This window comes from Balaenoptera acutorostrata, chromosome 16 (assembly GCF_949987535.1).
Source record: "Balaenoptera acutorostrata chromosome 16, mBalAcu1.1, whole genome shotgun sequence".
NCBI classification, from domain to species: Eukaryota; Metazoa; Chordata; class Mammalia; order Artiodactyla; family Balaenopteridae; genus Balaenoptera; species Balaenoptera acutorostrata.
Window position 1 is genome coordinate 48297334 of NC_080079.1, and position 70462 is coordinate 48367795.

At 51.9% G+C, this 70462-nt stretch overlaps 2 protein-coding genes across 2 annotated transcripts; both read right to left on the reverse strand.

Annotated features, from left to right (window-relative positions):
- Nucleotides 1-1533: 1533 nt before the first annotated feature.
- On the reverse strand, nucleotides 1534-51319 carry CHAT (choline O-acetyltransferase). The gene is made up of 15 exons (XM_007178717.2): nucleotides 51170-51319; nucleotides 48900-49002; nucleotides 45448-45639; nucleotides 44553-44671; nucleotides 42948-43001; nucleotides 39207-39387; nucleotides 37132-37309; nucleotides 20199-20368; nucleotides 15921-16021; nucleotides 14915-15043; nucleotides 11893-12015; nucleotides 8789-8930; nucleotides 8571-8633; nucleotides 3533-3670; nucleotides 1534-1803 (listed from the first exon to the last, which is right to left on the reverse strand). Exons 2-15 carry the CDS (start codon nucleotides 48963-48965, stop codon nucleotides 1534-1536), a joined length of 1926 nt encoding a protein of 641 aa, XP_007178779.2. The 5' UTR covers nucleotides 48966-49002; nucleotides 51170-51319.
- Nucleotides 51320-53315: 1996 nt separating this feature from the next.
- On the reverse strand, nucleotides 53316-54902 carry SLC18A3 (solute carrier family 18 member A3). The gene has a single exon (XM_007198712.2). The coding sequence runs from the start codon at nucleotides 54900-54902 to the stop codon at nucleotides 53316-53318; it is 1587 nt and encodes a 528-aa protein (XP_007198774.2).
- Between the last annotated feature and the right edge of the window lie 15560 nt (nucleotides 54903-70462).

The following is a 70462-nucleotide window of genomic DNA, read 5'->3' on the forward strand; positions in this document are numbered from 1 at the left end:
CAAAGTGCAGAGAGTTGGTGCAGTGGTCTGAAGAAGGGACACGTGCAGGGTCCCTGGGCCAGTGCGGAGGGCTCAGAGTGATACAGAGCAGGATGGGCAGGGGCAGGGAGGCTTTTCCAGAAAACCCCGCAGGGAGCATGGCAGAACTCAGCGTGACGGGAGCCCAGCTCTGCACCTCCCCTGGACAGAGGCAGGCTTCCTCAGCTATTTGGAGTTTTGATTTTTCTGGTTGCTTTCCCATAAAAATATGCCCCAGCAGAAAGTGCCTCTCACATCTCCTCCACGATCACAGCCTCCCCAGACAATCTCACCTCAGCTCTGTGGACTGTCTGCCCCTCTGTCAGGGCTGGCTCTTCATGTGGCCATTCCCTCCTCCCAACCCCGCTCTCTGCCAGCTGTGCCCTCAGCCCCCAGGCCAGTGGAGAGCCCTGCTCTGGGCTCCTCCACACGAGTTTTAGGCAGAATCCCTAGATAACATCCTCCACATAAAGGAGCCCAGCTGTCCAAGGGTGTCCTGCTTAGGCCGCTGAGATCATATTCTGAAATTAACGTCACAGTGGTTTTCTTAAAAGCCTCTCTTCAGAATGAACAAAACAAAACAAATAAACAACAGCAGCAGAAAACCCCCGAAGCATCCCTCTCTCCTCTAAAAGACAGATCACCTATCAGGGCATGTTTCTTGTGAAGGCGGGTGGGAACGCAACCAGAAAAAATGCAAGTGGCAGGACCCCTGGGGAAGTGGTCACCGCCACGTCCCCGGGGGAAGCAGGGAGCAGCTGCTACTCCAGGGCAATGGTAGACCATTTTTTTTCCCTTTTAGACTAGCCCGACCAGATTTTCTGAACTCAATGGAAGGCTGCTTCCGGGAGGCAAAAGGATAAATGTGTCTGCAGGCCCAGATCATTATATTTTAAATTAACTTGTGCTCTGTGTGTGTGTGTGTGTGTGTGTGTGTGTATGTGTGTATGTCGGGGGCTGGGTTAGTGCTTACAGGACTGTGTGTCTCGGGGCAGGTCACTCTGAATGCTGTGATCAGACTGCTTTGAATCTGAAAACAAAGCCCCCTACTCCTCCCAAAAAGACACAAGGTAATGACCTGGAGTTAGCCTCTTCCTTTGTGGTTCATTTGGGTACACTGCACATAATAAGGTGACTTTTTCGTTGGGCAGAAACATCACCTGGACACGCTAGGTGCTGTTGGGAAGCAAACCAATATTAAGCTTCCATGGCCATGGAGGGAAGGCAGTGGTGCCTTCCCCATCTCGCCCAGGCCACCTCCGGGCCAGGCTGGTTTTATTTCCCAGTGCACAGGCCTGAGGGCACCTTGATCAATAATGACGATTCCCATGCATCATGAGGGACGCTTTCCTCCTAACACTCCAGCTTTGTGTGATGCCTCAGTGTGGTCTGTGTGTTGGGTCCAGAGTTACAGGGGAGCTACAGAAAGCTGGGGTAAGGGTTGGGACAGGGGTTCGGCAGGGTCTGGCAGCTGCAGAATGCTGGGTTTGAGGAGGTGAAACCTAGTGGCAGCAGTCAAGGTTGGTGCCCCTGGCTGGGCCTTGTTACTTTTTCCTTTTTCACCAGTGGCTTGCCCGTGGTACACGGTGGCCGACTGCAGAGGCCTCTCATTTCAATGAGGCTTTCTTCCACAGCTTTTGCAAACTTGGTTGAAGAGGTCTCTTTGCAGCCATGGAAGCTGGAGATGCAGAAAAGGATGCTCTCTGGCTGGGGGTTGTAGCAGGCGCCATAGCCATTGGGTACCACAGGACCATAGCAGCAAAACATCTCCATGGTGGTGGGCACCTGGAGGAGAGGACAGGTCAGAAGCTGCTTGTTCTGAAAGTCTGCTACAAAGCATGGCGTTCCAACAACCCAGGGGCCTCGATGGGATATTTGCTTCTCTTTGACTATTTTCCACCTGGGTGTTTGACTGAATTAACCACATCAACTGATTGCTTCATCATGGATGGCCACAGCCAGAGTCGTCAAAACAAACCCATCTAACTGCATGAAATCAGAAGAAGAAGGGCCATAAGGCCCTCCCTGGTGTGAAATCTGCTCTACTTGTGAAGTCAGAAGCTCCCAGAGTGACCCGGTGCTGGGTCTCAGCCGAGCCTCTCCTTCACCTGGGGGCTGTTTGAATCACCGAGGCAATCAGAGCAATTTACTAAATGGTACCCTGCTGGCACCCAACAGTTAGATGGCTTCCCAGAGGGAGTAATTTATGAACTGCAGGAAATCTGGCTCGTCTTCTCTGTCGATTTTTCCCACATCCTTAATTACTGTCAGTATTGCCTGGCTGGTCTGATTTTCTCCCCACAGCCTGGCCACGCACAATTACCCAGCACTGGGCGTTTCAAAGATTGCCATCAACTGGAGTTTTAGTTATGTACCTGATATGTTTTGAATTCAGAGGGCAGAGATTTTTGTAATTTGGATCACAAACCAAGAAAGTGTTTCTGAAGGCATTCAAGCCATAAATGTTCATTCCAGTTGGAAAAAAGAGTCACCACACCCTAAATTAATTTTATTAGCTGGCTTTAGAGGGAAAATAGAGCACATTCTTGAGCAGGTGCAGGGTGGGGTTTGCTTTAAACCCACAGGCTCTGTGTGCTCGGGCCTTCAGAAATGACACTGGCCATTTTAATGGGGCAGAACAAACCATTAGTCTTGCTAATAGAGTCACCTCATTGTCAGATAAATTTGCCGTGTAACAGCCGAAGGCCATAAAGCTGTTCCGAAGCACTTTTTGCCCATGGATGGTTTCCTGAAGAATTTATGTGTTCTGCCCTCGTTTATTCACGTCTGCAAGCTCACTGCCATAATGCCAGAATGAAATTACTGAGTGGGCTTTTATCCTCAAACACAACTTTATCAGCCCTTTTTATTGCCCACGTCCAGCTTTTCGCAGATGAGGTGGAGTTTTAGTAAATTGACATTCGCGGGGGGCGGGGGTGGGGGGAATAGGTAATTTCTCCCCTAAATGGCTGCCTTTCTCTAATGGATTGCATTCTGTTTCTGTGTCAGTGGTCCTCCAACAGAACAAGCCTGTAGCACTGGTTAGGAGATGCTGGGCCAGCAGTGGCCCCTTAGAATGATGGCTGTGACCTGATTAGAGGACCCTGTCTGTGCCAGGCGCTGGGCTGGGCTTTCCACTGATATTGTCGCATCTGCTTGAGCCAGGACTTTGCTGTGGGCCTGTCGGGCTTCAGAGCCTGTGGTCACCATGGTGGAACACCACGTCTCAGGCAACATTGGAAGGAGTAAGCCTAATGGTTAGGGCACCGGAATGGGTGTTCTCCCATCCTGCCCACCTCTGCTAAGGCGGCATTCATGATTATGCCCATTTAGAAGGTGGGGAGACCTGCACTCTGAGCGTTCAGGTCCTTCTGCTGAAGGCCACGCAGCTCACTGGAAGCAGAGCCAGGGCTTGCCTGACTCTAAAGCAGTGGGCTGTAGACACCGAGCTCTTTAGAGAGCCCACTGCTTCCACTAAGTGGCTTCTTGGGTGACGGCCGTGCTAGGGCTGTACCTGGCTGGTGGAGAGGACAAACCGGTTGCTCATCAGGTATGTTTCATCCGTGAACATCTCGGGCAGTTCCTTGCACACTTCCCGAGCCAGCTCCCGCAGCCCCAGCAGGTGGTTGTCAATGGCCATCCCTGTTATGGCCTGGGTAGTTGGGGACAAAGAACAGGACATGAGACATGGGCTTCCCCTCCTCCCCTCCTCTCTAGTCCGAAGTGCTAATGGGGACTAACTGCTCTCGCCTACCCAGTACTTGCTGCAGACCATGTGTGTGGGTGACCGCCCAGGACCGACCACTGTACTACACGGCCTCTGCTCCTTGGGCCCTTGTGCATTTCTACGTACACAGGATGAGCCAGAGCAGGTTGGGTTCTAACACAAGGATGCCTGAGTTAAAAGTCAGTGAGTCTGAGTCCTCCCAACAGCATGGTCCCTGCTGACGTTCACTGTGTGTAACTACTCCGTGCTCTAAGTGGAAAGAGTGGGGCCGGCTGGGCCATCCCCAGTACCTTCTCAGGTAGGGCAGGAATCTGGGCAGGAGCACGGGTGCTGGGCCCCATCCAAGCATGGGGAGGGGTGCCCCGGGCTGTCACTGACTCTCACCACAGACTCTCACCACAACCAACACTTCATACTCCAGCAGGAGCCCAAGGAATGAGGGGTAGAGAGCACTGAGGTCTGTTCCTGAGTCTTGGCTGCTGTTTCGTAGGCTCAGAATCAATTTAACTAAACTGGATTCGTAATCTACGAATAATTTTGAGACAGGAACTAGACAGCTTAGCAGAGGCTCAGCTCACATTTTCAAGGGTTTTTGGATGAAGAAAGGGTTTTTCTTTTTGTCACAGGTATTTGAACTCTTATCAAAGGATAAGAGAGGGACTTTCCTGGCGGTCCAGTGGTTAAGACTTTGCCTTCCAATGCAGGGGGTGCGGGTTCAATCCCTGGTCGGGGAGCTAAGATCGCACATGCCTCGTGGACAAAAAACCAAAACATAAAACAGAAGCAATATTGTAACTAATTCAATAAAGACTAAAAATGGTCCATATCAAAAAAATCTTTTAAAAAAAGGGGGGGTAAGAGAATAGCAGTGGAAGCAGCGGTAAGAGAATTTCTATGTAGGAGGAGCCCAGGGGTGGTGGTGGTGTGGCTGGAAGTGAGGCAGTGAGGCCAGGGCACTCATTCTTCATATTCCCCACTGGAGGCTGCATGTGTAGCATGCACATGGGTTTTGCTTGGATTACATGCTTATTTGGGGCAATTTGGGGGGCTGATGGAGACATGGGGGCCACATCTGGCCTCTCGTATTAACCTCTGGATCAACATCAGGGTAATTGTGAGTAACTCTTGGGGGTTTCATGGTTACGTAAGATGGCCACTTAGCTGTTAACGCCCCACATAGGAGGAAACCTCCCATCACAATGAACTTTGTTCAGGTTTACAAGTCACGTTTTGGAATTTGACAGCTGTTTTCTTTCAGTTGAGAATGAATGCATAAAGATGACTCAGAGGCCCCAGTCTCTCCAAATGCACCTAATTATGGGCTGAAAAGACATGTTATACAACCACCGCTCACTTTAGACGTGCCCCATTAGGACAGAGGGGAAGAACTGTGAGACAGACCAGCTATGAAGTAGATGCACTTTAAATTTCTCTGGTTGCCTCTGTTTAATGACTGATTTGTGTAGATCTATCAAAGCAGCTACTCTGTGCAGCAGCCAATCCACCCCTGTTTTCACCATCTCTGAAGTCACTGTAGCAACTGGGGTTGATTTAACAGGTTGTTTGGATCACAGCCATGAGTAGTAACGAGTAAAATGACTCAGCATTCAGTCTTTCGTTCATTCAAGGGATCTTAATTGAGTACCTACTATGTGCCTGAGCAGCTGCTAGAGAACAAAGCAGTCACAGACTCAGCCTCACGGAGGCTTAGGTGTGATGGGAGACAGATGTTAACCAACCATACAAATAAGCTTGTGATCAAAAACCGAGTAAATGCTAGGAAGGAAAAGCATAAGGTGCTGTGAGAGTATGTGATAGCGAGTCTGGATCACATTTGCTCCTTTCCCTGGAATTTCCTTTCTCCACTACCACTACCAAATATACTTGCCAGATATATGGAGGTTTCCTGGCTTCCTCCCTCTGTCCCTTACCCTGCACGGCCAACCAGGTACCAGATTTACCCACAAAGCATCTTTATAGCTCTCCTCTTTCCATCCCTTGTCTCTTTTACTTAGTCGTTTTCACCAACTTAAAATAGTCAAAATAACAGAAGCATATGGCAGTGCTTTGGAGGATATTTTTCTAAATTTTTCATAAAAATTTAAATCATTATCAAAGTTGTATATTTATAGTTAAAAAAAAAAAACCCAAGTAAGCCAAAGGCTTATGTCGCTTTGCCAGCACTGAGTCCCACTCCACAGAAGTAATCACTTGGAACCCTTTTAGCGAATGACTTTCTTAGTTCTAAACAACATGCTGAGACTGCCGTTACTGCATTTTTCAGTTTTCTTATTATAGAAGATGAAACTTTGGCTCTTTTATATCCCCATTCCCCAAATACACTTCTACTCTCCTATGCTCCCAAATAGAGTTACATTTGAACTCCTTGTTGCTTGATCAATATTCAGTGTTTACATGGTTATAATTATGCAGGTATTCACAGTTGAGTCCTGTAGTGTAATAGGATTAGATTTCCTTTCTTATTCAGTTTTTTGTTTTCCCTAGAAATGACAATTTGTAAATAATTAAATTATGATTTTCCCACTTGCTTACCTTTCTATGTATCTGTAACTAATTGATTCCTAAACCCTTAGCTGGAAGTGTAAAACTTCCCTTAATACATTAAAATGTATCAGATAATTTATCAATTTAATTTCTCCTTTCACTTCTTGCTTCTCTGTGGACTGATTGTTCTCTGGGTCTGCTGAACAGCTGTCAACTTGGGATCTCCCTTTACTCTCATCCTCTTTCTCTACCTCTTTCTTGTGTTGAATCTTCTGATGTTTGAGCTTATGACTTCCCTTTTTGTGCTTTATTCTCTTACATTAGTGGTCTATATCCTCCAATAGTTTTACAAGAAAGAGAGCTTAATAAGTAAAAATTTTAAGACCTTATCTGTATAAAATGTCTTTATTCTAGCTTCAAATTTGATAGTTTAGCTGGGTATAGAATATGCATTAAAAATCATTTTCCCTCAGAATTTGAAGGCATTGTTTCACTATCTTCCACCTTCCAGTGATGTTAAGCCCAATTACGTTTTTATTCCCGATCTTTGTATTTGATTTTATTTCCCCTCAGACTCTTTTCTTTTTCATACCAAGGAAATTGGACAACACTAAGGTCAAAGGAGGAACTGAGGGGCTAACTGCTTCTCATATAGATCATCAGCGAATCCTCTTCTTTTCAGCTCCACATGCACTCCTACTTCTGGTGGAGCCTCCAACACCTGAGCCGTTCTGAGGTTCTGCAGTGCACTTCACTGGGCTCCTGGGTCTCCCTCACTGTTTGCTTGGGTTTCAGCTTTCTCTGGTCTGCTAAGTCAGATGCCATGTGTTCTACTTTCCAGCTCTGAAACTTTGTTGTCATCTCCTTTCCCTTTCTCTTTGCTCTAGTGTATTTATGGCTTAAAAACACCCCTTTGCTGATGTTTTTGAGGGTTTTAGAGGGAGTGACAGTAAACCCTTGTGTTCAGTTCACCATGTTTGATCAGAAGTTTGTCTTCCTCTTCAACACCCCCTGCCCCTGCTCTACGTCAGTCCTTTTACCAGCTCCCCCTAAACATTATATAGGTCCCTAATTCTGTCTCTTGGCAGACCAGCCCACGCTCCAACCAGTCCTTCTACCTTGTCACCAGGGTAAGCTTTGTGACAGGTAAATCCAGCATCATGAGCTTTCCTGCTTTTCTGTCCTTTGCAAGCTGCACACATGGAACTACTTGCTTTTCCTCCAATATGTCTTATTCTCTCAAGACTCTTTGCCTTTGCACATGCTGTTCCCTTCTGGGGCCATCCTTCCCTTCTATACCCACCTGACAAGCACTTCTTCATGCTTCAAGTCTCATTATTAAGCACCACTTCCTCTGAAAAGTCTTCCTGGCTCTCCCAAGCAGAAGAAGGAGTTTGCTCCTCCATATTCTCTGCTACTTCCTGAAGCACGTAAGGCCTCTTCTCCCAACTACACAGTACGCTCCCCAAGCACAGGGCTTCATTTTTTATTTCCTAGTACCCAGGGCCTTGCCTGGCATAAAGCGGGAAAACAAAGGATACCCACTGAATACATGACAGCGAGCTTGATTTTCCCCAAACAGAACAAACACTTAGCTATTCCGATGAATCAGGGACCTAGCAACTGAATTACAGAAAAGCCTACATTGGCTAGTTCTAAAACCCAGATACATGTTGTGCTTGCTTTCAAGTATATAGAGTGCAATCAGTCAACTCCTTTTCATAGATTATATGATCCTTCAAAGACTGTATCAGAATGATTTGCAATTAATACATTGATCACCAGCCCAAGTAGTAGCTTATTCTGTTTGTATGCAAATGATGGCTTTGCAGTGCTAGAAAATATATTATTTCCCTAAACTAGGGAAACATTTCCCTTACAATTTCGATTTCACCATTAACTTTCAGCAAATATATATTTTTTATTCACAGGCAGTATAAATAAATACATGGAGAATAAGAAGACAAAACTAGTCCTGAGTGGGAATAAATACCGCCTCATCTGAGATTGTGCCAAGTGTGCAAACCACCACACATCTGACTCTCTTGTATAAATTGTAAAGTGCTATACATGTTGGTGCTATTATTACTGTTGTTGTTGTTGTTTCAAAGCCCATTCACTGTATTCTTGTAAAATCCGTGTAAAAACCAGGAGTGGTGTGTTACCCAGGTTCTAAAAATAAGGAAGAGGAGGACCTGAGAGGGAAGGTGCCCTCACCAAGTCGCTGCACAGGTGGTGACCCGGCTGTCACCCAGAGCCCATGCCGAGGCCCCAGGTCTGGGCACAGCCCACAGTCCTGAGCTGAGGCGAGGTCACTCACCATGACTGTGTACTCGGTCTGGGCTCGGATGGCATCCTTCAGGAGCAGTAGCTTCTCTGAATCCTGTAAATGGACCAGAGACACAGCGCATGGGGCTTTAAGAGGCTGCTCAGCGGCAGACAAGCTAAAGGAGCTGGTTGTCTCGGGGCCGAGAGGACAGGCGGTCCACAGCCGCCTCACTGGTCCCCCCTGAGACTCCTCGGGCCAGCAGGACTTACCGGCATGGTGGCCGTGCGGTCAGTGATGGTTTTCACAAAACGCAGCGCCTCCAGAGTGGCTGATCGAATGTTGTCCACCCGTCCCTCGCGGAACCGACGGATGGACGCGCTCTCGTAGGTGGGCACGAGTCTCCTGTGGAGCCTGCACGGGATGCAGGAGGAATGGCAGACGGTGCTGCCTTCTCAGGGAGTCATAAACGCTGAAATAGCCTCGGCTGCCCTTACTTTTACAATCCTGCCTTCGCTCTGCACAGTATTTCATTTTAACGCTAATAGAATTCTGGAGGAGATTCCCCAAAGATGAATGTCGGGGAGCCTCGGATACGAAATGCTGAGCACACTTTCCTGCGTGGGTGATACTGTGTGGATATAAAATAAGGAAGACGTGACTGGTAGTTTTTTAAAAGTCCCAGTCTGGTGGGAAACCTAGAGTTTTCTGTGAGATCCAATGAGTGTTTGATTAATAGCACAGCATGGACTAATTCATCATTCGCACTCTTGAGGGAATCCTGTTTTATTTAAAAACAATTCAAGCATGACCTACGGATCGAGGCAGGGAGGGGGCCTTAGTGGCCGTGGGTGTCAGCCGCTGCAGAGGCTCACCGTCCAGGGGCAGCAGGGCTTCCAAACAGACCCATGGGCACAAGGGCTGTGCCTCTCCTCCCTCACGTCTGTGACCAGAAGAGCAGTGGCTGCTGTCCCCACCAGCCAGAGCAAGTCTTTCCGCCTTGCACACCAGGCTGGCACATGCCCTTCTCACCAGTCAGGAAAGTTGTTGGTGTTGGGGTCAGGGAGGGGAAAGACACAGAACTCAGAGACGGGCAGTGACACCCCGATGTCACACAGCAAGTTGGGGCCCTGTATCTTGGCCTCCTCGGGGCATGTCTCTCCCAGCCTGGGTGAGCTCCAGCAGGAGGGAAGGCCGAGTCTGATTTGGCACAGTGCTTGGCACCATATGGCTTGCCAAGCAAATGGCATTTTCTGTACACTTATGTCTCATTTCTCCAAGACTCTGGCAGGGAGCTCATTTCCTGTATCTCTCTAGCCCCTGGGGGCAAATGCCATGCCGAGCACAAAAGTAGATGCCATCACTGGCTGGTCGCTGATCAACCCCAATTTAGGTAGCTTCCAGGTTTCTGCTGAATCTAGGAGCAGATTTAAAAAATATCTTTTTTGTTATAGCTGAAACTCTGAAGAATGCATTCCATGGGCAGCAGGTCATATTTTGCCTATTCAATGAGCCCGGGAGCCTCTGGCCACATCTATTCCTGGCCATGTCCAGTGACAGCAAAGATCCCTGGAGGCTGGAGTTGGGAGGCTCTATGCAGTGCCCACCAGCCCCTCTGGGCTTTGGATCTGAAGCTCTGAAGTGCTTGCCAGGGGGGTACCAGTGCAGCAGTGTCCCCGATTATGGTACCAGCAGGACACTGACCTCGTGGCCCATTTTAGCCAGATGCCATCTGAGTATCAGAACGGCATTGATTGCAGTTCCAGAGGCCAGGTCCTGCCGGCGAGGTCTCCATGTCCTGGCGATGAGCCCATCCTCGTGTGGGGTGACGTCAGCCTGACAGATGACAGAGTGGCTGCACTCCCTTCCTCATGAGTCACAGCCCCCTGCATGGGACACTGGGCTCTGGGATGCTGCCTGCTCGTTAGTGACACCTCCTTGCCCTGGCTTTCTCCAAGGTCGCTTTATGCCTCCCCTGGTTGCAAACCGAAAGCAGGTTCTGGTGGGGGCATAGTGCTATTTACCGCCCGTGCCAGTTTCTGAGCTGTTGCTTCTGGAACACTGAAACCAACAGGGACCAGCCCTGTCTTGAGGAAGATCTATTTTGCATTTTACTTTTCGCCTCCTATAAAAGACCAGTTAGGCTCCCAACCCTGCCTTCAACCCTTACCTCCCTACACTGCATCCCTTCCCCAACACACAGCTACCACTATAGAGATCTGTCTAAACCACACACCTCACTGTGCCACCCTGGGCTAAAACTCCTGCAGTGTCTTCTCATGTCTGTGACAGTCCCTGATGCCTACTCTGTCCCAGGAGTGCGAGATACCCAGAACATCATGCCTGGGGGAGACAGTCTAGAAAACAAAGTCAGCAGATCAATGAACAAGGGAGTCCACATGAATAATGACTGCCATGAAGGAAAAAGAGCACAATATGCTGTGACAGAGAACTGGGTGGCAAGGGGCCCCGAGGTGGCCTCTGAGGGCTGACACCTGGGCTGAGACCTGAGCGGTGGGAAGGAGCTGGTATGTGAAGAGCAGTGGTGACAGGTGGGTGGGCAGAGGCAGAGCCACAGCAAAGATCTGGAGGCAGAAGAGAGGTTGGGGGCAGGGCCCCAGGGAAGGCTGGTTCACAGGGAGCCTTTCAGGGAGCTGGACTTTGTTCTAAGTGTGAAGGGAAACATGGTAGGTGATAAAGACTGATTTGCATATTTCAAAGTTCATGCTTCATGAAGACAGGATTATAGGGGACAAGAGTGGAAGCAGAGACACCCCCCCCAAGGGCATGCTACAGTTGACCAAGCACTAGATGATGGGGGCTGGGGAGGGGCTGATGGCAGTGGAGGTGAAGGGAAGAGGATGGAGGGTAGACATTTGGAGGAGAATTGACATGGGGATGAGGGGAATGAGAGACAGAGACAAATCAAGCCCCAAATCTTTGACTTGACCCCTTTGCCGGGGCGGGCAGGGTGGGGATGCTAGTTCCGTTTCCTTATCAAGGCCAGGAAACGTGGAGAGTAACAGGTCACAATAATACAGGGACCCAGGTGGGCTGGGTGAGATCAGGAGGAGAAGCAGCCTCTCTACCTGACGTCCTCATCCCCTGCCTGGCCCTTGTGAGTTCTGTGTTCCTTCCCTGTGAGCTCTGTGCCCCTGGGCCATCGCTCGCCAGCTTCTTGACTGCAATATCCTTCTTTTCATTTCTGAGGTTGGACTCACGCTTTGAAACCCAGTTAGGTGACACCTCCTTCCATGCAGCTTGCCCTGATCATACCGCCATCCTCTAGGCCCACAGTAAGTCATCTCTCCCTCCAAGATGCTTCTAGGCTCTAGAGTAGCTTGTCAGTCAGCCCACCTTGGCAGGCTGTGCTTACCTATAGAAGGCCAGCTGGAGGGCCACCTGAATAAAGGCATCGGGGCTGCACTTCTGCTGCTTAATGAATGTTTTCCCATAGTCGTCAAATTTATAAACAATGAAGTCGAGATTCTTTACTATTCTGTGGAAGAAAAAGAAAAGATGCATTCATCACATGCAAAATAGAATGCATTCACCACAGGGTCTAACGAAGTTTCTCCATCCTGGTCTACGTCCCAGCACGCTAGATATCCAGTGCACTGTCAGAGACAGGCCTTGACGTTTGGAAGTGGCAGAAGGCACGCCAAGCAGGGTAACTCTGAGCTAAAGCTGAGGCTTGGCTGGGCAGTGGCCCTGCTCTGGGGGTAGGGGAGGTGGGCCTGGCTGCAGAGAAGGACACGGAAGCACGAGGGACATTTGCATGGGCAGGGAGAACACTGCCTACAAAGTCCTAAGAATTCATTGCCCACAGAAGAAGGCCTGAAAGAGGCCATGCATCTGATCTGTTTGGGAAGGTGTGTCCAGCATCCCTATGGATTCTTTTGACATCCCGGCCATCCTGCCAGACCTGCAAATCCCCTATGTCCAGGGAAAAGCCCGTTTTTCTGATGGCTGCAAGCAGCATCTCCTCGCTGAGACTCATCCCTGTTGTGCTATGGAAGAAAGGTCTGGAGCCTGGCCGCTGGTCACGGTCACCACAGCAAGAGCTGCTCATCTGGGCTTTGCTGGTGACTGAAAACCCATTTTACCCAGAAAATGCTGCTGAGCCTCCCCGGACATGCGTAGGTCTTTGCTGCTCATGAATCGTTGTCAGAGCAGCAGGAAGAGTCCCTGAGTCCACACTGAGACCTTTCAGCGCTGGTCTCCCCCGACGCCCACCCTCACATATTGACCAGTCTCCTCCTTCACAACGAGTCTGGGGTCCGGGCTGACTGCTGCCTGAAGCGACGTCCAGCAAGGTCCTCACCACCCGTCCACCAGCCGCGGGTGTGTGTGTGCGCACGCAGAGCCCTGGGTGGGCAGCCCTGACCCCCCTCCCACACTCCCTCAGGATTTGCTGTTCCCTGCCTGCCTTGCCTTGAATTATTCCTCCAGCCATGTGAGCTCAGCTCTCGGTGGGCCATGCCAGGCTCCGGGGACCCGTCAGGACTCGGAGAGGGCCCAGTGCTCACGGGAACTCACTGCTCAGTCGGGCCTGTTGACCCACCGTCCCCCAACAGGCTGAGCTTACTGTCACCACAGACACCTGGGAACCTCTTGTCCAAGCCCTGGCCATCAGACCCTACCTGCCTTCCATGGCGGCTCAAGAACCCCCTCAGCTCCTCCTGCTTCCCCACCCACATGCCTCTCTTGGCTTTTCTGGTCCTCCAGAAAGGGAAGCTGGGGGTCTCGGGACCGCGTGACACCTGCTTGAATCCCTGAAAGTAAACCGGCTCCTTCCTCGGCCCAGGGCTCACCAGCCCACCAGTTCACTCTCCTAGCAGCCTGTGTGTCCCAAGAACAGCCCTGTAGAGTTGAGATATGAGCACCGCTTTACAGATGAACACCTGAGGCCTCTCCTCCTCCCCGTGGAAAGCCATTCAACCTCCCCAGCAGCTCGCTGTGGACTCATCCTCCCCAGCCCTCGGCCTCTGAGCCTGGCCACGTTCTGTCCTGCTCACCTGTGCTATTCCCACAGTCTCCTCGCTGGCTCCCCGAAACCCCATGCACAAAATCCTCCAGGGGGGGGCTTCCCTGGTGGCGCAGTGGTTGAGAGTCTTCCTGCCAATGCAGGGGACACGGGTTCGAGCCCTGGTCTGGGAAGATCCCACATGCCGCGGAGCGGCTGGGCCCGTGAGCCACGACTATTGAGCATGCGCGTCTGGAGCCTGTGCTCCGAAACAAGAGAAGCCGCGATAGTGAGAGGCCCGCGCACCGCGATGAAGAGTGGCCCCCGCTTGCCGCAACTACAGAAAGCCCTCGCACAGAAACGAAGACCCAGCACAGCCAAAAAAAAAAAAAAAAAAAAATCCTCTAGGGGCTCCTCACTGCTGCAGGACGGCTTCCAGCCCCCATAACATAAGGACATGAAGCTCTTCACAATGTGACCCTGACTTCCCTTTATTGCCCCAACTCTGGACACTCTCTCACTTGCTGGCCTCCAAACCAGCCTGATCTCTTATGAACCTATCTCTCCCCCAGCTGCTGGTACCACGAACTCCTAGTCATCCTTCAAGGCCCAACTCTGTAAAGCCCTTGCTCAACATCCTGGCAGAACCCAGCTCCCGTGTCCTCTGTGTGTTCAGGTTCGAATGCCTCTCTCTGGTTTTGGGGCTTATTGCATCTGATATTTTTGTGTTGGGGGTCTACTTCCTCCACTAAAGTATGGAGGGCAGGCCCCATGGCACATTGCTCTCTGTGTCCCCAGAGCCCTACCAGAGGCCTGGTACACACCAGAGCTCTACACGTGTTTGATGAATGAATGAATGAAAGAATGAATCAATGTACTCATGCTCACTTATTGAATGAGGGAATGAACGACCAAAGTCCAGATCTAGTTGCCATCCCGTGGCTCCCAGCACACCTTGCCACTGTCAGCGAGGGCTCGCATCCATCCCTGGCCCTCCTGCCTAGGTCCCGTTAGGGCCAGCATGGCCCTTGGGAAAAAAGCCCCTTGTCAAGTTGCAGTGTAAATTCAAGCAAATTGAAATAGCTTGGATTCAAATGACCTATTCAAACCAGTTGTTTATGACTCCCCTGAAAGCAGAGAATGATTTCCCCGCCTTGACTCTGCTCAGTCAGGTGAAACCTGCAGAAAAAAATAGCTTCACGTTTGCATTTTATGGAAATGATGGATACTTCAGCAAGGTTATTTCCCCAAGAGTTATAACTCCCCTTTAGTTTGCTTACATTTCCATGAGGGGGTGGGCAGAGGCAGGTGAGAGGAGGCAGAGGGGCTGGGGTCTTTGGAAGCTTCCAGGGTGCCTTGGCAGCTGGTGGGGCGGGGGCGTTGTAGGATGACCCCTGGAGCATCACCCCCAAAGACCTGGGATTCTCCTTACTGTTGAAGTTTTTCTGCCGAGGAGGCTAAGAGGCCTTGAATTTCCGGGGAACATTTCCACCTCAGTCTCCTGGGTGCTGGGAGCTCGCTGACCGAGTCGGCTCGGACCATCTTCTTGCTGGTCTTCACCCTGCAGGACAAAGGGGTGACCTCCTGTGGCCCGCAAGCTGGGGGGCTGCGGGCAGCTTGTTTCTTTGTGCTGCAGTCATCTTAGCTGGTGGAGTTTGATTTGCCCCCCAAACCATGAAAGAGCTGAACAGACTGAAGCTCAGAGAGGCCACCTAAATTAGTGAGTGGCAGAGCTAGGATTCCATCCGGTTCCACCTGACTCCAAAGCCCAGTATTTCTTTCCACGTTTTCCATTTGACCACGCTACACCACTAACTCTTAAAAAACACTCGGGGACAAATGGAACAAGCAAATTGTGTTGTTCTGTTTACGAGGGCAGGTTTGGGTTTTCAGTGATCCTGAAGAGTTCCTAAATCATGGAAGAACTTATAGATTCAGGGAGAAGATCCTAGAAGGAGAGAATGAACAAAATTGTGAATGGAGGAAGGAACCTGGTGTGTTTAAGGGACACAGAAGTACTCAGTCTGTCCAGGATGGGAGTTGGAGAGACAGACCCAGGCCAAGGGAAAGGAAAGAGGTGCAGCTCAGAGACCTCCCCTCTGTGCTGGGTCAACAGCAGGCTTAGCCCTGACTCTGGACAAGCAAGACATCGACCTGGACTTCCCTGGACCAAAGCAGGTGTTCCTTTAAAGCTGAGAATTCTTGGCCAAGCCTTGCCCTAACTGCCCCTAACCTGTTGCTCAGTCTGCCCCTTCTGTCCATGACCGATAAAGCATGTGATGCCTTGTTCAGGTTGTTTTTCAAATTCATCTTTTGCTAAGACACTTTCCAGACTAGCGTGGCCCCCCAGCGGCCGCCCACATTTAGCTTGGCGGCTGCTTGGCAGTCTGGCTTTGCCTCCTCTGGCTGCTCGGGAGGGGCTCTGCCTCCAGACTCACATGTGCTTGAGCAGATGCTCTGTGCACTGCACTAGGACGATGCCGTCGAATGGGGAGTGTTCGCACACCACGCCACACGTGCCGTCTCGTCCCACCACAAACTGCAATAGGAAAGAGAAGTGAGTGGACCTCTGGGACAGTCAATATTTCAAACCAGCCCCTGGGCCCCAGGTCAGGAACCCCGCATTCTCCCTCTGCCCCCACCTCTCGGGGGAAACTCTCCTCTAGGGACACCAAAGCACATCATTTCCTGAAAAGAACGCTGCATGCAATTGCCATGGCCTGAGAGTATGGGAGCCTCAAGACAGCTCTAAACTGTGTGACCTCCTTCCCAGAAATGCCCCAGGCAGTGAAGGTGGAGCCCAAAGCTCCCCGGCTCAAGTAGCCCAGCGATTCCTAAGAGCTCACTCCGAGGCGGTGCACACCCTCCTCAGGTCCTGGGCAAGCTCCTTCGGCTCCTGTTAGCCCTGTTTCCCCTTCACGGTGCACATCAGGGCCACCATCCTGGTCTGCTTTGTGTGATTATGTGTCTGATGGACCCTGTGTGTTTGGCCACCACTGATATTATCCCCAGGATCGCCCCATAGTAGGTGCTTAATAATTTTGTTAAATGAGTAATGAAAGATAATGATCCATTTTGGATGGTGTGCAGATTCCTAGGGAGAAATAAAATATCCCTTGATGGGAGTGAAAGAAAGGTGTACGAAAGATGCCCCATTAACTGCTCCCTGGGCTTCAAGTCAGGGACCCTGATTCCAGTTCTGTGGTTGCTGCCTGCCAGCTGGGAGAGCTTTGACAAGACACTTCAACTCTCTGGCTTCAGTTTGCTCTCATTTAAAATGGATCCAATAAGGCCCAGTTCACCGGATCGATGTGAGGCTTAGAGAGAAGGCATATGAAAGGCCCACGGGAACTGTGAAGATTACTTCTGAGTTTTATGACTATACAAAGGCTGGATTTAGTTGACTTGGAAAAGGGACATACTCAGTATGTACAAAAGGACTAGGAGAAAATAGTGAGAAGAATGAAATCTCATTCTTAAAGCATAACCCGAATAAAGTGGGGCTGCCTTGAGGTCCACCTCAGCACAGCATCACACTCAAGAGGTACTAGCCTGTCATCCATAAGCAAACAAACCAACAAGCAAACAAATAAACAAGCTGCTGAAATCTTTATGAGACCTTCCAGGGAACTGTAGCACAGCACACCTCTGAGCTGTCTCCCTGTCTCCTCCAGTCTCATAGCTGCCCGAATCTTTTCTCCCATTCTTCAAGCAAACGCACTTCCCACAGAGTTTCTCTCAAGATTCATCCCTTGCAGGCTCTTTTCTCTCTCCCTTTGTGTCCCCCTGCCTTTCTGTCCTGAGACTCGCTCTTGAACTTTTCAGTTCACGTTCATGGAGCCTGTCTGGCTTTTCCAGCTCCCCTGATAATCTGTCCTGCCTGCAAAAAGAGCCCAGAGGTGGGCACGGTCATCCACGTGAGGCAGGAGGGGAGCACACATTAGTGCTTTTGTGTCCCTGTCGCTAAAAGAAAGGGAGGAAAATGTTACCTTTGAAAAACCACTACCAAGGCTTACTATGTTTCAGGTCCTGTACATCCATTGTATCATTTCAATCCCACAGCTGCTCCATGAAAGATTACAAGCCATTAGCACCACTGGTGGAGGCTAAATAGCCAGCGCAGCAGGGAGAGAACTCAGCAGAAATAGAATCAATATGCAAACCAATAAAAAGGATAACCTGCAGAATGTAGGGGACAGAGAGGGAGAAAAACGAGAGGCGGCCTAGAAATGCTTACCAGTGTGAGTGATGCTAAATCAAAACGTAAAGATGGTTGCGTGCTACTTAATATGGTCACTGTGAAAGTGCGGGGGCTTTACAAATAAGATTAGATTCAGGATCGGCGTGCTGGGGTAAAAGAATGGGGGACGGGAATGAATGGCCCAATCTTCATCCTCATCTGTGTGAGTATTTTTCTCCAGGCCAAAGTGAATGTCTTGTTTCTGGGCTGATGTCATGTGAATGAAAAATGTATGAACAGGGACTTCTCTGGTGGCACAGTGGTTAAGAATCTGCCTGCCGATGCAGGGGACACGGGTTCGAGCCCTGGTCCAGGAAGATCCCACATGCCGCAGAGCAACTAAGCCCGTGCGTCACAACTACTGAGCCTGCACTCTAGAGCCCACGAGCCACAACTACTGATCCCACGTGCCACAGCTACTGAAGCCTGTGCGCCTAGAGCCCGTGCTCCGCAACAAGTGAAGCCACCGCAATGAGAAGCCCGTGCACTGCAACGAAGAGTAGCCCCTGCTCGCTGCAACTAGAGAAAAGCCCACACACAGCAACGAAGACCCAACACAGCCAAAAATAAAAATAAATTCAAAAAGTATATATATGAATGGTTTTGTTTCATTTTATGACTTTTCTTCTGTGGAGATGCTGGGCTACCCTACTCCTCAGGGATGAAGGGAGGTGTATTGAAATGGCCAGGCCAGGGTGACGGAAATTCAGAAAAGCTGACATCTTCAGGCATCAGACATGATTCTTTTTTTTTTTTAAATTGGAGTATAGTTGCTTTACAATATTGTGTTAGTTCCTGCTGTACAGAGAAGTGAATCAGCTACGTGTATACCTATAGCCCCTCTTTTTTTGGATTTCCTTCCCATTTAGGTCACCACAGAGCACGGAGTAGAGTTTCCTGTGCTGTACAGTAGGTTCTCATTAGTTATCTGTTTTATACATAGTAGTGTATATATGTCAGTCCCAATCTCCCAATTCATCCCACCCTCCCTTTCCCTCCCTTGGTGTCCATATGTTTGTTCTCTACGTCTGTGTCTCTATTTCTGCTTTGCAGATAGGTCCATCTGTACCATTTTTCTAGATTCCACATATATGCATTAATACACGATATTTGTTTTTTTCTTTCTGACTTACTTCACCTTGTACGACAGTCTCTAGGTCTATCCACGTCTGTACAAATGACCCAATTTCGTTTCTTTTTATGGCTGAGTAATATTCCATTGTATATATCAGCGGTCCCCAACCTTTTTGGGACTGGTTTCGTGGAAGACAATTTTTCCATGGACTGGGGGAGAGGGGGATGGTTCAGGCGGTAATGGGAGCGATGGGGAGCGGCAGATGAAGCTTTGCTCACTCCCCCGCCGCTCGCCTCCTGCTGTGCAGCCCGATTTTTTTTTTTAATTAATTAGTTAATTTATTTTTGGCTGTGTTGGGTCTTCGTTTCTGCATGAGGGCTTTCTCTAGTTGTGGCAAGTGGGGGCCACTCTTTATCGTGGTGTGCGGGCCTCTCACTATTGCGGCCTCTCTTGCTGCGGAGCACAGGCTCCAGACACGCAGGCTCAGTAGTTGTGGCTCACGGGCCCAGTTGCTCCACAGCATGTGGGATCTTCCCAGACCAGGGCTCGAACCCGTGTCCCCTGCATTGGCAGGCAGATTCTCAACCGCTGCGCCACCAGGGAAGCCCAGCCCGATTCTTAACAGACCACAGCCCGACACCGGTCCATGGCCTGACACCCTAGTATATATGTATCACATCTTTTTTATCCATTCATCTGTTGATGGGCATTTAGGTTGCTTCCATGTCCTGGCTATTGTAAATAGTGCTGCAATGAACATTGGGGTGCATGTGTCTTTTTGAATTTTGGTTTTCTCAGGGTGTATGCCCAGTAGTGGGATTGCTAGATCATAAGGCAGCTCTATTGTTAGTTTTTTAAGGAACCTCCATACTGTTCTCCATAGTGGCTGTATCAATTTGCATTCCCACCAACAGGGCAGGAGGGTTCCCTTTTCTCCACACCCTCTCCAGCATTTATTGTTTGTAGATTTTTTGTTGATGGCCATTCTGACTGGTGTGAGGTGATACCTCACTGTAGTTTTGATTTGCATTTCTCTGATAATTGGTGGTGTTGAGCATCTTTTCATGTGCCTTCTTGCTGAATGTGTTGAGGATTTGTTTGATGGGAGCCCCTGGTATGCCCCCCCCTTACAGTGTGTGATGGGAGATGGGGAATGAGCCCCAGGTCTGGCCCAGAGGCCCCCTAGGCTGGGCTGCAGGAAGGTTAGGGGGTTGGAGCTGGGTTTGGCCACTTGCTCCTGAGAAGAGCTCTGGCCGGTCCAGGGCCTGACACCAGTGGCACATCTCCTCCGCCCCCTCGGCCCCAGATGCAGCCTCCTGGGCAGCAGAGGCCAGCAAGAGAGCCTGCTGGATGTGAGCGTGAGGCGGCTGCGGCCACTGGCCCTGCCTGGGGGAGGCTTACCTGCAGGGACTTGTCGTACCAGCGGTTGGCCCCATTCTTGCTGCAGCCTCCGCCGTGGAGGAGCTGGAGTGCCCTGTTGGTGTCGCTGAGCTCCATGCCTCCCGGGGCATCCAGGCACACCAGGCAGATGCAGCGCTCGATCATATCCAGGGAGTCCCTGTTGGTGGAGTCTGCGGGGCAGGCAAGCACGGCCTTACTTAGCACCTGCCCTGCCCCGGGCCTGGGGTCCCCTCTGCAGAGCCCCACATGCCACAGGCGGACACACGTATGGACACCCAGATCTTGAGCCAGGCCTGAGTCCCCCACCACCCCAGGGGGTGGGCCGGGAAGTCAGCCTGACTGTCCTGAGCTTCTGTGCTAACCCCAGGGACCAGCTCACCCTCAGGGTCCCTGCAAGAGTCCTGCCCTTCAGCTGTAGCCAGTTCTGCCCCCAGATGTGTGGTCACTGGTCCTGCCTGCCAGGATGAAAAGGGGTGGTGTGGGACCTTCCCCGTAAACGTTAGACCCTCGGGCCAGCCTGTGCCAGAGAAGGAGCTCCAATTCCCCCATCCAACGGCACCCTCCACTCACACCTGCGGGCCACATCTGGCACATAAGCAAGTTCATTTGTCCTGAACTATGATTTTCAAACATCAGTTGCCAAAAAATTTTAATTAGTCAATTTCACATGAAAATCGGAAGTAAGGGAGTGAGGGTGTTGCTCTCCCAGCGCCCTCCCACCACCATCACCCCAGCTGTTGTTTCCACGCAGAGGGTAAGTGGAAGGGCCAGGTTGCCCCTTAACCTATATCCAGATGAGATCATTGGGGCAGTCTCAGGCACATAGAACTCATCTAAAAGTCACTGAGTTGTGCAGGAGACACGTCACCAAGGGAGCCTGACTTCTCCATGGGGGACACTGGGTATGGAGTTCCTCCCGGAATAGAGCTGGGCCGGCCAGATGGGCTGCCCCAGGCAGCTTCCTCCAATAAGCACAGGAAGATTTACAAAGCCTGCCCAGTGGGACCTGACTGTGTGCTGCTGTGTATCCCTTCTCCCAATCAGGAGTCTTTACTGTGGTGACAGTATTCTTTCTCCACCATCCCACACAGGGTGTGTGGGCATCAGGACCCGATGGCGAGGGCTGCACATCACCCAGACCTCCTGACCTCTGAGCTGGATGAGGTGTAGGGTTACACCCTTCCCCCAGCCCCAGTGTGTTCTATGCATGAGAAGATGGAGTGCCTGTTATTTGGAAGCAAAGGGGCATTATGTGGCATATTCCAATATCCATACCCCCTTTAGTCATCGAACACCTGGTTTTTAACTTGGCACAGGGATGAGCAGAACTACAGCTACATTTCCTGCCTTCTCTTACAGCTGGGGGAAATCATGTGTTCAATTCTACCAACAAAATCTAGAAACACTATATGACAGCTTCCAAGAAACCTCCTTAAATACAACTAGCACATGCTCTTTGCCCTTCTTTCCACCTTCCTCCATCCTGCTGCCTGGAACACAGGTGTGATGGCCAGAGCTCTAGCCTCCGTATTGGGCCAGGAGGCTGTGGGCCACAACCTCGGGGTGAGATGGAAGAATCCTAGCCACCTATCTGCTCTGGAGGGCTCAGTTCTGGTATACGTGAGAGAGAGAGGAAGAGAGAGAGAAATCTCTATTTTTTTTAAGCCACTATTATTTTGGGTTTTCAATCACATGTGGCCAAATGTAATACTAACTTAAACAGTCTGGTTACGCTGGATTCACATCTTCACACTGCAGGAATTACCTGGAGCTGAGAAGCTGCACCCTTGGTTTGCCCCAGTCCTCTCTCATTTATTTAACCCTCTTGTCCCTGCAGGTAGTTAAGTACAAGATCCCTGTCCAGAATGCTCTTCTCTGTGTCAGAGAGAAACACTCTGGGGGCTGAAGATCCCTCCAAGAAGGCAGTCGAGGCCCCTCCCAGCTCCCTCCTGTCTCAGCATTGACGCAGACCCTTGGGCGGCCCAGGTCCTGGGTGCTGGCCCTGCTCTTTCCTGCAGTCAGCTCTGCGCTCCTCGATTCTGAGCCTGGACACGCAGCCCTCTGCTTCTGCAGCCACAAGCTCCTCTCCCCTCCTGCCCCTCCCACTGGAACCCCAGGGACTGCTGAATCAGAACTTCTCTTTTCAGAGCCCTCACCCCCACCGTAGTCCCCAGCTCTGGAGCCTTCTTTCTTTCCAGAGCCTGAAGCCAAGAAATATACCCACCGTGTGTCATAGTCGTCTGGATTCTGCCTTCCTGGAGTCCAAGGAATGTGTGGGAGCAGGTACGGCTTCCACACCCTCAGGCTCAGGTCTCCCTCCGCTGTTCACCAGCCAGGTCCTGCCCATGGGTTGAACTAGGCACAGCAGCACCTTCCCCAGTCAGTGGGAGGCTGAGTACACAGCTGACGCTGCCAGTGAGGACCACAGCCGGACTCTGCCCATCCTTTCCTCTGTCCAGTTAGGGGCCTGGAACGGCCATCGAGAAAGTCCTGTCTGCTCCTCCCTCCTCTTGGCCTCACCCCAGGCTCTCTGGGCTGCTTCCCTTCCTGGCATAGGCAGCCTCGAGTGAGGCAATCCCTGAGACCCTCCCCTGGGTCTCCTCAACACCTACTGGGCACACAGATGCTAAGGCCACCTGTGCAGTCCCCGCCGTGCCAGGGTGATTTCTCCAGGTTCATGAGAGGGGTCCACAGACGTCCTCGAGTGACAGGAGTCTGCAGTCCCCACTATCCCCTTCCTCCCTCCTCTTTCAAATCCTGGGGGAAGGAGATGTCTCTCAGAGGAGACCTTCTACTCTGGGAACGAGGCTAACCAGCAATCCAGCCCATCCTCGGCCCTTCCTTCCCTGCTTCCTGTCTAGAATATGGATTTGGGGGGCACTGGGAGCTCAGGATCCCTCCTGACTCCTATGGGTCCAGGATGACTCATCACCTTCCACGTGGCCTCTTGGACTTTCCTGCCTCATCTGATCCACTTCAAGGTTTTGGGCCATGCCCTGGGGACCGAACGGCAAACGAGACACCATTGTGGTGGGGGTGGGCTGGGGGGTGAAGAACTCCCCTCCCCCCTTCCTTAAGTGTGATACAGTCACCACGTCACCCTCTTCGACCAGAAACAACTTCTACGGCCCACAAGGAAGGATCCAAACTTCTCAACATGGCTCCTGAGCTCCACTGCTCGCATCTGCTGCCCCTCCGGGTCGCCTTCCCTGAATCCCTGCATGGACCTCACAGGAGCCTCCTGTCACTCCCGGTCACCTGCGCACATTCATCCCCTCACCGTCACGCAGGCTGCCCCCTGGATGGGGGCCCTTCTCCTTCTCTGCCTATCAAAGCTCTACTCGTCAAATCCTCCCAAGCTCCCTAACCCTCTCATGGTACCGACCCTGCGCCCGGTGCGGGTGGGAGCAGCCCAGAGAGCCCCTGCCCTCCAGGACGCCTCACACCGGGAAGAAGCCGTCTCGGCTGCCTGCTCAGGGCCGATGAGGACCCTCTGCTCTCTCCACCAGGCCGGCCTCACACGGAACCTGAGTCCAGTGCTGGACCAGCCACCTCAATAACCGCCACCTCCTACCGCACTGTGCATGACCCTACAGTGCGTGACCCTGTCGCGCCCCAAACCCCTGTCACCAACAGTCCAGCTCCAGGAGCCCTGATCTGGCCCCCTCTTCCCACGCCTTTGAGCTCACAGAGAGCAGGGCCTGGGTCCCCAGCCCAGGTGGGCACAGGAAAGTGTCCATGGCTGGCAATGGACTTGAGTGTGCATGGATAGGTGAGGCTGAGATCTGTGGGCACAGCTCAGAGAGGGAGCTCAGAGGAGCTCAGCCAGACCCTTGAAAGTCAGGAAATTACTACCTTTGGGGCATGGAGCTTCATGGGATGGAAGGGACGGGGGAGAGATGGAGACAGGAAAGGGATTCCTCACTCTCTGCAAAGCTTCCCACCCTGCCCCTCTCTGCTCCTGTAGGAGTCCCTGCCGATGGCCATGGTGCCTGGCCCTGCACTGTGTGCTATTCTGGGGGTCCTTTGGGATCAGGGTGGCTGGGGACTTCAAAGCATGGGAGGCCTTGACTAGGCCTGGGTCTGATTCAAATAGGCGGAGAGGAAGGGAGATAACAGTGCTGGAAAAGGCTCTGAGGCTAGGCAGTAGACACCCATGCTTGTGGGTGGAGCCTGTCAGTGATGCCTAGCCGCTTGGGGTGGGCCTGGGCCTGGGGACCATGGGCAGCCCCGATGTTACACACGTTGGCCCATGTCTCAGTGAGCTCTGAGAGCCCAGGCTTGGTATTTGCCTATGAAACAGCCCCAAGGCCAGTGTGGAGTGGGCAGGCTGCAGCTCCCCAGGAAGCCCACGGCAGGCCTGTCCATCTCGGAGGCTGGGGAGCAGGTCTGATGCAGCCTCTGTGCAGAAGAGTGGGAGTTTGGCACACTCCTTCCCAGCTGGGTGACTGGAGGCTGGCAGCAAAAAAGGACAGCTCCCTGGGCATCAGTGCCGCAGCCACCTCCAGGCAGGAGAGAGGGACCCCTGAGGAGGGGCTGAACTATCACCACCGCGTGCAGGTTGAGCAGGGCCCCGGAGCGCAGCACCAGCCAACAGGAACTGGGTCCTAGCTCATTAGACAGAGTGAAATGGGAGCAGGACAGCAGAGCTGGGATGCCAGGTCGCCTTGCAAATGAACTCCCTGCATACAAGCAGCTGATCGGTCAAATGCTGACAAGTTTATCGTGTAAGGCAGAAAATGAACTACACCCAAACTCATCCACTATGACTCTGGCCCAAACGTGATGGAAACACGGGGCAGTGGGCTGGAGGCGCACGGCAGGAGCCATTTGTCTTGTGACATCCTCATCGAGCACACGGAGGCTCGCTTAATGTGGTAAATCAATCTTCCTCAAGGAGCCCCTGCTTAATAGGTAGAAGTCGGAGTTGAGTAATAGGAGGAGCTGCCACCCATGCCTGGGGAGTTGACAGCTTCAGCGATGCAGAAATTCCAGAGGCCATGAGGCCTTGGAGGGCCCTGGAGCTTCTGTTAGAGGTTGAAAGCATCCAGACTGTGACTAAGGTGAGCAAAGATAAAATGAACACAGCACCTCTGCCTCTAGAGGGCTGCAGACTCCTCAGGTGCTGCTCCCCAACACACCCACCTGTGCACACGCACACACACAGACAGACACACAGCCCTCTGGGATCTATTCCCTGGGAATAGATAGTCTGGGAGATGGAGGCACTGGGTTCCTTCTCAGACACTTAGAGCTTCTAAATATCTGTCAATCACATCTGAGCATCTTTCCTCCCCAGATAAAGGAATCATAGCTCCTTTTGGGAGGGAAGTCTGCCATCACACCTGTCAAATTCTTCTCTACTCTATGGCTTATGGGGTGATCTTTATATTCCCAGCCCCTAGAGGCTATGAGGAGGCCGACAAAAGTATGTCCAAGCTATATTCTATCTACAAGAAACTCACATCAAATATAATGATATAGGTTGGGTGAAAGGAAATGGAAAAGGACATATCCAGCAAATATTAATGAAAAGAAAGCAGGAGTGGCTATATTAATATCAGATTAAGTAAACTTCGGAGCAAAGAAAATTACAAGAGATGTTGAGGGATGTTACATAAAAAAAAAGGGTCAGTCTACCAAGAAGACATAGCAATCCTAAATGTGTATCTACCAAACATACCTCAAAATATGTGAAGCAAAAACTAACAGAACTGAAGGAAAAATTGACAAATCCACAAGTGTATTGGAGACTTCAATACCCCTCTCTTGATACTTGACAGAACAGCTACAGAAAGTCAGTAAGGATATAAAAGAACTTAACAACACCATCAATCAACAGGATCTATTGATAGAACACTTCACCCAACAACAGCAGAGTGCACATTCTCTTCAAGTGCCCATGGAATATATATGCCACAGTAGACCATATCCTAGGCCATAAAACACCCTCAACTAATTGAAAAGAATTGAAATCATACAAAATGTGTTCTCTGACCCCTGGAATCAAGATTTTTAAAAACAGCAGAAAAATAAACGTTCCAAACATTTGGAAACTAAACAACCCTCTTCCAAATAATCCACGGGTCAAAGAGGAAATCTTAAAGGAAATTAAAAAAAAAAACATAGAAATAAATGAAAATAAAAATACACCATATCAAAATTTGCGAGACACAGCTAAAGCTTTGTTGAGAGGGAAATGTATAGCACAAATGCTGACATCAGAAAAGAGGAAAAGTCTCAAATGAATAATATAAGCTCTCACCTCAAAAACTTAGGGAAAAAAAGCAAAATAAACCCAAAACAAGGAGGAGGAAAGAAATAACAAAGAGCAGAAATCAATGATATTGAAAACAGGGGGAAAAAAGAAAGAAAATCAATGAAAAGAAAGCTGTTTCTTTTCAAAAATCAATCAAATCTCTAGCAAGACTAACGAAGAAAAACAAAAGAGATAAAAGACACAATATCAGGGATTAAACAGGCACATCACTATGGATCTTGCAGATATCAAAAAGACAACTTTTCAGAAATACTATGAACAACTCTACAGACATAAATTTGACAACTTAGATGAAATGGACCAATCCCTTAAAAAGTATAAACTACCACAATGCACCAAATATGAAACAGATAATTTGGAGACCCTGTAATTATTAAGGAAATTGAATTTGTAAGTTTAAACTTTCCCCTCCCCACCAAAATCTCCAAGCCCAGATGGTTCTAGAGAATTCTACCAAGCAGTTAGGGAAGAATTAACTCCAATCTACACAATTTCTTCCAGATAATATAAGAGGTGGGAACACTTCCCAATGTTACCCTGACACCAAAACCAGATAAAACAGTATACCACCACCACCACCACCCCTAAACACACGAAAAAAACAACCAACTACAAGACAAATAACCCTCATGAATATAGAGACAAAGATAGTTAACGATATATCAGCAAATAGAATTAAGCAACATATAAAAAGAACTATACACTGTGACTAAGTGGGGCTTATTCCAGGGATGCAAACCTGGTTCAATATTTGAAAATCAATTGATGTAATCCACTGTATTAACAGACTACAGAAAAATCACATGATTATATCAATTGATGAAGTGTAAGTGACAAAATTCAACATCTTGTCATGATAAAATCTCAGAAAACTAAGAATAGAAGGGAATTTCCTCAACTTCATAAACAGCATCTACAAAAAAATCCTATAGCTAACATCATACTTAAGGGTGAAAAGACTGCATGCTTTGCCCCTAAGATGAGGAACAAGAAAGAATACCCATTCTTACCACTGCTATTCAACATAGTACTGGAAGTTCTGGTCAGCACAAAAAGGCAAGAAAAGGGAATAAAAAAGAAACATACAAGAAAGAAAAAACAACTGCCTATTTTCATATGACATGATTTATCTATGTAGAAAATTATAAGGAATCTACAAAAAAAAAACCCACGTAGAACTAATAAGTGAGTTAGAAGTTCACAAGGTACAAGATAAACATACAAAAATCAATTGTATTTCTGCATACCAGTGACAAGGCAGGAACACCAAAATTAAAAATACAATGTGATTTAAATCATGCAAAACAAATGAAGTACTCCAGTGTAAATCTAACAAAACCATACAGGACTTGTATACTGAAACTACAAAACACTAACGCAAAAAGTCAAAGATCTAAGTAAATGGAGAGACATACCGTGTTCACGCATTGGAACACTCAACAGGGTGAAGATGCCAATTCTCCCCAAATTGATATACAAGCTTAACACAGCTCCCATCAAAATCCCAGCAAGACTTTTTGTAGATATAGACAAGATTATTCTAAAATCTATGTGAAAAGGCAAAGGAACTAGAATAGCTAAAACAATTTTAAAAAACAATAAAGTTGGAGGAGTCAGTGTATCCAATTTAAAGACTTATCACATAGTTACATAGCCAAGAATGTGTGGTATTGGCAGAGAGATGAACACATAGATCAATGGAAGCGAACAGAAAACCCCAAAATAGACTAACACAAATATGTCCAATTGATTTTGACCAAGGTGCAAAAGTAATTCAGTGGAGGAAGAATGGCCTTTTCAACAAATATTACTGGAGTAATTGGACACTCATAGGCACCCCTCCTCTAAAAAGCTTGGATAAAAAATCTCGTATATTAATGCATATGTGTGGAATCTAGAAAAATGGTACAGATGAACTGGTTTGCAAGGCAGAAATAGAGACACAGATGTAGCGAACAAACGTGTGGACACCAAGGGGGGAAAGCGGGGCGGGGGGGATAAACTGGGAGATTGGGATTGACATATATACACTAATATGTATAAAAGAGATAACTAATAAGAACCTGCTGTACAGCACAGGGAGCTCTACTTCGCTGTATAGGAGAAACTAACACAGAATTGTAAAACAACTATACCCAAATAAAAAAATATTTTTTAATCTCATATCTTATAAAAAAATTAATACAAAATGTATTGTCAACTTAAATGTACAATATTATAAAACTTTTAGAAAAAAATAGGAGAAATTCATCTTTGGGATCTCGGGCTAGGCAAAGAATTCTTGGAGTTGATGCCAAATGTATGATCCATAAAAGGAAAAATTGATAAATTGGATTTCATCAAAACTAAAAACATTTCCTTAGTGAAACACCCTGTTAAGAAGATGAAAAGATAAGCTACATATTGGGAGAAAATATAAAGCCACATATCCAATCAAAGGCTAGTAAAGAATATAGAAACAATTCTCAGAACTCACAGTAAAAAGAAAACCCCAAAACCCAAAACCTGAACCCCAAACAATCCAATTAGAAAATGAGCAGAAGACATGAAATGATATTTCCCAAAAGATGAGCTATAGAGGGAAATTAGCCATGAAAAGATATTCAACATCATAAGTCATAAGAGAAATGTAAATTACAACTATAGTAAGATCACTACACACCTATCAGAAGGGTAAAAAAAAAAAAAAATAGTGACAATCCCAAATGCTGGTAAGGATGCAGAGAAACTGGATCACTTATACGTTGCTGATGGGAATGTAAAATGGTACAGTCACTCTGAAAAATATTTTAGCAGTTTCTTGAAAAATTAAGCATGCAAATATCATATGATGTAGCAATTTCATTCCTGAACATTTTTTTCTGAAATGAAAACTTATGATCACACAAAAACCTATACATATATGTTCATAGTAGCTTTATTTGTAATAGCCAAAAAGTAGAAACAACTCAAATATCCTTCAACGGTTATATCACTCATTGTGATATATCCATACTGTGGAATGCAGTATGAACTATTCACACATGCAATAACTTGGATGAATCTCCAGAGAATTATACTGAGTGAAAAAGCCAATATCAGAAGGTTACATACTGCATGACTCCATTTATATGACATTCTTGAAACAACATCATAGAAATGAAGGATAGATTAGTGGTTGCTAGGGGTTAAGGAGGGATGGGGCTGGAAGGGAGGTGGGTGTGGCTATAAAGGGAAGAGAGGGATCCTTGTGGGGATGGAAATGTTCTGTATCTTGACTGTATCAATGTCAATGTCCTGGTTGTGATATTGTAAGATTTGCAAGATGTTACCATTTGGGGGGAAAATGGTACAGGCGAGTTTATTTCTTACAAATGCATGTGCAATTATTTCCAAATAAGTTTAATTTAATTTTTTAAAAAAAAGTCAGGAGCCAAGAATTTCGTTCCTCTGGGTTCTAGCCACCTTTCCCACAAAGGCAGATTTAAAGAGCTATCATACTTCCAGAATATAGGGGAGGGGTGGTGAGTGGAGAAGGTCAGGAGATACAAAAAAAAACCCCAAAACCCCTTAGCTGCCTTGTAACCAAATATCATAGTGCTGCTCATGAAATGGACAGTGAGGGCCAGAGAGATGGCACCCAGCGAGAAATGAAAGAGCACAGGTGCCTGGAGTGTGTGCACACAGAGCATGTGGTATGTGGGGAGCCTGGGGGAGGCAAAAGAGCACCCCAGAGTCAATAAGGGTTAGGGCTCCACACAAGGACTATAGGCCATTCAGTCTGAGGCCATGGGCCACTGTCACTGACTGCAAGGGCAGTGCCCATCAACAGGTGTCCATTTTCAGTTCACCGGATTTTTCCGGAGAGGTTGTGGGCTTGGGCAAAACATCCCCAGAGTGTTTTCCCCAATCTAATAAGAGTTATGCCTTAGCGATCACCCTCTGTGCGCCGGGCACCAGGCCGCCGGCTTTGCATCCCCTTGGTCCTATCCACGGGTGGGGCTGCTATTTCCACATCCTGGCCTAGGAAGCCAGGCTCCAGGGGACAGCAGTGAGGCACAGGTCAAGCCCAGGCCTCTTGCCTTGGACCACATGCCTCTGCCTTCCTGGATCCTCTCATCCATAAAAGCCTTCATGCTTCCACTGTGGGAGGGAGGGGTTGGCCCCAAGAAACAGCATTCGGCCTCAAGAGACCAGGAGGTATTTCTGGGCCAATTAAATCAGACATGCTGTTATTGCTAATGTGCAATTGTTTTTCAAATCAGCAGACTTGCCTATCTCTGGATGACAACATTCAAAGAGCAAAATGCCCCATCCCGAGGGGTTCTTGTAAACCATGACCGAGGAGGCCTTCTGCAGACACAGCTACCTTCTGTCAGTTCCCTCCTTGAAAGCAGTGGCTCAGCTCTAATTGCCTGCTGGGGATAAATATTTACGGGACTGTGTAAACGGGAGGCATATGCCTCCGAAGTCTGCTCGCAGGTTCTCCACGGCAGCACCCATGCAAGCCAGCGGGCTGCGGTGGGTGAGTGGGGTGGAGGTGTCTCCGAGCTGGCTATCCTTTTCCTACAAATTGACAAGCGCTGTAGTCTGCCAGACTCAGGGCGGGATGTCTAATTAAATTTCCAGACCAGGATAACGGTGTTGGCTCCTCCTGGGTTCGGGAAGGCCATAGCTTCGCGTTGGGCGGGGAGGGAGGTCCTGAGAGGATGTGCACGGCCCTCCTGAGGCCTGAATCTCACCCCTGCCCACCCGGCCCCGCAGATCTCAGGCTGGGGAGACAGATGTTCCCTATTCAGTCCTGGCTCCACCGCCCACCACCTGTAAGGGTGGGGACTCCCTTGAACTGTGGGAGACACAGCCTCCTCTGCTCTGTGGGGATGAACTTCTCACCTCACAGGTATTATGAAGACTGATGGCAACAAGGGACAGAAAGCGCCCAGGACAGGGCCCAGCACCAAGGGGAACCTCCATGCACAGTAGCCGCTGATATATGAATAAGTGGGTCCCAACCTGGGCTACACCTGTGGGTGCTTTAAGAATACAAATCCCTTGGCCTCTCTCCAGTCCCACTGGAAAATCACCAGCACCCAGGAATCTGGGTTTTTTGGGGGTTTTTTAGGAGCTCTCTAGATGATCCTGATATTGTCAGCTAGACCCAGTCCCACCGACCTCAACCCACGTGGGTTTACCTCTAGTCCCACTTGACACAGGAAACCCTCCTGGGCTATGACATGCAGAGGGGTGAGGCCTCCAAACTCCCGCAGGACTCCTGATGGAGACCCTCCTTTGGTTTTATCCTGTCCACTCTTGCCCTAACGATTCTGCTTATTCTGGTCTCCCCAGCAAGATGGCAGGCCTCAGGGGCAGTAATGGTCCCAGCAGGTCTTGTAGCCCTTGGCCTCCCCGGAGGGCACTCCATGTGGGCTGTGCCCCACTGGCAGTTACTGGACCTCCATGAGCTCCACCCTCTTGATGTCATGGCAGAGGGTCAGGGGCTGGGCAGCCTGTGGGTTCACAGAGGTAGCCATCCTGGTTGGGGGATCAAGGGACCATCTCTGGAAAGAGAGTGGATTGATGAAATCAACTGCCCCTCTGGGTCTCAGCTGATCCTGTGAGAATTCAGGGGTGGATTTTGTCTGAGTTCAGGCTCCTTGGTCCAGGCCTCCATCAGGACAAGCGGAGCTCAGCATGGCTAAAGCCTCCTGCTGGACAGTGCCAGCCTGGGCCCAGTGCCCATGGACTGGGTCTCTGCCTGGGTCCCAGGAAGGGAGGTGGAGACCTTGGGACTTCAGCTGAGATACCCCAGAAAGCTCAACCCATTTCACAGAATTAACTGTGGTTTTACTGTGAGCCAGAAAGACCCCCAAGCTTCACAACCACAGCCAGCAGCTGCTCCTGGAACCAGGAGAGAGGCTTCCCCGAGGTTAGGGCTTTGGGAGCATCATTTGCAACAATGACCACCATCCCTGGGTCTTTCCCTGGCACTCTCATCCCCTGCTGTTCCAGTGTCCCCTGTGTGGACACAGCCCTCCCCCTGCCCCCTCTCCTCCTTCCTGGACTCTTCACGGTGACTGACTGGCTATTCCCTTGTGTTGTTAACCTCTTCTGAAAGTGTTCTATTCACCTTCTGCCTCAACTGGAGGGTGGCATCCCCTGAAGGCCCGCTTCCCTGAACCACCTCCTAAGAGACTGTTGTGTCTCCTCACACTCACCAGGGGGCCAGATTGGTAGGGGGCTTCCCCTTCTCTGTTCCTGCTCCTAAATGACTCCTCCTCCTCCCTTTCCCTTTGGAGCTGCAGCTGTTAGGCTTTCATCCCTCCCATCACATCCTCCTCCTTGCTGCTGGGCTCCACTGACTTCTTCACAGTGCCCGGCCATGATGACCTGGGCTCCTGGCTCATCTTCTTCCTCCCCATCACCACTCTGGCCATCCTTCCAGTAGCTTGGACGTCCCCGTGTGTGTGACCTGGCTGGCATACTCCTCTCTCAGCCCCTCGACCTCTCACTTTTGACAGTCTAACCTCTGTACCCACTCCCACCATCACATCTGGGGATGTACCTCTATCAGGAGCCAACCCCCTCTGAAGCCTAGTTCAAGCGTGCCGCACCTTGACCACACTCTTGACTCCTGCTTCACACTCTCTTACCTCCCACTGCAACACGTCTCACCTCACTGACACCCCCAAAACCCTTGGGCCTCACTGCCTATTTCAACTCTCTATCACCCACCCCTGTCTTTCACTTCCCTCCTGTGATGGGCTGAACTATGTCCCCCCAAAATTCCCAAGTTGAAGTCCTAACCCCCTGTACCTCAGAATGGGACCGTATTTGGAGATGGGATCTTTACAGAGGTAATTAAATTAAAATGAGGTCACTGGGGTGGGGCCCTAATCCAACATGACTGGTGTCCTTATAAGAAGAGGAGATGAGAACACAGACATCCACACACACAGAGGGAAGACGATGTGAAGACACAGGGAGAAGATGGCCATCCATGAGCCAAGGAGAGAGGCCTCAGAAGAAACCAACTCTGTTGACACCTTGATCTTGGACTTCTAGCCTCCAAAAGTAGGGGAAGATAAATGGCTGTTGTCTAAGCCCCCCAGTGTGTCGTACGTTGTTATGGCAGCCTGAGCAGATTAACGAATCTCCTTACTCAGTTCAGATTCCAACATTAGTCATTCCCCTGCCACACCTGCCCCCCACTCCCACTGTTATGCTCACCAACCTTGGCTGAATCCAGCAACCCACCTTCTCCTTGCCTGCACCTCAGGACCTGAACGCTATGGGGAGGGGGGAAATGCAAAACAATGCTAATTAATTTCTTCTGAAATGTATGACCCCAAGCCCTCAAGTACGAGCTCGACACAGTCCATGAATCTTAGCAAGTTTCCTGAGTAGGCTGTCTTTTCCACTTTGCAAGAGGCTATTTCATGTATTCTCTTCTGCCTCCAGCATCCCACCCTCGCCTCTCTCGGTGCATAGCCGTGGTTCTGCGGATCTGAGGCCAGAAGCCTCTAGTCAGGAACCTCCTCTTATTCCTGCCACCACAGCCACATCCCTGTGGACCTCGGGCCCAGATTCTGTTTTCCCTGTACCAGTCAAAGGCCTCTGATTCTCTGGGTTCCATTTCCTTTTGCTTTTGCAAGAATTCCACCCCTCCATTTGTCTCCTCTCTCCTCATTAACAATTTCACTTCCTGGATTACTTCCATGCACTTGCCTCTCCTACTAAAAACACTGCCCTTGAGCCCCATCCTCTTCCCACCACTCCCATTTTTCTGCTCTTTCTAGTACCAAAGTGTCTGAAAAGAACCATCTACCCTTTGAGATTCTACTCAGTGACCGTCTTATCAACAATTCCCTCTTGCTATTGGATGGCTTCCATCAGCATACAACCATTCACCCTTCCTAGTACTCTAGTCTGACTTTGGTGAAGGTCACGGATGACTTAGGGTTGCTAAGCCCAGGTGTCCTCTCTGTCCTGTTCTTCCGCGAGCTCTCAGCAACATCCCACGTGGTCAGCGGCTCTCTCCTTCCCTCTTGGATTTTCGTGACTCATCTCCTGGTTTCCTCTTGACTTCACAGGCTGCTCTTTTGCAATCCCCTTTGCATCTTTCTCTACCTGACCTCCAAGGCCCCATTCTTCCGTTTCCAGATGATCTCATCCAAGTCCGTGACTTTAAATATCACTTCTGTGCTGATGGCTCTCAAATTTATATCTCTGTACCGACCTCTCCCTTGAGCACCAGACACATAGATCTAACTTGACTCAAGGCGTCTCAACCCTAACATACTTGGAAAGGACTTCTCCATTCTGTTGCCACTTCCCTCACCTGGTTCTCATCTCAGTGAATGGTACCACCATCTACTCAGTTGCTCACATCAAAAACCTAGGACTCTTGCTCGTTCCTCTTTTCCTTATTGTCACTTCTAGTTTGAAACTTATCTAGACCCCATCCATGTCTTTCCATCTTCACTCTCCACTCTAGCCCAAGCTGCCTTAATCTTTCATTTTTACACCAAAATTGTATCCTAAGTGGTTTCCCTGTTTTCCTTCCTTGGGAAGGGGCACTCCAGAGAGGAGAGTTCTGTGAAAGATTGGCTTCCCGCTGTGCAGATGACACAGTCAGTGCTAACTGGATTAATTAGATTTCCAAAGGGAAGGCATGTATGTGCCCCCTCCTTTCTGCCGTGCTTCCTTTAGAAACAGCACTTCCATTCAGAAAGCCAGATCAAGTGCCATTAACAAATTAATTCCGATTAGCGCACCCAAGCACTCAGACCCCAAGGCAGTCCCGGTCAGTTCTGCAGAGAGATGGCTTGGGCCTGGCCTGCTAATAAAGTGGGAACCGTACTGGAAGCAGAGGCGATTCTTTTGATGCCTGTCTCTTTCCCTGGAGGGGAGAAGAGTGGGATTTGATTACACCATGGTCTGCTGAGGGAATCAACTCACTTTCAAATCATAAGTTATTAATTCCCCCACTTGGCAGTGAGGTCGGTGAGAACAGGGTCAACTCTTACACCTCCCTGTGACCCATGCAGCCTCTGATTTAAGACCAAGCACTTGTAGGTGCCCAAGAATCGAATGAAAGAAAAATTCATTGGTAAGTGGGAAATAAGTCTGGGGCCCAGTATCCTTAGTAGTCCTTCGTTCTTTTATTTAACAAATATAATTGGGGACCAACTGTGTTTGGGACAGCAGATTCAGAAGTTAAACCAGGTAAGGGCCCTGTTCTCCTGGACCTTATAGACTTGGGGGGTGGGGCAGGACAGATAATCAGCATGAATCAAACAAATAAAAAGCTGACTTCAGAGGGTGAGAAATGCAATCAAGATGAGAAAACAGGACAAGGGGACAGAGTGTGCTGGGGAGAGCTGGGGGATGCTCAAGGAGGGTCTAGGGTGGGGCACCTGAGCTGAGTTTGGGATGGTGCAAGGAGCCAGCCAGCCCTGGGGGAAGAACTTTCTAGGGAGAGGGAAGTGCCTGTGGCCATACATCCAAGCCCCACCACCTTCTCATTCTCTCAGTACATTTAGCATGGCCACCTTTTCCGGCCAGACTGCTCTCCTCATGGTACTGCAGTTGGTCTGCTTGCCTGGACACTGTCCCTCCTTCCTGCCCCTCTCACTCATGTCACAGGGCTTTGCTCAATTCCCACCTCTTCCTACAAAGCCTTTCAAAAGCCTCCCAATTAGAAGGGCTCCCTCCCCTCTCCGAAGTCCTGGAGCATTTATTTGGCACCTGCTGGCTCTACTGCCTTACATGGGTAGACACTGCATTACTATGTACTATGTACTTAAATCTGCTCCCTCATCTGCCATCCCTTCCCCGATTCCTATCGAAGGGGCTGCTCAGGGCCAGGGGTTCATTCTCTCTGTCCCTTACACTCCCTAGGCCTATCCCAGGTCCTCAGCTTACAGACACTCAGGGGGTCTGAATGGTCACCTGGCTGCATCAAAACCTGAGGGGCAGACAGAGGCTCAAAGAAGTGTCACCCCTCATCTGGGGATCTCCAATGTAAGCAAGAAAGGAAAGCTCTCCATCCAGTTTCTGAGAATAGGGCTCGCTTTGGGTTTGAAAAGTAGTTTCCAGAAGGATGATTTGAAAATTTTAAGGCTCTTCCTGGATTTCTTATGGGAACGCTCAGAAACTTTCATAAGAGCAGCAGCCTGAAGGATAAGGTCAGCTTGAAGATGAAGAGTTCTGGGACCATGAAGTCACAGGAAGGAGGTAGCCAACCACCCTCCCAGAGGTGGGCTCCATCCCAAATCCCCACCTGACAGCTCTCCCAGTGACTCAGACTCTTGAAATGAGTACCATCCCTGCCCACCAGTAAAACACAACTGCTTCATTGCAGCTGGCCTTCATCCAGCTCATAACCTTCCCTCCCTCAATATTCCTGGACATCCTCAGATTCCAGGGCTAGTCAGCCTCACCCAGAAAGCTAGCACATTGTCAGATGAATTACAAGGGTACAAAAGGTGCCTTCGGTTTCAAGGCACCATGGCTGACAGTAGGACATGCCATCGGTCCTGGCTCGGAGGGAGGCCTGAGCTCCCCATGCTATGGCAAATGGGGATGAGGCATGGCGCCCGACCCTGGAGGGAGGGGAGCCGATGGGCGTGAGGATGAGATGAGCGTGGAGACGCGCTGGGCACTGCTGCTAACCTTTCACGAGGACCGTCCTGGCCTCAGCCCACTCGCTCCTCCCGTCTGACGTCAGCAGGCCGATTGGAGGTAAGCGTTCATCCTCGTTGGAAGCCATTCTGACTATCTTTCTCAACTGAGTGAACAGATCCCCCTCACTGAGACGGCGGAAATTAATCACAACATCCAAGACAAAGAACTGTGGGGGAAACAGGTCAAAGACGTCACTCAGGGCGGCCAGCCCAAGGCGTCAGGCCCTCCCTGAGCCTCCACATGGGAGCAGGGCGGGGATGCTCGGGCCCATGGTTCCCAAGGTATGTGATGGTTCTGAAGAGTCATAATGTAGGGACCAGCCCAACACTGCCGACTGTGCTGGCCTCCAAACTGCCCCAAATCAAAGAAGGTCAGATTAAACTTACTAAAGAAAGCTTGTTTCTGTAGTTCCTAGATTACATAAAACCATTATGTTTGTGGGGAATTGAGTAGAAATGGATACAACTGCTGTTGGAGGGCTGTGTCAATCAAAACTGAAAATGTGCACGCCCTATGATTCAGCAGTTGCTCTTATAAATACATACTCTAGCCTAAGGCTTAGAGAAATGTATACTCTTGTGCCCGGAAAGACATATAAAGGAATGTGCATATCAGCCTGTTTGCAATAGCAAAGCGGTACAGAGAGCCCAAATGTTCTCCAGTAGGCGAATGGTTAAGTAAATTGTGGTGTACTCGTCCAGTGCATGTCTATCCAGCAGTTAAAAGGAATGAACTAGCTCTAGGTACAGCTACAGGGATAGATCTCAAACACACTGGTGAGTGGAGAAAAAAAGCAAGTCAGCAAATAATATGCAGAGGAAGATTAAAATGGAAAAACAACACACAAAATGCTCTACACGTACGTGTACACATATACATGTGCACCTGCGTGTGCTCTGTGTGTAAGGCTTGTGAGCTGTCGTTCAGCAGTTTTGAAGCTAGAGCCTCGGGCATTGTAAAGGGTTTTATTCCGAGCCCCAGGTCAAGAACGCTTGTCAGCTGGTTGATGTGAGCGCCTGGTCCCACACGCTGAACAGCATACAGGTGGCCTGGCTCAGGGTGGGAGCCTGAGAGCGCTTCTGGAAGGGATGGACCCTAGGGTGCATGGGGGCTGGGAAATTCTGGGTTTGACTTTTGAAGGAAGATGGAGAAAGGTCCTTGTTTTGTGGCCGGCCAGGTGTCAGGTGGGCTTCGAACCTGGGAACGGCCATCCTCCAATGGCAGACTTAGGGCTCCCGGCTTAGACTGAAAATGTCAGATGAGCCCAAGAAGAAAACACTGTAGAACAAATATCAGGGGAGTCCCCAGGGTGGGTGTCAAACTTGGGTTTTGACAGAAAACAAAACAGCTTTTAGTCAGATGGAATATTTATGTGGAGCCTCAATATATAGAATATACTGTCTGGTGTCAGAAGTCCTCACGCCCGGCCCGTCCCCTGGGCCCCCACGGACTCTTTTTTGTTCCCTGGAACCCAGTTTGAGGACCTTGTGGGCTTGTGACACTGGCAGACCTAGGAGGACTTCTCACCCTTGGACAAGCCACTTAACCTAAGTCTCGTTTCCTCATCTGTCAAATGGAGATTCCAAGGCCCCCTTGGCAGGGTCATCGTAGGATCAGATGGGATGAACGGAAGTGCCAAGCCCACGGTCTGGACATGGAGGTCCTGACAGTCAGTCTGTAAGCTGTCCGTCTGTCTGTATGTGGTCTCCAGGAAGGCCACGGCCTGGGTGACTGCATGTGGAAGGGCTAAGGACAGGCTGGGTCTCATTAGCGACTCTCAGTCCATCCAGGCGGCTCTTTGAACCTGACCTGGGTGGTCAGGACTGAAATGGGAACCCACTGAAGGCATTCTCAATTGATGACTCTCCTCGTTCTTAAAATCCAACCAGCGGAGAGAAATGGGACTGACCAGGAATCAAGAGACCCCACTTTGGGGCCACCCTGCCCCAGCTCACTGTGTGACTCTGGGAGGGGGTTGAACACCCTCAGAGAAGCAGGAATGCATGAGCACATGTGCGCCCCTCCCCAAGCCTGAGAGGCTGCAGCAACCAGGGGCCGCCTACCTGGTTGCAGCAGGCCACGATGACGTGCTCAGGCTCCGGCATGACGCTGCTCTTCTGGGCCACCAGCGTGTCCTGGGTGTGGCCGGGGAGCCGGTAGGAGGAGAAGAGCCCGTAGTATTGCTTCATACAGAGCGGCTGCCCTGACAGCTGGCCCTTGGCACAGTCAGTGGGGATGGAGTGGCTGGAGGGGCGGGAGGGAAGGGAGGCAGGGAATCAGAGTTGATTCTACTCTAACCTGATTAGGCAAAGTGGAGCAGATACACCAGAACTGCACGACGATGGCTGTCAAAGAGCTCGATTTGCCACTTTCTAAAGTAGTGGAGCGCCCCGTGGAGCCCCTCGGGGTGTGCTCCGGCCTCCGTTAGTCTCCCTCACCCCGGCCTCATGCACTACGTGTGCGCAGGCGCCGATCTGGCCATTTCAGCCCTCTGGGCCTTTGCTTCTGCTGCTCTGCTTGGCACGCTTTCACCCTCACTCCTGCTCTCAACTAATGTATTTAGAAAACTCCCTCTACTCTTTTTAGAGGCTACTCCTTCATCACCTCTTCTAGAAACCTCCTCTGAGTTCCGGGTGGAAAGTTCTCTTTCTCCTGTGGTCTTAGCGTGTCTTGTGTACTTTCTTCCTTCCTTTTTTCTCCTCCTCCTCCTCCTTCTGTCTCACTTTCTCTCTTTCCCTGTCTTTCCTCCTTCTGTCTCCTCCTCCTCTCCCCACCTTCCGCCTTCCCCTCCTCTTCCTCTTCCTCCTTTTTCTTCTCTCTCTTTCTGTCTCTTTCTCCCCTCCCTCCTTCCCTTCCTTCCTTCTTTCCTTTCTTCCTTCCCTCCTTCCTCCTTCCTTCCTTCCATCCTTTCAGCCAACAAATGTGACTGAGCACTCTCCAGGGCCAGGCACCAGGATCTGGGCATATAGCTGCAAACAAGACCTGAGTTTCCGGTTCTAATGGGGCGCAGGTCTGGGGTACGTAGTGGGGCAAAGACAGCAAGCAGGTAGTGAGACAGGATGATGAGACAGTGACTGGTGGGGCAGAAGGAGCGACCAGGGACCTCAGGGAGGCCAGGGAGCCTCACTGTGGACCAGACCTGTGAGCTGAGCCCTGAGGGTAAGAAGCAGGCAGGAGGTGTGCTGGGTGGGGTGTCCCAGGGCCCTCCTGCTCCAAGTGTGGGTGTCGGACTGAACTGTAATGACCAGCTCACGACAGGGTGAGCGTGGGCCTCCAGAAGGAGCTTTCAGAAACTTGTAACAGGTTGACAGAGGACGTTTGTGTGTGTTGAATCTAACGATAAAACAAATGGTGTCGTATTTTGTACCTTTGGGCCATTTTTCTGCTAATTCACTTCTGCGGTGTTTTACAAACCCTTTACTAAATTAAAAGAATATATTGGTCCTTCACCATAGATCATTTGAGGAACACTCGTCCAAGGTGAAAGGAAGCCAGTGCATTGAAACTGAGTAAAGAGATGGCCAGAGAGGTGGGGAGACTTGTGAGTCTCCTTGGCAGTGGAAAGGTGGTACCATTTCATTCTTGGGGCAGTGAAAGCCCCAGAAGGCGAGAGCTTTCAGGGGCATGATTTGATCTGTTTTGCTTTTGTAATGGCCCTGGTTCTGTGTGGAGAATGGGTGGAATTGGGTCAAAGGAAGAACCAGGAAGGAGGCTGTGGGCTGCTGGGAAGGTGATGGGCCTGGGGAGGGTGGTGGGAGGAGGGGAAGGGAGGCATGGGAATGGGTTCTGGAGGGAGAGTGATGCACCTGCACTTGGACTAGGGAAGCAGGCGAGGGAGAAAGACACCTCAGGTGACTTCTAGGGTCCTGGATTCGCCACCGAGGGTGTGTGGTGCGTTTACTGAGACGGCAGGACAAGGTGAGGGTCCAGCTGGGGTGTGGGGAGGGACCCCAAAGGCCCACTGGGGATGACTCAGCTTGCAGTGACCGGGAGGCGCCCTGGTGGGGACGTCAGGGGGTCGGATAATGGAGTGTGGGGCTCATGGGGACCGACACAGCTGTATTTTGTGCTGTTGATGTGTCTGTCTTGCCAAACGGTCTGAGAACCTTTTGAAGACAGGGACGGGGCCTTATTTCCCTTCACCTTCCCAACATCAATTTGCAAAGTGAGCAAATGAATAAATGAGTAAATGAAGTGTCTGAAACAGGCACTTGGGCAATGGCATAAATTTCCAGCCTTGTGACGTTTATGGTGGTCAGACGTGGGAACCTTCACGTGGATGTGTATGGGTATGCGTGTCTGCGTGAGTGTGCCCACATGCCTGCACACAAGCGCGCGCACACACACGTGAGGGTCTGGGGTCTAGGCTGTCAGCGATGGAAGGGTTCAAGGTCGTGGGTGGTGCCCTTTCTCCTCTGCTGTCCAGCTGGACAAGGTAAGGGATGAAGCTCTCTGAAATCAGAGAGTCGGAGTGTCAGCAGCACTGAGTTCTGGGGGATGGCAGAGCTCTCCCAGAGAGGAAGACAGACACCAAAAAAACACCATGAGTAACAGTAGCCGGAAGGTCTGGTGACCCAATGAGGGCATGGTACGGTGAGGAGTGAACAGACAGAAGTCCAGGAGTGTTTGGTTCAGAAATGCATGGAGAGCCTGCTGTGTGCCTAACTTAGGGCTGAAAGCTTTGAAGGCGTCATCTCATAGGACAGTCGCAGAAGCCCCAAGAGGTGGCTACTATTATTATTTCCATTTGACAGACAGGGGTCTATAGCTAGGAGTGATTACTCACTCAGGATCGACACGTCCTGTGTTGTGGGTGTCAGAATTCAGACTCAGGTCTGCTGACCCCAGGGTCCAAGCCCGGAGCTACTCTGCACTTTGGGTCTGGGGGCCTGCCCCCTCCTCTCCAGAGGAAACAGCCCTACCCTGGAGGGGCCGCAGGTCTAAGCCTCCCCCGCAAGTCTGGGTAAGACTGGGTTGGATCAAGTTAAAAAGTAAGTGAAGTTTGCCCCTGTGCCTTCCTCACTCTGCCACCTCCTGGCTGTGTGACCACGGACAAGGCCCTTAACCTCTCTGAGCCTCAGCTTCCTCGTCTGTGCAATGGACACTGCTTTGGACCCTTCTTTCTTTCCAGCATCTGACGCCCTTATATTACCTGCCTCTGGGGACTCTGAGGCCCTCTCACGGGGTCCCCCACGCCCTCTCACTCTCTCTGCTGCTCCTGGGCACGTGGTGCTTGGCTGGAAAAGGGACTTTTCTCCTAAAATCAGTGATGATCCACTGTGCTTATGCAGCTCTCTCCATCTGTCAGGACACCTTTGGGTCCACTGAGTCAGCTCACCCATTTCTCAAGCTTGATGGGGTTGAGGAAACAGGCTCAGAGTGGGGAGCCCATTCCTTTCAGGTGGTGAGTAACAAGGCTGAACTCACCATCACCGCGCTCCAACAACTTTTCCTTCCCCACCTTTTGATATGCTCTCTATATTCCTGACACACTGAATCATGGCATGTGTGTATACAAGACGTATGCAGGGAGGGGGGCATTTTAAAGAGATCATGGAGGGATCGTGCTTACCCCGGGCAAAGTAACAATTAATGGCTGGGCCAGCTGGGTTAGAGGTCGTTCTGATGCTCAGGAAGTTCAGGGGGGTTGTTTGCTCTGTAATGGGAGCCCAGAACACAGAGCTGGAAAAAGGCAAGTTCCCTGCCCTCTGGGAGCTCCTTGGCTAGTGTGGTAGGGAGACAGATGGGTCAACAGACTGTGCCAGAACAGGGTACTACCCTTCTCAGGCTGGGCTCTGTCCTACCTGTCCAGCAGGGCCTTGTAGCTGAGCACACCAGAGATGAGGTTGGCTGCAAACCTGCAGAGAGAGATGAGGCCTTAGTTTCTCCTCTCCAGGGCCCAGGCTCCCTCCCTCCCTCCATCCTTCAAATCCCTTCCTCCCTCCCTCCCTTCTTCCTTCATTCCTTCTTACTTCTTCTCTCTCCACCTCCCTCTCCCCCTCCCTCCCACCTCCTCTCTGTCCCTCCCACCTCCTCTCTGTCCCTCCCAGACTTATGGACCACCCACCAGATGTCTGGCCTTGATGGTACACTAATCAGGTGGGGTTACTGCTGCCCTGCCCCTACCCCCATGCTGTCAGTCCTTCACAAACTTTGGATTAAAAATGGTCCTGAGGAGAGAACAGGGGGGGAGGAGAGGAAACTGGAAGGTGAATGAAGAGGAGGAGGAGGAGGAGGGAGAGGAAGCCAAGAGAGGCCACAGAGCAGGCAAGAGGAGGTTGGACAGTCAGGGATGGGGTTCTTCCAGGTGAAGGCCTGTGCTGGGGCTGGACTGGGCCAAAACCCCAGGGTTCTGGGAAATCCAGTCTCCTGGGAAAAGTCAGTCATTTGGTCCCCTTAATGCTAAGGAAGAGGAAAGTGGGTGCTGGCGTGGGGAAAAAAGGCACCAGACAACCTTACCACGGGACCCTGTCATCTTAATAGCCCATGGATGATGAGCCTGGCTTAATTGCATCAGGAGGGAAACGTCCCCTTTGATGCAATTTTGAGAACTGTTTCCAGAAGTTGTTAATCTATCCACACACTTCCTTCTGCCCAGGGAAGGCCTGGCTGCAGGGGAAGGGGGAAGACTGCCCCCGGCCAGCAGGTTGGTCGGGCTGGTCTTGGTGAAGAAGGAGGGGGGCGGGGGTCTTCCAGCATAGTTGAGCCCTGCTCAGAGGCCGAGGTGGGCCCTGCCTCTTGTTTTTTTTTTCCTCCCTCTGAACTGTCCCCATGCTGTGACACATTTGGGTCTTGAGGCCAGAGACCTGGGTTTGGCTCTGAGAGACTCCGGCAGGGAGACCCTTCCTCCCGACCTGACCCTTGTGTAAACGGCCCCTCCCTTGGCATCAGTGGGCCCAGAGGCCGTTCCAGGGGCTCAGTGAGCTCTGAAATTGCAGCAGATGGCAGAGACTCTGGCGGTGGCTGGCGGGAAGAAACCACTTCCACTCCCTCAGAGCCTCTGTCCAGAGCTGGGGGCTGCAGGGCAGCAGAGGCCCTCTGAGATAGCCTGGGGCCGTGGGTCCCAGTAAGAAGCCCCAGCCTCAAGCGCTGGCAGGATCAGAGGCTACAGGCTTCCTCCCAGGGCCTCAACCAGGCCCAGACTGCCATGGGGACACCTGGGGGCCCGTGACCTCCCCACCCCACCCCAAATAGATACATTCTGAGGAAGACCCTGTGTTTGTTACCCACGTGCCGCTTGCCTAACCTCCTTCTGACACCATGGCCTGGATGCCACTGTCTCAGGGCCATTCGGCCTCAGAAAGCTCAGCCGAGGCACGAGTTTCAACCTCTCCTTCCTGGTGCTGGTGCCAGGCCCCCTCCTCCAGGCAGACTCCCAAGCTGTGAGCCCAGGAGCACGGTGGCCTCACCTTAGCTGGTCATTGGTATCTTGGAAGTGCTGCCGGGCAAAGATCACAGCTGGGCTGGAGTTGACAGGCAGGGCCAGTCGGTTATTGAGATACATGTCATTCAGCCAGTACTCAGACACCTGCCAGGGAGGGTGGGGAAGGGTGCCATTACCCGCAATGGCCACACACATCTCGCCTGTGGAGCGCACCAGTCCCATCCTGGCAGCCCCAAGGGAAAATGGGGACCCTTCACTAGATCATGTACTTTTTTCATTCATTCATTCATTCCACAAACATACGCTGAGCCGCGCTTATGGGCTAGGGCCTGTGTGCTCCCCGTCTACCACGCCTGTCCTTCAGCTTTGTCCCATTCTATCTCCTTTCTTCCATCCCAGTGTTCATCCTGGTTGTTTACTGCTTCATCCATGTCCCCTGCCCATTCTTATGAGTGTCTCATTCCTGCCTTTCACCTCTCTCTGCTTCCCTGACCTCACGCTATCCTCTGCTGCTCCCATCCCTGTTACTCATCTGCCTCCCCATTTCTGTCCCCCATCTGCCCCCATCTCTGTCCCTGTCTGTCCCCCATCCTTATCCCCATCTGCCCCCATCTCTGTCCCTGTCTGTCCTCCATCCTTATCCCCATCTGTCCTCCATCACTGTACCCTGTCTCTCCCCATCATCCCATCTCTATCCCCATCTGCCCCCTCTCTGTCCCCATCCCTATCTCCCACCCCAATCTTGTCTGTCCTTCACCCTTGCTCCTTACTATCCCTCTGTTGTCTCCCCCATGCCTGTCCCTCCATCTGCCCCATCTTTGTCACCTACCTGCCCCTCATCCAAATCCCTCTGTCTCCATGACTGCTTTCTGCCCCCTGCCCTATGGGTTCCTTGTTTGCCCCCTCCCAGCAGCTCTTACCCAGCTGGCTGTCTTCTCCTGCCGTTCCAGGAGCTTCTGCTGCAGGGTCTCACCGAGGCCACCAGGAGCCCCAAACCGCTGCACGATGGCCTGGCTCCTCCTGAATTGCTCCTCAGGCACCAGGTGCTGCATGCACCGCAGGTAGGTGGCCAGGGTCTGCTGCAGCGGGGGCACGGGGAGTTTGGGCAGCCCCTGGAAGAGAAGGTTCACAGGCTTTGGTTCCTCTTCTCATGTGTGGCCCATGCCTGTCCCCAAATTGATCCCCTGTGTCTATTTCCATCTGCCCCATCTTTGTTCCCTATCCTGGGACTCACCTGTTGCCAGGGCTCAGCTCAGCAGAATTGTGAACTTAGGAAGCTCCTGTTAGCTTTCTCCCACACCCCAGCCTGGCCTCTAGGAGGGGACAAAGTGCAGAGGAAAAGACCTTGATGCTGACACCAGACAGACATGGGTTCATGCCCCGACCCTGCTGCTGACCATCTGTGTGATCTTGAGCAAATCACCCCTACCTCTGTGCCTCAGTTTCCTACCCTGTAAAACAGAAGTAATAACCTCTATCTCTCATAAGGTCAAAGAGATCACGAATATGAAAGTGCTTATAAACCATGAAGAATGAGTGTAAGATGAAATGGTCCTGTTATTGATATTGACTGCTGGCCACTCTTAATTTAGGACTTGTTCCCAGCTGGGGCTCCACAATCCAATTGATCTCCGGACCCAAAGGGTGTGACTCTAATGGAGACATTTGGACAGTTGAAAGGTGGTGTGAGGTATAGTTCACTGCTTGCCCTAATGACCCGAATTCTGCATGATATTTCCTGGGAAGGTGACTCATGCACTGGGCTCCTTATTAAATCCCTCCCAGTTATGAAACACCGGGAGGGGCATTTAGCTGCATGTGGGTATGGGGCGCAGGTAGGGGGGAATGCATTGTAAGTTTTTCCACTCTTAATCTCTCCAAGCCTCAGCTTCCTCCTTCATAGGCCATAAATAACAATTCCTATGTGAGAGAGGCACAGAGAGAATTAAATAAGAAAAACAACTGGCCCCAAATAGGCACATCATAAAATGTTATGATATTACTATCCTTATCCCTCCAGATGGATTCCTAAGAGAAAACCCATAATACCTGGGGGCCCCCAAAGTGTCTCAAGAATCTAAGTAGAACTCCCCACCCATGTCCTCCTGATCTGGGCTTCTCAGTTTACGAGCTCTGTCACCCTGGGATCTTGTGTGCGTTCAACAGTGTTATGGCTTAGCCTGGGAAGGAATTTTTGTCCCATTTTCAGATGAGGAAACTGAGGACCAGCAGGTGAAGAGACTAGTCCACAGTCATCCAGCCATTCGATGGCAGAGCCAGGACCTGAAATCAGTCTCCGCTCCCCACCACCGACAGCCCTTCTGCTCCTTCCTCCTTGGTCGTTCTCTCCCTTGCTCCCTTTTCCATCCATCCTTTTCCTTCTTCCTCACTCAGCTGGTCGCAATCGGAAACCAGGACTTTTCATACTACTGCTTAAACTTTACAAAGCTGGCAGATGGTGGGCTGCCTTCTTTTCAGGGGTTTCTCCTCTGTGGGGTGGTGGGGTCAGTGAATTTCCACCCCGGCCAGGCTGTGGAGTGAAGGGGGTCCATTGAATGCTTACCTGTGCTCTGCTCCTACTGCTGCAGGGACTGAAGCGAGCCCCCATCCCCACCCCCGGGAGCTCTGGACAGGCGGACCCCAAATGTGAGTGAGCCGGAGCGCATGCGCTGATGAGGGAAGGGGCTCTGCCTGTCTGAGCCTGTCTCTAGAGTTCACTGCCCTAAGGGGAGGGAGGGGGGTGTCAGTGCCAACTATGGACTGCTCCTGCCCTGGGGAACCCTTGAGGACGGGTCCGGGCAGCATTCCAGGTTGCTCAGCCCACTCCCAGAGAGCCAGGTCCAGCCTCCCCACCAGGCTGCTCTAGTTCCCTCTTCCTTCTCTTGTGGTCTTGGGGGTCTGTGTGGTGGGTGAGTGGGGAAACATCTACAGAAAGCGCAGTCCAGCTGGTGGCTTGGCCAAGAGTGCCAGCAGATCTGGCTGGAGCCCCTGCTAGAAACAGGCTACCCTTCTTCGGAGCTCTGACAGTGACTCAGCCTGGGTCATGGGGAATCAGTGATGGGTAAGGAGGAGTGAAGCAGGAAATCTCTGCTCAGATGTCTCAGCCCCCTGGGGCTCTTCCCAGACTCTCGTGGGCTTCTGGCCTTGCCTGGGTACAGAGGCAGGGACTTGTACAAATGAGGGCCTTTGGGCCCTGGGGTCTTAGATCAATAAACATTTCTGGGCAATTTACGTGAGCCGGGGCTCGCATTTCTGGGCTGGACTCAGGGGCAATGGAGATGCAGAGCCTGCCTGGACTCAGGGGCAATGGAGATGCAGAGCCTGCCTGGACTCAGGGGCAATGGAGATGCAGAGCCTGCCTGGACTCAGGGGCAATGGAGATGCAGAGCCTGCCTGGACTCAGGGGCAATGGAGATGCAGAGCCTGCCTGGACTCAGGGGCAATGGAGATGCAGAGCCTGCCTGGACTCAGCGGCAATGGAGATGCAGAGCCTGCCTGGACTCAGGGGCAATGGAGATGCAGAGCCTGCCTGGACTCAGGGGCAATGGAGATGCAGAGCCTGCCTGGACTCAGGGGCAATGGAGATGCAGAGCCTGCCTGGACTCAGGGGCAATGGAGATGCAGAGCCTGCTCTCAAGGCAGCCACAGTCCAAAGTGAGGGACGTGCCACGGACCAGAGGCAACAACAGAGGTGTTTGTCAGGTTGTTTTTCTGGACAATGTGGTGAGCAACTTCACGAGGAGAAGCCAGAAAATCCTGATCAGATTTTCAAATGAAGCCCTGGGGTTAGGGTTGGGGTAAGGAGGTGTCAAGGAGACAGGAAGCGCCGTGTGCAACAGCCTGAAGATCAGATGTGTCGCTGTATCACTCTGGAATGTGGGTTGAGTATGGTGGGGAGGGAGGATGCCTGCCCAGGGAAGGGTGGCATTGTCTCAGACCAGTGGGGAAGACGGCGCCTAAGGCTCCAGGGCTGACAGCAGCTGGCGCTGGGATGTGACAAGGCTTAGAGCAGGGAATTCAGCCTCATCCTAAGGCAGTTCCACTGGGCTCACAGCCACTGGAGGTGGAACTTGGAGAGAGGGGAGGCCCTGAGAGAAAAGAGAGTGCCTGGCTCAGGTCAAGGGCTCTCCCTGGCCTTGGAGGTTAGGAAGTGTGACTGTCAGCATCCCCTCAGTATTCCCTGATGCCTCTCCCACCCCTCCAGGCCTCCCCGGGCTCCCCAGCAAACTTGGGGCAGGGCTGCAGCCTGGGTCTCCTGCCCAGGAGAGCACAGGGCTAGGGGCCAGGCAAGAGTTGGGGGTCAGTCCCACTCAGGACTGTTCTGGAAGCAAGAGTTTGTGAGTGGGGAGAGAGGGATCCAAACGTCACTTACAGGCTCCTCGTCACTGCTGGGACTTTTCGCTGCCGTCTTAGGGGGCGTTTTTTCAAGGATGGGCATCTTGGTGACTCCTGATTGGGGAAGCAGAGGTGTGGACCTGGGGACCAAGAAGCAGAGAGGCATCAATACAACAGCCACCTAGACCGGACCCTTCACTTCCCACAGCCTGGCACCCTGCCCCTGCCCTGTGAGGAGGCCAGAGCTGGGCAGCAGTGTTCACAGCCCTCCCTGTGGGCCTGGTCCCAAACTCCTGACCTCCGGACCAGTGCACACACTGACCACAGTCTCCTCTCTGACTCCAAATAGGAGAGGGTGGGGCCTGAAATGAGTCGCCAGTTGGCACCTGCTCCACAAAACTGCTGTCATCCAGCCTCAACTGGCCACCCCAGAGCAGCGTGGGAGAGAGCAGGGCTGGGCTTGCTCATTCCAGATCCATGAGGGGTCACTGGCAGAGCACTTGTGTTGTTCCTGCCTGGGACCCGATAGATATGTGCTTTGCAGATTAAAATCTCTCTTTCCCACTAGACTGTGAGCTTCTCCAGGGCAAGACTACACCTGCCGTGTTCAGTGCTTCACCTCTGGGCCTTAGCCCTGTGCCTGGCATGGAGTAAAATCAGTGTTGGGTAGCTGAGTACAAGGAATGCATGCGCACATGAATGAATACAAGGTCCTCTAAGGCTCTGGGCTCCAGGAGACACTCTAGGCTTATCGGAGACTGGCCCATGGCCAAGGCAGGGAGGACCCTGCTGGATGGGCTGTGACTTAGGCAGTCTCTGGTCGGCTGGCTCCCAGTGTAGGTGGCATGAGAATGCTGAGGGAGATGGTACAGGGAAGTTAGGCAGCCCAGGCCCCTAGGGGCCCCCTGAATAGGCCTGTAAGGAGGTGGATTAATTCTGAAGGTACAGTAGAAGTGAGCCAGGCCAAGAGGGGCAAAAGCCAGTTTTTAAGGCTAGTGGGGCCCAACCTCTACCCTCAGGGCCCAACCTCTATCCCTAAGCATAATCCTGCATAAGCATAAGCACCCACCCATGGTGTCCACTCATCCATCCCCTATTCTCTCCCAAGAGCCTAAAGCTAAGACTTAGCCCATTCTACCCCCAGGCAGACACAGTGGGAGAGGGAGGTTGGGTGCAAGGCACAGTTGACCCTAAGACACAGCATCCAGAAAGATAGATAATCCCGGCCCAGGGGTGGAGGAGCCTGGGGTTGGCTGGTAGCACTGGGCAGAGAATGTAGAGTCCTTGCGGGCACTGTGCCACAGCACTCGGGACTAGGTGGTCCCCAGACCGGTGAGCGCCCTGTAGCATAGGGGCTGCCGCTACCCACTGCAAAGCAGAAGCAACGGCATCCAGATGAGAGTCGATCCCAGCGCCACGGGAGTTTTGAGGGGGCGAGTAGGGCAAGGGCAAGGTGGTAAGGGCCCTATAGACAATGCAGCCAATGCCTCCTCTTGCTCTGGCCCCCAGCCAGACCATAGCAGGAAGATACTAGTCAAGCCTCAGAGACCCCATGTCTTGCAGAGGCACAGGAGATTGAAGTAGGATGGTTTCATGGGTGCCAAATGGGAGGGCCTTGTTCCTGCCGGCCAGCTGCTCTTCCTCACTGGCCCGTGGGCTGGCGCCTAAAGGGTGTATTTGTGTCGGTATCTTTCTACGTCAGTTTGGTGCCCTCCACTCCACACTCCCACCAGCCTGGCTTCTGAAGCCTGCCTGGAGGGGTCTCTGCTTTGCCCTGGAAGCCGAAGCCCAGCTCAGCCCGGGCACCACAGGCTGCCTGCGTGCTCCAGGGGCTCCCTGCCACCCGGCTTATATCTGCCACTTGCGCCCATGCCTGCACCCCATCTCCCGCCTCCGTGAGAGAGTCGGAGAGAGGCAGGTGCATGCCAGCACTTCAGGGGGTTGGAGTGAGACCTGCAGACCCTCCAACTGGGCACGGGAAGTGCAGACCTTGGCACTTAGCAGATGGGGGTTCAGAAGTGTGGATACACACGTGAAGCCGCGAAGCTGACAGTCAAGCCTGTCCAAACCCTTTCCCCCAACTTCGCACCATCCAGCTCCCCGTCCCCCTGCCCCCACCCTGGGTGGAGAAACACCAGAGCCACAGAATCCCTCACTCTCCTGGCCGTCCCCCGACGGCCGCTGCCCTTCGGGACTCGGAGGACTCCGCGGGCTCTGGGGCCTCCCGGCCCCGGCGCGGTCCCTGGACGGAGCCTCCCTCCGCTCCCGGCTCCCCGCGCTGTGCTCCGCCAGACCAGCCCTACTCACCTGCTCTCCTCGTCTCTGCTGCCTCGGCCGCCGCTGCACCGCACCCAGCAGAACTAGGGGCTAGAATGTGAGCCGGAAGGGATTCGGGGGCGCGTCAGCAGTGCGGGGGTGGGGGCCACCGCCTCAGTCGGTGGCAGAGCCTCCGACGTCGCCGGGTCCCCAGGCCTCGCGACTGGCTGCAAGCGAGCCGGCCCCGCCAGTCGCCTCCCCTCTTTCCTCCTGTTCCTCCTCCCTCCCCACAGCCCCACCCCTACCTCTCACCCACTCCATCCTTTGTCTCCCCCACCCCTGCCCCGCCCCACCACTCCGCCGCCTTCCGAGATCCTACCTCCCGGCCCCCATCCCGTGCTCTGACGGCTTCCCGGACGATCTCTCGAAAAGGCAGCGGAATCCAGGCCCGAGATGGGGGGTGCAAAACGTGGCCCCGCCCGTGCCCATCGCCCTCAGCTCAGCCTTCCCCAGTCCCTGCGCTCCCCTAACCCCTTTATCCTAGCCGTGGCTGCCTCTGCAGAACCCTGGGGAGGGTTGGGTCTGGATAAATCTGTGCCCTCCCCACTGTCTAGGGCAGGCTCAAACCTTATTACAACTCCTTTTACAATATAATAATAATAAATAAAAACAACCTGTTTGTCGATCACTGCAGGTCCTTTTCTATTCCCACTCATCCCGGCTGGCACTACGGGGAATATGCAGGATACAGACCTGGGGATGCTTAGTGACACACAGCCAGAGGCAGACATTCCTCCCAGACAATGCATTCCCCCCCCCCCACACCCCATATAGATCCTTACACACGAACACACACAGACACTCACAAAGAGAGACCCTGCTCAGACAGACACACACACAGCCGGACACACAGAGTCAGAACAGATGTGCACACACCAGCAGTACAGACCCCCACAGACGTTGTCTAATACACAGGCGTACCCCAACACAGTGACCTCTCCATGCTGGAATCCGAGGACTCTGCAGCCCTCAGGAGGCCGCAGGCTGCAGGACTGGGAGTGGTGCACACACGCTGGTCTGGGATTCTGGGGACCCCCACTCAAGGTGGGGAGACTTCTCTGACAGCCCTGGGCACTTGCTTGCACTCAGGACCGGGTAGGGTGGGGTTGGTATCAGCTCTCACACTATCATTCTCTCCAGCCCTGACTCAAGCCCGCATAGCTGGGACACAGCGGACACATCGACAACTGTTCCTCCACTCCTCGTAGGATAGAGTCCAGCGGTCTAACGAACACACACACATCACACACACGCGTCTAGAGAAATCAAGCCCTTAAAGATGCGGCCGGTTTTTTTTCAGCTGCCCATAACAGTTCCACCCTTATTCCCTTTCGGAGACTGGATGGGACAGGTTGCCAGGCTCGAAGGGAAGGGAAGCTTGGGCGCCTAAGAGCTCTGTCTTAGACTCAGGGTGTGTCCTCAAGGGGCGGGACCAGCGCACCCGGAGGGAGCGGGTCCTCAGGCTCCCCCGGGCGGCGCCCTGGGGCGCTGCGCTAGGCCTGGGTGAGGGAGGGGCTGTCGCGGGCTGAGGCCGGCCTAGGCACCAGGGTGTTCGTGGGTGAGATCCTTGTTGAGTTTGCTTCTTTCGTATCTCCTTTTCCAGGTAGCAAAAGAGCAACAGGCTTCCTGCGTGCCCGCTGGACTGAGACCTGGATTTGGGTTAGACCCAGCTCACCCTCCCATTCTGCCCTGGCCCCTTGCCCGGCCGCCCACCCCATCAGTAAAGAGACTCGGTCTCGTACAGATATAGTTTATTGATTCGGCCCGGAGGCACCGCGGCGCAGCGGGGCAAGTTGGCACTGGGAAGAACGGAAGGAAGGACAAACAGAGGCACGGCTCTACATCGGGGAGCCCCGAGGTGGCGACCCGCGCGCCTCTTCGTCTTTGCCAGGAGCACATCAGTTCACCTGCCTCGGTGCTCCACGCCCCATTGGAGGAAAGGGAGGAGGACACAGAAAGGGTCATAGAGAGGGGACTCGGGCAGGGGAAATCAAGACAGAGGAGGGGCTGGGGTACTCGCTGGAGAAGGCGGGACCTGAGCCTGAGCTGGCCAGTGTGCTCACAGAGCAGCCACCTTGACCCGGGGGTGGGAGTGGGGTGGGGAGTGGGTGGGTGGCCTGGAGGAGAAGCGGGGCTGCTAGCTGCGGGTGTAGTCGTCGTAGTCGTCCTCGCATGCGTCAAAGGGGCCTGACGGGCTGCGAGGCGCGCCTTCCCGGTCGGACAGAGGGCGCTCCCGCAGGCGCACAGCATCGTATAGACCCTGCGGTGGCTCATCCAGCAGCACATCGCGCTCGGAGCGGGAGCGCTTCAGGCGGCCCACGTTGCGCAGCAGCAGCAGGACGGGCGCATACAGCAGGTTGGCCAGGCCCATAACAAGACTAAGCTGCTCAAAGCCAAGCGAGTGCACGATGTGGCCCGCCACTATGGGCCCGAGCGCATAGGCCACGCAATAGGATATATCGGCAATGGCGTAGACGCTGCCATAGACCGAGACGTGGCGCACGTCCACAAGAAAGGCGAGCGTGGGCAGCAGCGCCGTGTCCACCAGCGCAATGCCGAAGCAGAGGCCGCAGAGCGAGAGCACTAGTGGTGCGAAGGAGCGGCAGGCGGGCACCAAGCACGAGCTGGCGCCTATCACTGCCAGCCCGAAGGCGCCGTACAGCCACTGCAGGTGGGGGTAGCGCGCTGCCAGTCGCACTGTGAGGTACACGCCTAGCACGTGCGGCACGAAGGCCGGCAGCCAGGCTATGCCTGCGTCCCACTCGGACGCCGCCATCGTGTGCTCCATCCACGTGGCGATGGTGGGCTCGAGAAAGGCGAGGGGGATGTTGCAGGTGGTGAGCGCGCCTGCCACCACGGCGATGTAGGGGTCCAGCATGAGGCGGTGGATAGGCGTGCCCACTGGCAGGTTGGCCCGCGCCCGCGCCGCGGCGGAGAAGGGCTTGACCACGACCAGCAGCAACAGGGCGTCGAGCAGCGAAACCATGGCGAGCACCAGAAAGGGCGCGGTCTTGCCCACGAACTTGTGGAGGAACCCCCCGAAGGGCGGCGCCACTAGGCTTCCGAAGCTGATGAAAGCCAGCGCCAAGCCCAGGGCACGACTGCGCTCCGGCTCCTCAGGATACTTGTCGGCGATCATGGCAATGCCAGACGTGTCCGCGAAGGCCGAGCCGAGACCCTGCAGGCTGCGCGCGGCGAAGAGCGTCGCGTAGTCCTCCGCGAAGGCAAACATCACTGTAGAGGCGAACAGTACGCCCAGACCCATAAGCAGCGGCAAGTCATAGCTCATGCGGTCGATGAAGGTCCCGCTCAGGGGGTTCACCAGCAGCTGCAGGATGGCCTTGGAGGCAAACAGCACCCCGATCTTCACGTCCTCGTTGTCGGTGGGGTATTGGGGCTGCGCGGTAGACCTGGCCGGCATCGCGGCCGTCGAGGACTCCGAGGTGTTGACCGTGTCGGCACTGGCATTGGCCAGAGTGGGCGGCGGCAGGGTGGTCACACACACTTTGGAAGTCAGGGTGGGCTTCTCGCTGGCCGAGTGCACGTAGTAGGGCACGATGGGCACGATGACCATGTACAGCATGTTGTCCAGGAACAGCGCCACGCACACGATGACCAGCACCAGGCGCCGCTGCCGCCGGGGATCTTGCAGAGCCGCGCCCACCGCCTCCGACAGCTTGCTGGCTGCCGCCGGGGCCTGACCCGCCGGCGCCTCGGGTTCCATCACCCGCACCCCGCCGCTCTTCCGAGGACGCTTCGGCCGGGGCCGGGCGCGCGCGCCCTGCAGTGCAGAAACCAGGGCGCGGAACTTCGGGGGACCCTGCTCGCCGGGAAAGGCAAGGACCCTGTCCGGCGAGGCGCCGCCGCTGTCCGGAACAGAGCTCGGGACCCGCCGCCGCTGGGCTCAGGGGCGGTCAGGAAAGGCGGCCGTGCCAAGGCGCCGGGGCCGGAGACTGAGCGCTCTGAGGCTCGGGCGCGCCGGGAGCCACCCCCGCAGCGCTGAGAGGCCGCCTGAGCAGGCCGAGGGGCATGCTGCTGCCGCCAGCCCGCCGGCTCGCTCGCCCCGCCGCTCTCCCCTCCCCTCGCGTCGGCTCTTGCCTCCTCCGCCGCCGCCTACTCTTTTTTTCTTTTACACTCGGGGCTGTGACGCGGCGAGTCTCGGCCCCCGAGTGGTGCCCGGGCCACTTGCGTCGCTCATGCTAATGCGACGTCGGCGGGGCGGGGGCTGGGGGCGGGGCGCTGCCGGGAGGGGGTCCTCTCCCCAGATGCGCCAAGGCTGGAAGCCCCAGAAAGGGGTCTCGGTGCGAAAGAGTACTGGCCAAGCCCCTGAGGATGGGTGCGCCGCGCGACAAGCGGGTTCTCCGCCCCCGCAGTTCTAGGACTCGTGGGGTCCGCGCCCGCTCTTCTCCCCGCGGAAGGGGGCACACAGCGGCCGCTTTCCCCCGGCCCCGCGGGAGAGGGGGGCGCTAGGGGCTCCAGATCTCCGCCTTAGCCTGGATCTCAGCGCGCAGCGGGTAAGGAGTCCCCGAGGTGAGCCGCGGCTACGTCCATCTGTTCTCGCAGCTGGAATGTGGAGCAGTGACTGGAGGGGCGCCGACGACAGATCCCTCAACCCTTTCTCTGGCCCCGCCCCCTGGCCCCTTCCACGCCGGGGAGGGGAGGCGCAGACTGCTGGACTGGGTTCCGACCGACCGGCCCTTCGGGAGAATGTCACAGCAGAGAACTCCTGACTGTGAGCATCTGGGGATTGAGGGGAGAAGTCGCTTCGTCCCCACCCAGGGCCCCCAATATCAGCTCTGCCCCGGCCACCCAACCGCTTTCCCCACCTCCTTCTCCTAACCAGTGCGCCCCCTTTCCGTTTTAACTGTCCGGGTCCGGCAGCTCCGCCTCTTCTCCCTTCCCGCCTCCTCACTCCCTCCCCATTCTAACTCCTCCCAGGCAGTCTTCGCACTACATCAAGCCCTCCCTCCGCTCCGAGAGGTCCCGCCCCCTTCCCAACCCCACCCCCACCTCCAATCTCCAGAGCTGCCTCCAAGTCCCGGGTGGGCTCAGGGAGTGATGTGGCAGGGGTCTACGCCTGGATCTGTAAGAGACCCCGCGTGGGTGCCGAAACCATTTTCTGGGCGGGATCCAGCAGCTTTGCTCTCAGCAGAGGCTCAAGGGGGGCTCACCTTAAGAGGGCCACACCCGCTGAGACGCCCCGTTCTCAGAAGACAAGGTGAGCCGCCCTGGCTTTGCGCTGGGCCTAATGTGTCCCCAGCGCTGACCATGGGTGGCACATCGAGTCCATGTTCTGGTCTGCGGACTGGCCGGAGAGAGGCTCTGAGGCAGTGGAGGCTGGGAGATTCGTGCTGTTGAGATTACAGTTTGTCTCTTTCTTCCAGAGTCAGAGAGGGTTCTTCCCATCCTTCTGGCCTCAAAAGCAAACTACCGTTAGATACGGCTTCTTCCCTTATGGTGCTCCCCACCCCGAAGGAGGCATCCTGATACAATGGAAAGAACTTGGGCTTTGGAGGCAGAGGACTGAGATGGCTCCTGGCTCTGCCACCTACTAGTTAGGGCGCCTGGGAGGAAGGGGGGGAATCACTTCGCCTCTCTATCCCTCAGTTTCTTTATCTGTAAAATGTATAATAGTACCCACTGCTTAGGGTGCCAGGCACACAGTAAGAGCAATGTAAGTGGCTGCTGTGATTATTTTTATCATCTGTAAGATGTGTTTTATCTTCATTTTACAGTTGTGGGTCTTGTAAAGAGCAGATAAAAGTTTCAGGGGTACCCTGGCTTCCTGGCTAGCCCCTCTGGTTAAGCAGGCATTATGATTCCAGGCTCTGTCTTGGCTGGTGAGAGGCCCAGAAGGCATTGGAAAGTTGGCTTCTGTCCCTGAGATAGCTGTCGGATGAGGTGATGGAGACCAGCACGCCAGGGTGAGAGGCAGCCATTGCCCAATCTCTCCACCCACCCAGACACCTCAGGGAAGGAGAAGAAACTCTTTCACTTAAGGAGTTGCCAACACCTGCTCTGAAGTGGCCAAACTGTCCTCTGTCTGAGGGAGGGAAAAAGTTCCAGTATGGGGACAGGCCTGGCTCTGGATGACCTTGGGCAAGTCACAGCCTCTCTCTGGGCTCCAGCCTTGGTCTCTGTTAAGTAAGGGGTTAGGGGACTCCTAACTCACTGCAGCCCTCAGTAGGAAATGGGTGCTGTGGAAGGGCTCTGTTGGGTGAGAAAATTATTTTAAATTTTATTTGAAGGCCGTTAGTCAGTACACACCCTCTCCAGCTCATTGCAGTCTTTCTCCAGCTGGTTTCACAAATTTACATCACCTGCCTCGCTCTCTGGTCTTTTGAGTTTGAGACCTCTGGTCCCTTCTGACTCTCCCATTATGAGGCTTTTAAAGGGACAGTCTTCCAACCTACTGAGCAATTATTATTTATGCATATGTTGTTTGCCTTATCTGATTTGAAAAAGGGGGGTTGGAATTTAAGGCAGAAGTTTTCTGTCTTGTGGCTAAAGAACAGTGGAATCTTAGAGAAGAGAAACTTTCCCAGGGCCTTCAAGATGCAGATCCCTTCTTCCAGCTCTCTGGTCCACAGAATTCATGGCTGTTCCTGAGCATGAAGGCAAGTTATCTCTGGGCTCATGCCCAATTCTCCAGTCCTCTGTTCCCCTATGGTAGGAAACAGGTTCATTTATTAAGCACATCTCTGTGCCAGAGGTGTTGTGTGTGCTGCTTTATTTAATTCTCACTCAGTCCTGGTTCAGTGTAGGTGCTACTTTCCCTGTCTTATTGATGAGGAAGTTGGGCATGGAGAAGCTGGGTCACTTGCCTGAGATTCCAGCAGTAGAGCCTAAATTTAAACCCAGGCCATGGGGACCAGTCTTGTTGTCCTCATGCTGCTTCCCTATTCCTTGTGCCTCATCATGCCCCTGCTGCTCTTTGTGCAAGGTGACCACACCCTCCCTGGCAGTGCCAAGGAGAGGGGCAGATGAAGATCCATGGAAGGAAAAGAGGCCAGGATGGACTGATGCCTCCCTCCAAAGCAGCAGCCCTCCACACAAAACTCCCTCAGGACATCCCCCCCAAAACACACACACAAACACACACACACACACACACACACACACACACACACACACACACACACACACCAGACTTCACCCAGGCAGGCAGGCAGGCAGGCAGGCAGGCAAGAAGGAAGGAGGAAAGGAAGGAAGATGGTCCAGGACCAGCTCCTGGAAGTTCCAGGGACACTAAACTCTTTCACCCTCCAACTTCCAGCTTAGAAGTCAACCTCCTACCCGTGCATCAGCAGCCCCAAGGACTAGGGTGGAGGAGTTGGCAGCAGGCCAGGACGCCTTGCCTCAGCAAAAAGCTGAGCCTTGGCAGGAGGGGAACAACCTCTATTCTGGCCCTGGCCTGCGGGGAGCTGTCCAGGGTGCTGGTACCGGCTTTGCAACTTGCCAACCAGCCTCCCTCAAGGGCCCGGACCCTCCATCTTCCTGCACCCGTGGCTTCCTCTTCACCAGAACTCTTGGTAAATTCCTTCCCAGAGACTCCTCTATTTGAGCATAAGTTGCAGGCAAGAGGGAACTTCCCATCCAATTCTGTTGGAGAAAATGAAAGCAATTTTTTCTCTCTTTTCTCAACCAGATGTAGTAACTATTACTAGAGAGTACATATCTAGTAAGTGGAATGAGTAAAGCAAGGAACTTATTTATAAGACACATAGATGTGTTTATAAAGTGCCAGGCACTGTTCTAAGCATTTTACAAACATTAATTCATTTAATCTTTTATCAACCTTCATACTACCTTTTTGCAGGTAAGGACACCAAGGTATAGTAATTCATCCACAGTCACAGAGCTCACAAGTGGTGGAGACAGACTTCATATGCAGGCTAGCTCCACCCTCCGGCTCTCAGCCACCATGCTGTCCTGCTCCAGGATGAATGAAGATTATGAGATGACTTACTTGAAACTATCTAACTCAATGCCTGACACTTAGTGGGAGCTTAATTATTATTGCTTTGTATGGATAGAGACAGGTTGATGATTTCTGGCTGACAATCTTCCTTCTCATTTTATCTATTGCCTACAGTTGTGACCTCAGTCTGCTAGGAAAAAAAATTTTTTTCTACACCAGACTAGTGCCATAGTGGAGCTTGCTGGGGACTCGTGGAGTCCTGGTATGTTGCAGCTTGGGGAGGGGGTGGAAGGATAGCCATCTTGCACCTGTGCCTGGGTGAGGTCTGGTGTGTGTGTGTGTGTGTGTGTGTGTGTGTGTGTATTTAGGGGGGTCCTGGAGGAGTTGTGTATGGAGGGGTGCTGTTTTGGAGGGAGGCCTCAGTCCATCATGGCCTCTTTTCTGAGAAGGTCATGGACCGGGTCAATTCCAGGGCCTTGCCATTTGTTGCTTCACTGAGACATCTGGTCCCAGAGATGGGAAATGGCCATGTTTCTGTGGAGAAGCAGGTTGATGTTGGTGGTGGCAGTGTGTGGGCAGGGCACCTGCTCTTGATTTATTATTTCTTTGTCTCCCAGAAAGCACTTGAGTGCCGGCTTCGTTCCAATGAGGCTCATGAGCCTCTCTGGATTCCAATACTGGCGGGGGGCGGTGCAGTTTACCCTGCCCTCGTCACCCCCTCCCTTGTGTGCTTCCTCCGGGGGGACCTCAGGGCCTCAGCATCACTTAATTAATTTAGGTTTCCCCAGCCACATATTTTCAGATTCAAAGGAACAGAGCGGCCCTGTCAGCCTTTCCCGGAAGCCTGTGAGTCTGGTGGCTGGAAGCCAGGAGGACTACGTGCCTGCCTGCCTGCCCTTGGCCAGCCTGTCCTTAGGGGCCAGACTTGCCTTATGCACAGCATAGCTGGGCTCCAATGGGAAAAGAAGGGGACTGCAGCTCCTGCACTGCGTGTGGGACTTGTAGCTCCTCTGTATAGCTCCCAGAGAAGGGGCTGCCTCTACCCGCTTTCCTGTAAATCACTGAGTGGAAGCAGAGCCTCAAAATCCCCTTTGTCTCTGCTCCCTCCACTGACTTCCCACCCCAATCGAATGAGTTTCTCAGGTTCATCTCTCTCCTCCATCAAGACCACCCCTGCCCCTGGCACAGACTGCACATCTTCCTTTGCACTGGGGCAGTCAATTACCTTCCAACTTGTCCCTTGCCTCCTGACCTGGCCAACCCACTCCTGCACAGATGCCAAACTTCTTTTCTCTGTAAAGTTTCAGGCACATTCTCAGGGACCAACATACCTTGCAGGGACCCCTGACGCCTGGGACTAGGGTTCGTCCGTCTTCTTCTCCCAGCTTCGTGGCTTTCCACAACCTGCCCCCCACCTCCCGTTCTCCCTGTCTTCCCTAATGGCCACAGGAACTCCCACCTCTGCACTTTTTTTAAAAAATTAATTTTATTTTTTATACAGCAGGTTCTTATTAGTTATCTATTTTATACATATTAGTGTATGTATGTCAATCCCAATCTCCCAATTCATCCCACCACCACCACCCCCCACCCCGCTTCCCCCCTTGGTGTCCATACGTTTGTTCTCTACATCTGTGTCTGTATTTCTGCCTTGCAAACTGGTTCATCTGTACCATTTTTCTAGATTCCACATATATGTGATAATATACCATATTTGTTTTTCTCTTTCTGACTTACTGCACTCTGTATGACAGTCTCTAGGTCCATCCACGTCTCTACAAATGACCCAATTTCATTCCTTTTTAAGGCTAATATTCCATTGTATATATGTACCACATCTTCTTTATCCATTTGTCTGTTGACGAGCATTTACGTTGCTTCCATGACCTGGCTATTGTAAATAGTGCTGCAGTGAACATTAGGGTGCATGTGTCTTTTTGAATTGTGGTTTTCTCTGGGTATATGCCCAGTAGTGGGATTGCTGGGTCCCACTTTGAACGGGAAGTTCTCTTGGCCCATGCCCAGCTTTGCCTCTCCTTGGTTGCCATGCTTTCCTGATTCCTGAAATAATGTGAATAACCTCCCTTTCCTCCCAGCATGAATCCCCTTGCATTATCTACTCCTCATCAGGAATTAATCCCACATGGTGGTGGACCCGTTCCCCCTCACCAGCCTGAGAGCTCCTTGAAGGCAGGATCTGCGTCTGGGTGTCTAATAACAAGATTTTGCTTGTTATGCATTCTGCAGAGCACTGGCCATAAAACTGCATGGGAACTGATGTGTCAGTGGTTTTTAAATCCATCTCTACATTTATTAAAATGAAAATTAATCACATAAGTAGTACAGAAATAGAAATTGCTCACAGAGATTGCTCATAGAAATTAGGGCATTATAAATGGTTCTTTCTGGGGGCTTCCCTGGTGGCGCAGTGGTTGAGAGTCTGCCTGCTAATGCAGGGGAGACGGGTTCGAGCCCTGGTCTGGGAGGATCCCACATGCCACGGAGCAACTAGGCCCGTGAGCCACAATTACTGAGCCTGCGCGTCTGGAGCCTGTGCTCCGCAACAAAAGAGGCCACAATAGTGAGAGGCCCGCGCACCGCGATGAAGAGTGGCCCCCGCTTGCCGCAACTAGAGGAAGCCCTCACACAGAAACGAAGACCCAACATAGCAATCAATCAATCAATCAATCAATCAATCTTAAAAAAAAAAAAGTCATTAAAAAAATAAATGTTTCTTTCTGGCCCCCAACCCTGGTCCCTTCTGTTACCTCTCAGACTACCACTGTTACTGTTTTTAACATGTATTTTCCAAGCCCTTTCTAAACCCTCGCCATACATATCTATGAACCCATATAAAATGTAACATAAGCAGCCTCTGTGTTTAAATAAGTATATTTCTACATAAATGTTGTTATATATGTATCATTCTGCAGTTCTCTCCTTTTCCACTCAACAATGTATCCACTTTAGTCTATACAGAAACAGCATGATTTTCTTAGCTGTTGCACATGATTTTTTGTTATGAGCATACCCCAGTGTTTACAGCTATTTCCTTAGGTGGACATTTGGGTTATGTTTAATTTTTAGGTGTGACAATGTTGCAATGAATCTCCTTGTGCTTGTATGGAGGTGCTTCCCCCAGAGATACACCAACAACTTGGTAGATCCCAGCAATCTGTGTGCTTTTTAAATTTGAAAAGAAATTTCTAAACTGCCCTCCAAAGTGGCTGCATAAGTGTATACCCTCACAAAGAAGAGGACACAGTCCTACATACCCTTGCTAACACTTGCTCTTTTCTTTTTCCCTTTTGTCAATCTGATGGGAGAAAAATGGTATTCATTATTGTTTTAATTACATTATTGTATTAATTGGCTGACTACCTTTTCATATGTGTATTAGCCATTTGCATTTTCTTTTTTGTAAATTGCTGTTACTTTCTTCCCCCATTTTTCTATTAGAGTCTTTGTCTTTTTTCTTCCTGAGTTGTAGTAATTCTCATTAAATAGAATATCATCATTTAATAGAATAACATCATTAAATAAAATATCTTTGCCCTGGACATGTCCATTGTGGCTAAAACTGGTGTTCCTTCTTCACTACTAGAATTTATCAGTTATACTTATTGGGCAGGATAAATTAGAGTGGATGTGGTGAAGTTGCCATACCAATTAAAACCCTTCAGAGCCTCTTCATCATCAATGGGAAAGAGTCCAAATTCTTTAGCTTGACATAAAAGGTCCTCTATAATTCATCTACCTCTATGGTCTCAATATGATGACTGGGTTTGATTCCTATTCCATCACCTGTCTAACCTTAAGCAAATTTTCTTAAATTCTCTGGATCTAGTTTCCATCATTTAAAAAATTGTACAGAGTTGTCTCTCCTCTGCAAGTTTCTAACTCTCTGACCTTGTGAAAAATTACTTAACCTCTCCAAACCTTACTTACACATTTGTAAAATGGGTGCATTGACAATGCCTCACAGGGTTTGGTACTGTTGGAATGAGATTCCTTGTGAAGTAAGTTGATGCTGTTGTTAATTATATACCTCTCCCTAGCCACCTAGGTGACTTCTACTCATCTTTTACGATAAAATCAAGCCTCTTTGTCCCACCTTCCAAATAAAACTGATTTCTCTTTCCCTTGGGTCAGTTCCATGTGTCTATCACTGTACTTGTCATACTGTATCATGAGGATGTGTTCATGTGCCTGTTTCCTCTACCAGGGTGTGTGTCCTTGCAGGAAGTGTCTGAGGTGGCTGGGTTGCGCTCAGCACCTGGTACACAACACACCCAATAGATGACTGTGCAATGGAAGAACAGAACTGTTTATCACTTTTGAAAAGGTTAGACTTTCTCATTGTGCCAAAATTCTGTTGAGCCTGGAATGGATAGAGGGACACTTAGAGAAAAGCTTAAGTGTTCCTGAAAAATACCCCAGATATACCCTGGGGATAGCCAGGAAACAGGTTTGCTTTAAGGCACATTGACAATGCAGCCTCGCTGAAAAGCTTCCCTGGTTGACCAGTCTAGTAGGCAAAAGATAGTTAAGGGAAACTCTTTATTTTACATTCGGAGTTGGTTCTGTTGGGAAAACCAAGATCGATGAAGGCTGCCAGCCAGCTCTCCTGGTTTTGGAGGCTTGTCTTGAACCAAAAAGTGAGCACTGATCAGTCAGAGTCACTTCCATTGTCAGACCCGAAAAGTGTAGGTTTGAGGCAGGGAAATCTTGGGAGCCAGCAGGAGGGAGGGCAGAGGATTACCCCGGAAGGATGTTCCTTGCAGATGCGTGCTGCACAGGGCTGCCTCCCCAGCACCCGGCACACTCTCTGCACACAGAAGGGCTCAGTGAAGAATCCAAGGGAGATGCTTGCTTTGGAGTGAATTGTTCTGAATGTGTATGTAGTGACCATCTTCACTGAGGACCAGGGAAACCCTCTGTGCTTGGGTAATGTCACACGTTCAAGACCATCTGTCTTGAAGCCTTTGAAAACCGATTCCCTCTCAGGGGGACCCAGGTGTGGGTGATGAAGATGCAAGGAGCCCTCATCGGGCGAGAGGGCTGGCCGTGCAGGGCCTGCATACTACGTACCCACCCTCCCCATCCCGAGGCTCCAAGTCACTGGGGAGGGATGGGTCTGAGTTGTGAACATGGGTCTGGAGAGGGCAGCGGTGCTGCAAACTCAGCCCCGTTTCCCTGACTTGTGTGTAAGTGGCTAGAAGTTGGTCCTTTCTCAGGCTGCCTGCCAACACCTTCTCTATGCATGTCTGTGATGTAAGAGAGGTCAGCAAGGAGTCCTAGTGTGACCCCTGGCCCTGTGCCAGACGCAGTGGAAGGCTTTTACCATTATTAGCTTTCAACCATAACACCCCTGTGAGCTAAGTGTTCTTCTGGGCTGGCCCCATTTTATAAATTGGCAATGCAGGGGCTTGAGTAATGTGCCATGGTCACAGGGCTGTCTGACTCATGCCCATGGATTTATCCATTTGGCCATGTGACTTCTGTGCATTTGGGGGCTGTGGAATTCCTCTGTGACCTCCAAAGCCCTGCTCTTTCCCCCTGACCTGTGTGCAGGGTCATAGTTGCCATCCTCCTCTGGATGTTGGGGACCTCACAGACCCAGATACAGAGGCTGTACCTGACTCCTCCTTCTCCAGACATTCTGACCTCTGTCCTTATTATCTCATGCTAGGACTATTGCAGTAGCCTCGTGGCAGATCCCCCACCTTCAGTATTGCCACTAGCTCCTGACCCCCCAAGCTGCTCTCACAGTCAACTTTTTACAACATAAATCTTCCCCATAGTAGGCACTCAATAGATATTTGTTAAATCGGTCATCCTGCTTTAAATTCCCATTGCCTAGGGTCAAATTCAAAAGGTAACCTTGGCTTTCAAGGCCCTCGGTGTGTGACTCCAGCTCCTCCCCGTGCTGCTTCTCTTGGCACTGCTTGCCACACATGCACAGCTACCTGTCCAGGACACCAGGGTCCTGCCATGCCATGTTGCACTGTCATCCGTGTTTTCTTTCCCAGCAGAATAAGTTACTCACCACTGGGAGCTTCCTGGCCCACGTGCACACACCTCAAACCTAGCACTTGCAGGATGGCTTCCAGGCTTGGATTGCATGTCTTCCCCCCACCTTGACTTGTATTTAATCTATCTAACATCTCCAAAGCCCACAATGGTGCCTCACAGGCAGAAAAACATCTGGGGATGGTTTGTGCCACATGCACATACAGATGTGTGTATCGATACCTCCGAAGTGAGACATGCTCTTGTTTCCACTATATTTATGTTAAATGCTGGTCATAACCCACTAACCTGGATTTATAACCAGAAAATTGTTGGTGACTTGCAACTTGTAAAGCTTGGCTGGCTCACTTCTTCCTGACAACAGCCTTATCATGTTGATACTATGATTCTCTCCCATGTATATCTGATGACTCTGAGATACAGAGAGATGAAATAACTCACTCGCGGTCACACAGCCTGGGAGAAACAGAGCCAGGGTTTGAACCCAGGTAGGCGGCCCCAGAGCCCATGCTCCCAACGCCCACAAATGTGGCTTTGATGATTGATCGGGGCTCGAGGTTCTGGTAGGACAAGAGGCCACAGTGAGCCTGCTGCAGAGGTGGCTTCCAGCTCCCTACACACCCTTCGGAAGTGGCCAGAAGGAAAAAAAGAGCTGGAGTGCTCCCCTCCCCTCCGAGGTCGAGCTATGGCTGTACCTCCAGGGGTGAGGGGGCAGTTAGCTTGTGCTGAAGTGCGGGTAGTGGGATCTGGGACCAGGGAGAGCAGGGTGTGAGGGAGGGCTGGTGGACATGTGAACAGGGCTGCGAAGCATACAGCCAACTGCAGGACAGCAACGCCCCCGGTCCTGCCCATGACGGTGCACCGACAACAGTTAATGCTTCTCATGCACGAGCCGTGACCCTCTCAGATCTGTCACCACTGTGTCCCCAGCACCTGGCACCATGGTTGTGGAGCAAACAAATAAAAAGTGGCTTTTTTTTTGGAGGCATTTGTGGGGAGGAAAGTGAGCGGAGCTCTGACCCTTTCTTGTTGAGGCACAAAGATATTAAAGTACAACTGAAGAACTTTGGGGGCCTGTGCTGTGGACATGTGACAAGATGGGGCCCTGAGACGAAGAAAGTCTAGGTTACTAAGCTGGGGATTCCAACCCCCAAACTTCTGGTGATGTCGTGGGAGGTTCTGGAGAAAAACCTTATATCTTGATGAAAAGAACTGGCCCCCTGGGGCACAGGAAGGTGGCCCAGAACACCTCTGACTGACACTAACTCTGGCCATCCCGACCACCTGAGTCAAGTTCCATAGTGAGTCCTGACTCAGGGCTGTCTGAGTGCGGGAGGGGAATCCCCTGCGTAGCCCTGGAGCTCCAGATGGTGACACGGACAGGGACACAGAGACTTCATAGCCAGAGACATGAATGCAGGTGTGTGGAGACCTCTCCCCATGTGGGTGTGGAGACCGGGCCCCCGACTGCGGGGAAGATCGTCTGACTCAGTTGAAAGCATGATCAGCTTTGTATCAAGAAACTAACCAGAGCACTGTTTTCCCAGGTAATTAAGATGCTATTAATTGAACTCCATTTAAAGCTAGTTTCAAAACGAATTCTTGATGACACGTGTGTGCACCCCTCATAAGGAATGTGCCTGTCTCCTCTGGGCTGTGAGGCCTCAGCCGGGGGCTGGACCATTGGCAGGCTCCATGACTGTCCAGGCTGGTACAGGATGGACTGTCCGTGGGTTTGTAAATGAATAAGTGACAGGTGGACGGGCACCATTTCTTCCCGTGAACTTCTCAGATGCCATCTGGTAGCAGACAGCATGACCTGGAACGTTCGTCTCGTCTGACCCCAGATATTGAGCAAATTCCAGCCTCCCCTGTGGAGTGTTTAGTCTGCACAGTTGATGGGCTCAGAAAGCCCCTGTCCTTCCTCTAGTGACGGGAAGGAGGGGGTGGGGTAGGCACACCCTGACCCATGCGGTGCGGGGGGAGGAGACCAACATCACACTCTGAGGCAGGGGTTCCAGGTGGGAAGCCAGGTCAGGGCGTCGTGGGTAGGGGTGGGGTGTGCTGGGGTGCAGAGCCCTGGGACTGGGTGGGGCAGTGTGCCAGGGCCCCAGGGAGCCAACTGGCTTTTCACGGCTAATTGAAGGGAGCAATATAAAGATCCCCATGTTTGGGATTTTTCTCAAGGATACAGTCGCGGATGTGGAATGACTGGTCCAAATGATAGGACCATTTTTATGTCTCAACTCATACAGCCAAATGGCTTTCTAAAAGCATGATGTGGCCTCCATTCCCACTGTGAGGGTACCTCTTTTCACCCTGACAACACCCGGGTTTATTACCTTAAACAACTAACAAGCTAACCTGGGAACTACGTCATCTTGTTTAATTACTGTCCTTTGATGATTAGATGTGGGCCTCCTGCCCTCCCGGCGGCCTCCAGGCACTCTGGTCTAGACCCCACCCTCGCCAAAGCTGGCAGGTCCTCTGTGTGCCTGCTCTACCCACCTCAGGTCCTTTGCACCTGCTCTCCCCTCTGCCTGGCAAGTAATTCATCTGCAGGTCTCATTCCCTCCTCTTTCTCCCATCCGCACCCATTAATGAAGCCTTCCCAGGCCACCTTGCTTAAAATCGCACCCCAGTACTTCTTATCCCTCCCTAGCTGCTTTATTTTTTCCAATGTACCTGTCCCCATATGCACAGTTTATAGATTATGTTTACTGTCTGTCTCCCTTCCTTGGAATGGATGCCCAGGAGGGCACACGGAAAGGGAAACAAGGCCAGGGTGCAGAGTTGAATGTTAACTAGAAAGAGAGAAGCCAGCCACACTTTCCCCTACCAGCACCTAACCGCCCCCCCTGCCCCCGCCTGGGGCCCAGCCCTGGCTGCTCAGCTGGAGTGGAGGGAGGAGCTGAGGATGGGGAAGCATGGGGGTGCGTCCTGGTGTCTGACCCCTCTGCTGCTCTTTGGGGAGGGCTGGGAGTGGAGGGAGAATCTTTCCACTGCCCCCCAGCAGGGTGTTAACGCATGGGAGACCTCCCAGCCATTCTCTGCCTCAGCTGCAGTTCAGGTGACAATGCACAGCCTGTAGCAAGGGCTGAGTACATGGTCCCTCTGATAGGGAGCCCTGAAGTGTCCTGGGAGGTGAGGGTGGGGGCAATGGAGGTGGCAGGCACTGGCACTCCAAGGCTTTTGAGTGGCTGTTGAATTAATCCAGAGGGAGGGTGGGAAAGAGATGGTGTCCCTGGAGAAAAGCCAGGCTTCAGGAAAGCCCAGAGGTGGAGGGCGTGTTTGAGGAAAGTGTAACTTGGAGGAGTCGTCCGTAGAGCCAGGTGGTGAAGGAAGGGCTACGGTGAGCTGATGACGTGTGACTTTGAGAAGAGAAGCAGGAGGGGAGAGGGTTAATGGCATCCACCCGTTGCTGGGACTCTTAATGTGCCGAGACACAGCCCAAGTGTCCTGAGCCGTGAGCTTAGCCCAGGGAAACTGCCCTCTGTCCCCATAGTCACTGGTGGTCCAGACTTCCCTTCAGCTTATCCAGGGACAAGTCTTCATTGAGATTGTCCCCAGGGCCTCTCGGCCTGGGAGATCTGTGTCCTTCTGTCTTAGAGCCTGTGGCTCTCACTCCTTGATTCCTGAGCACCTCCTGCCCTGCTCAAGACCACTGGGGCTGGAAGCCTGCATCAGCAGAGAGCTGGCCGCCGGCCCTTAGAAGGGAGCTGGTCAGGACCAGGCCCGAGCAGAACTGAAAGCTGCCAGGGTGAAGCCTGGGTGGGCTCTGTCTTGGTGAAAATCAGAGATCGCACCTCATGGGTGGAGACTACCACCCACGGCAGCCAGCCCCAGGAGATGTGCATCCCAGCTTCACTCACTGGGCGAGGCTGTGTCCTCCAGCTGCCAGATCAGGGTGGAGGAGCCCAGAGGGTCTATGAATGGCTCATTCAGGAGGCCTGGAAACCCCAGGAGACACAGGAGCTGCTGAGAAGTCTCCATGCCTCCCAGGGTTCTGAGTAACGCAGGCATCAAGTCGTGTGGAACTGGACAAGCAGGTTCTGCCCTTGACTGATGGAGAGACGAGTGACACAGTGAATCCTTTGGGAGGCCTTCCCTTTTAATTGGTTCTTCAGCAAGAGAAGTGGAGTGTGGCAATCAGCTGGGAGGGGGGGAGGGGAGAAAGCTGCCGAGCAGAGTTGCTTTGGCCTTGCTCTGAATCTGGAAGGCCTGGCTGAAGGCTTGAGGTGAGATGTAGGATGGGCTCTGGGGGCATCTTGGTGGACGGGAGGGCCATACCTCGTCTGTCCTGGGAAGGGGGGCTCACCCCATGAGGACAGCCTCAGAATTGGCAATGCCTAGAGGAGGTATTGGGGCTGGGGAGAGGGCAAAGTGCCCAGGGGCCCTGAGGAAGGAGGTGAGACCTGGGGAAGGGAAGTGGCGGGGGGGCGGGGGAGGAAGGTGTCACCAGCATACAGCCGCAATCCTCATGGCTGCATCACCGAGTACTTGCCGTGTGCTCTACACAGAGCAACTTTCCACCCGGCTCCACATTTACTCCTCCAGCCGCCCTGTGAGCTGGCTACTAAAGATCTGCAAATCCTTTTCTGAAACCCTGAGGCCTTAGGGTTTTTGGAATTGAAAATCTTTCCTATTTTAACAAAAGAAGATAATGCATGTACTGTATCTTTTCTAACTTTCCAGCAGGGTCTGGGGGAGCACCCTATAATCCAATGTATCAGTATTTTCTGCAGAGATGTGTATGAATATTCACATGTTGCAGCATCAATAGAGATCATAAGAAACAGAAAAAGACTCATGTCAGTTCAGACAGGTTTTGCCACCCAAAGAGTTAGGTAAAGACAGATTTTGCAGCCACATGAGTTCTAAACCACCTTTTGGCATTTAGTGCTTTTTAGATTTTGAAATGGCAGATTAGGGATTATGGGTCTGTATTTGTCCCCAAACTGAGGTTCTGATAAATGTAGTGGTGGCAGAACTAAGAAGTGGCAGAGCTGGGGCTCAAGGGCAGGCTCTCTGGTTTCAATAACAGGCTCTGAACTTGTGCAGTGCTGGAGGGGCACCTACTATTGTTATTACACCACGTCAGGGACGTCGGGGATGTGGTGCTGAGAAACCAGCTCTCTAAAATTGCAGATGGCCACACACTTGGCTGTTCGGAGTCATGAGCAAGAATGGGACATCCTAGTCCTCACAGGAGGACCCACGCCAGGGGGTTGCTGTGGCTCAGAGAACCAGTCTGCATCTCCAACCCAGGTGCAGAGCCCCAGGTGAGGGTTATCAGACACATCATCCCATATGATCTTATCTTTGTAGTT

What these genes read in the sequence shown, in the direction of transcription:
- SLC18A3 (XM_007198712.2), bottom strand. Translation starts at nt 54,902, where the DNA reads ATGGAACCCGAGGCGCCGGCGGGTCAGGCCCCGGCGGCAGCCAGCAAG.
- CHAT (XM_007178717.2), bottom strand. Translation starts at nt 48,965, where the DNA reads ATGCCCATCCTTGAAAAAACGCCCCCTAAGACGGCAGCGAAAAGTCCC. An exon ending in AGGAGAAGACAGCCAGCTGG is followed by an intron (nt 44,672 to 45,447) that starts GTAAGAGCTGCT and finishes CCTCCCTGGCAG; the next exon opens with GTGTCTGAGTACTGGCTGAA. An exon ending in ACCGCACGGCCACCATGCCG is followed by an intron (nt 8,634 to 8,788) that starts GTAAGTCCTGCT and finishes GTCCATTTACAG; the next exon opens with GATTCAGAGAAGCTACTGCT.